Source organism: Saccoglossus kowalevskii, chromosome 8 (assembly GCF_978046115.1).
Source record: "Saccoglossus kowalevskii chromosome 8, keSacKowa6.1, whole genome shotgun sequence".
Lineage (NCBI taxonomy): Eukaryota > Metazoa > Hemichordata > Enteropneusta > Harrimaniidae > Saccoglossus > Saccoglossus kowalevskii.
Window position 1 is genome coordinate 24,220,342 of NC_140648.1, and position 72,089 is coordinate 24,292,430.

The 72,089-nt window shown below is 36.0% G+C and overlaps 3 protein-coding genes across 6 annotated transcripts; 2 read left to right on the forward strand and 1 right to left on the reverse strand.

Annotated features, from left to right (window-relative positions):
* Window positions 1-1,419: 1,419 nt before the first annotated feature.
* On the reverse strand, window positions 1,420-24,541 carry LOC100368743 (calcium-regulated heat stable protein 1-like). Of its 3 annotated transcripts, none has more exons than XM_002737450.4 (4): window positions 24,392-24,541; window positions 14,047-14,180; window positions 9,776-9,901; window positions 1,420-4,105 (listed from the first exon to the last, which is right to left on the reverse strand). In XM_002737450.4, exons 2-4 carry the CDS (start codon window positions 14,151-14,153, stop codon window positions 3,946-3,948), a joined length of 393 nt encoding a protein of 130 aa, XP_002737496.1. In that variant the 5' UTR covers window positions 14,154-14,180; window positions 24,392-24,541; the 3' UTR covers window positions 1,420-3,945. The 3 variants fall into 3 exon arrangements, with proteins under 3 accessions (XP_002737496.1, XP_085358519.1, XP_077867662.1); XM_085502393.1 differs by lacking the exon at window positions 24,392-24,541 and adding an exon at window positions 18,233-18,252; XM_078011536.2 differs by lacking the exon at window positions 24,392-24,541 and adding an exon at window positions 16,035-16,161.
* Window positions 22,429-29,077, forward strand: LOC100368589 (active regulator of SIRT1-like). The gene is made up of 5 exons (XM_002737449.4): window positions 22,429-22,977; window positions 24,747-24,924; window positions 25,507-25,677; window positions 27,615-27,715; window positions 28,219-29,077. The coding sequence occupies exons 2-5, from the start codon at window positions 24,867-24,869 to the stop codon at window positions 28,360-28,362; spliced, it is 474 nt and encodes a 157-aa protein (XP_002737495.1). The 5' UTR covers window positions 22,429-22,977; window positions 24,747-24,866; the 3' UTR covers window positions 28,363-29,077.
* A 5,265-nt stretch (window positions 29,078-34,342) lies between these two features.
* Window positions 34,343-49,028, forward strand: LOC144356990 (uncharacterized). 2 transcript variants are annotated; one of them, XM_085502395.1, is made up of 5 exons: window positions 34,343-34,777; window positions 38,518-39,194; window positions 41,077-41,218; window positions 44,549-44,687; window positions 44,779-49,028. In XM_085502395.1, the coding sequence occupies exons 1-5, from the start codon at window positions 34,448-34,450 to the stop codon at window positions 44,889-44,891; spliced, it is 1,401 nt and encodes a 466-aa protein (XP_085358521.1). In that variant the 5' UTR covers window positions 34,343-34,447; the 3' UTR covers window positions 44,892-49,028. The 2 variants fall into 2 exon arrangements, with proteins under 2 accessions (XP_085358521.1, XP_077867660.1); XM_078011534.2 differs by having other exon boundaries at window positions 44,805-49,028.
* The last annotated feature ends 23,061 nt before the right edge of the window (window positions 49,029-72,089 follow it).

Genomic DNA, 72,089 nt, shown 5'->3' on the forward strand with positions numbered 1-72,089 from the left:
ATTTTCGGCCTTAAAGCAGCCGCCATTTGGCTATCGTTAATGAGATCATGAAACAAATGCACATACATATTTGTGACATGATGTACCTTGTGTGTGGGAAGTTTGAACTCGATCAATCCAAGCATGTCTCAGATACGGATCCAGAACTGAATTCTTTAACACAAAATGGCCGCCAGTCGGCCATTTCGAACCCGATCCAAAAACAAAAATGACGTGCATCAAGGTCCTATTAGGTTTAATGTATGTACCAAATTTGAACAAAATCCGTCCATGCATAACTGAGATCCGGGTCCGGAATGGTGAAAATGTGCGATTTTGATGCATTTTCGGCCTTAAAATGGCCGCTATTCGGCTATCGTTAATCAGATCATGAAAAAAATGCATGTGCATATGTCCCATATAATGTGTGATGTATGAGTGAAGTTTGAACTTAATCGGTCCATGCATGTTCGAGATACAGGTGATCACGGACGCACGGACGGACGGACGGACGGACGGACGCACACAGGACAAAACATAAGTCCCCGTTTTCGGACTGCGTCCGAACGGGGACTAAAAAAGTATATTCGCTGGATTTTATTTTCATGGAATCATCCCTTCAGCGAAAATAAATTCCAAGCGAAAATAAAATATTCCAGTGATTTATAAATTTGACACGATTGGGCCAGTCCAGGACTACATGTACACAATAACATAACAATACATCTATGGCAACCCCCTTTGATTTATGTTTCGGAATATGGTATATCACTTTAATTCTAATAAAATATGGTGAAAAAGTAAAAAATCTTTGTTCCCATTTATGTCACAGGGAAGTGGAGATAAAACCTATAATGAACTGAATTTTAGGATGTAGCACAGCTAGCCAGATGTTTGGCTGTAATGATAAGGAAAATGTGAGTAAACACTCTGGATCGATCCAGAAATAAGCCATTTTCTAAACATGACAAATATATTCATCAAAATTAGAGAATTGAAGATATCACAAAATGAACAAATCTGAGAGAGGTCCACATGTAGTACCTAAATATGTAATATCAAAGCAATTGCGGTTTTTAACAAGCCAAAAATATCACTTTTTACCAAAAATTACAAAAATCTTCACCAAAATTAGAGAATTGAAGATATCATTACAAAATGAACAAATCTGAGATGTATCTATATGTATAATATCAAAGCAATTGGATTTGCGGTTTTTAACAAGAAGCCAAAAATATAACTTTTTACCAAAAATTAGAGAATTGAAGATAAGAGAGGTCTACCCAAGGTACATGTATACCAAGTATCAAAGCATTCATGCTTGTAGTTTTCAAGAAGTTGAAAAAGTAAAAAGTTGACACGAACGACAGACAATCACTCGTAGGATAAGCTCCACTCGACAAAGTCAACAGCGGAGCTAATAAAAAGAAAGGAGTCATATTTATCAAGATAATTACAAGCAGAAATTTATTAAGGAGAAACAATTACATGTGTTGACATGGCCAACGTTTCAAATATTGTATTTGGGAAACATGTTATCAAGAATAGGGATAATACACATTTCTCGGATTACAAAAATAATAACAGAAAGCAACATGAACCAAATGTTCTTTCTTGCTACATCTGGCAAACAATAGCAGGCACGGATCCAGGCATATGGCCACTTACACCTGTGCAACAGAATCGGCAGAAAGTACCAAAATGGTAAGAATTTTGCCAAAAATTACCCCAAAAAAGGTGAGAATTCTCCAGAAATAGAATGACATGACAAATATTTCAGTTTTGGCCAGTACTCAATGTCAATCTTGATTCACCCCTGGATAACAACAGAGTAAAGTATGGTATCGTAGAATATTTTAAATTTCAATTGAAATTTTCTGGAGGAATAGAATAAACCTGTGAAAAATTTAAAATCATGTACTGTAAAATGCTTAATTTTTGCTTGGAATTTATTTTTGCTGAAAAGTAGACTGTAGTACTTATTCAGTGAAAAGAAAATCCAGCGAATATACCTTTTTTCCTACATTTGTTACCCGACTCATAACAAAATCAGCAAAAATTAATTCAAACAAAAAAAAAGCATTTTACAGTGAACGTGAAGGTAATCCATGAAAATGAATTACAAGAAATATTATTCAAGAAACATACATCATAGTGTAAACCCCAAAAGCAATAGATTTTTGTTATAGATTTCTGAGCTACATAGTAGCGTTAGTAATGCCAAAGTGCATGTACACTTTTCAACTTTTGTTGAAAGTCGTATCCAAAATTTTTGGATTTGGTGTACGATTACAATGACTCATAATGTTCACTGCTCATATTTATTAATATTATTTCTGTAAGACCAATACAGATTAAGAATTCTTGACAGCGGTGATATTTATATTTGGACAACAATGCAATAAGCTTGTCTAAATTCCCTAAACGCATTTTTAATTTAACTAGTAAAATTAACACTACAGTTGAAAATACAAAAACTATTTCTATTACCACATGTGAGCGCAACTTCCCTCAATACAAGTATCATGTGCGAACTTGCTGAAATAACAACTCTGGATTAACCTTATTGGAGGGGGGCGGGGGGCATCACCAATACATTCTAAGCCACTAGGGGGCGCTGTACATCAGTACTGGATAGTGGTTATTCAAATAAGAGTCTAAAGAACATATTCATAAAATATAAATAATTACCCCACAACAAATGCATGGGTACAATAAGGAGTCATTTAAAAACAAAATAGGAACATTTAGTCCAAAGTTTTTGTTTATCTAGATAGAAAGCATACAAAACGTTCTGATACTTAAAGCGTGGGAGTCGACACCTGCGCATGCGTCAGATGGCTTGTCATTGTTTACAAACAAATGCTTACCCATAAGCTTTGCATTTTTAGCGTCTGTTTTTATCGTCACTTGGGATTCGATTCCCGCGTGTGTGCAGTTGACCCTCCGGCTTTAAGTGTTCGAAACTTCTTTCTCGTGAAGAGTCTCATATTATACATTGACGTGAAAAACAGACTATGATTAGATGTTAGTTTGAATGGGCATCTGCTCAAATTATATTTAACAACTAAACAGAAGACAGAGTCAACAACATTTTCTTTTGGCCTAAGACAAGATAAATGGTCTATACTTAGGATAAACAAAAAATTTCATTTTTGCTCAATAAGATAATTTATTGCTGTACATCAACATCAAAGAAACATTTTCAAACAGATTGGTATTCCAGCATATGATTATGAAGATAAAATTTGCCTCGCAATTGACGGGAAAACCATTAGTATAAATAGATGTACATGTACACATATCATTGAAATGCACAAATCCGAGACATAACATAACGGGCTCAAAGCTGTGCAGAGACTGTGGCACTTTCATTTCTGATAAATTATGATTGCTAATCTTAATATCTGCATCATTTCTGAAGATAACGTTGCCTAGCAACAATTAGTAAGAACACGAGTTAATTGCACTAATAATGCTGAATGCTGCGTTCACACAATTAAAATTACAATTAATATGGATGTCTTAAAAAAATAAACATCAATTGCGGGCATTTTACAGACTGGTCTTATTGTAACTACACAAATACTTGTCTTATTACTTTGACAGAGAATGTTGCAATGTTACATGAACATTCCCGCATACTACGAGGTTATCTGGCTAAGATGCATCGATGAATCGGCCCCTGGCGGTACGAGCATCAAACAGCCATATGAACAAGCATTATCGAGACACAAACTTGTTTAACTCCATAATACAGTGCTCGAGGGTACAATCCTCCTAAAACCATGTTACTCAGCTATCACAACACATGAAACCTGTACTACAACCGACTTTTAAAGTTGAAACAAAATAGTTTCAATTATTATTAAAAAATAAATCTTGAAAAGTAATCAATTTGATGAGTTGTACATGGAAATCTTATTTATTGAATAATCTTGTTTTGTTTTTGGCATGATTTAATGTCTAATCGTCATCAGGGTCCTCCCAGCGGTGGTGTTTTACATCTGGCGCGAGATGAGTGATAATAACCTCTACGGCTTGTGTCTTCGTCTTCTTGGGAGGTATGAGGCACTCCTTGTACGTCACCTGATCTCCTACCACTGGGATATATTCACCTTCAATGCTGTCAAAGATGGAAAAATTGAGTTATCAATCGTGTAAGGTCAGGTTTAAACTGAACGTGTGAGGAAATTTACCTGAAATCAGTGTGAAACCAACATTGTGAACAGGAAAACTGTGTGAACCCAATAATGTAACGTAAACCTGTGTGAACCCAACACTGGAAATAGAAAACCTATGTGAACCCAACACTGGAAATAGAAAACCTATGTGAACCCAACACTGGAAAAAGAAACCTGTGTGAAGTTAAAATCTAACACTATAAACAAGAAACCTGTGTGAACCCAACACTAAATAGAAAACCTGTGTGAATCCAACACTGGAAATAGAAAACCTGTGTGAACCCAACACTGGAAAAAGAAACCTGTGTGAAGTTAAAATCTAACACTATAAACAAGAAACCTGTGTGAACCCAACACTGGAAATAGAAACCTGTGTGAATCCAACACTGGAAATAGAAACCTGTGTGAACCCAACACTGGAAATAGAAAACCTGTGTGAATCCAACACTGGAAATAGAAACCTGTGTGAACCCAACACTGGAAATAGAGACCTGTGTGAAGTTAAAATCTAACACTATAAACAAGAAACCTGTGTGAACCCAACACTAAATAGAAACCTGTGTGAACCCAACACTGGAAATAGAAACCTGTGTGAATCCAACACTGGAAATAGAAACCTGTGTGAACCCAACACTGGAAATAGAAAACCTGTGTGAACCCAACACTGGAAATAGAAAACCTGTGTGAACCCAACACTGGAAATAGAAACCTGTGTGAACCCAACACTGGAAATAAGAAAACCTGTGTGAACCCAACACTGGAAATAGAAACCTGTGTGAACCCAACACTGGAAATAGAAAACCTGTGTGAATCCAACACTGGAAATAGAAAACCTGTGTGAACCCAACACTGGAAATAGAAAACCTGTGTGAACCCAACACTGGAAATAGAAACCTGTGTGAACCCAACACTGGAAATAGAAAACCTGTGTGAATCCAACACTGGAAATAGAAAACCTGTGTGAACCCAACACTGGAAATAGAAAACCTGTGTGAACCCAACACTGGAAATAGAAAACCTGTGTGAACCCAACACTGGAAATAGAAAACCTGTGTGAACCCAACACTGGAAATAGAAAACCTGTGTGAATCCAACACTGGAAATAGAAAACCTGTGTGAACCCAACACTGGAAATAGAAAACCTGTGTGAATCCAACACTGGAAATAGAAAACCTGTGTGAACCCAACACTGGAAATAGAAAACCTGTGTGAACCCAACACTGGAAATAGAAAACCTGTGTAAATCCAACACTGGAAATAGAAAACCTGTGTGAACCCAACACTGGAAATAGAAAACCTGTGTGAATCTAACACTGGAAATAGAAAACCTGTGTGAACCCAACACTGGAAATAGAAAACCTGTGTGAATCCAACACTGGAAATAGAAAACCTGTGTGAATCCAACACTGGAAATAGAAAACCTGTGTGAATCCAACACTGGAAATAGAAAACCTGTGTGAACCCAACACTGGAAATAGAAAACCTGTGTGAACCCAACACTGGAAATAGAAAACCTGTGTGAACCCAACACTGGAAATAGAAAACCTGTGTGAACCCAACACTGGAAATAGAAAACCTGTGTGAATCCAACACTGGAAATAGAAAACCTGTGTGAACCCAACACTGGAAATAGAAAACCTGTGTGAATCCAACACTGGAAATAGAAAACCTGTGTGAACCCAACACTGGAAACAGAAACCTGTGTGAACCCAACACTGGAAATAGAAACCTGTGTGAACCCAACACTGGAAATAGAAAACCTGTGTGAACCCAACACTGGAAATAGAAAACCTGTGTGAATCCAACACTGGAAATAGAAAACCTGTGTGAATCCAACACTGGAAATAGAAAACCTGTGTGAATCCAACACTGGAAATAGAAAACCTGTGTGAACCCAACACTGGAAATAGAAAACCTGTGTGAACCCAACACTGGAAATAGAAAACCTGTGTGAACCCAACACTGGAAATAGAAAACCTGTGTGAACCCAACACTGGAAATAGAAAACCTGTGTGAACCCAACACTGGAAATAGAAAACCTGTGTGAACCCAACACTGGAAATAGAAAACCTGTGTGAATCCAACACTGGAAATAGAAAACCTGTGTGAACCCAACACTGGAAATAGAAAACCTGTGTGAACCCAACACTGGAAATAGAAAACCTGTGTAAATCCAACACTGGAAATAGAAAACCTGTGTGAACCCAACACTGGAAATAGAAAACCTGTGTGAATCTAACACTGGAAATAGAAAACCTGTGTGAACCCAACACTGGAAATAGAAAACCTGTGTGAATCCAACACTGGAAATAGAAAACCTGAGTAAACTCAAAATTCATAAACAGAAAAAAAAAAAGATTGTACCAGATTCTGCCGTAAATTCGCCCATCCGAAAAATCGCCCTGGGCGGTTTCACGGCTGGTGGGCCCTTATTTGGGGTTCAAAAAATTATCATCAAATATTTTTAGGGGGGTTATATTTTCATTGAAAAATCCACCTACCCCGACTTTCAACACCGGCAGTTGGACCACCCAAAACAAAAGAAACTAAAATTGTATACATTTTTTTCTAGCTGGATTGATAAGTAGACAGCGCATCTTTCTCCAATAAAATCACATTAACGAACATCGTGCACCAAATACAATTATTTTGTTTCATTTTATTAGTAATGAAAGTATATTCTAAAAGAAGTTTCAAATAACAATGAACACAACTGCATTTCTTAGTAGCGAATGATCGTGGTAGCGCAATCCGGTCATGCTGCGTTTTACAATTGTTGATTATTACATATTATATTATAGCATTATCAATACCAGTGGATGACGTCATTGCAGCAGATTATTCGCGATAATGTATTACATAATTGAGCATCAAGGCCCTGTCCCATGGATATGAATACAATGTTGTTTTCGAAAACGAATAAACAAGAAATTATTAAAAAAGAAGAGAAATTGTTAGATAACAAGTATTTAATACCAAAATCGGCATCAAATAAAACGGTCCATAACCAATAACAGCAGATTTCAATATCAAAATCAGACAATATTTTGAGGGCATCGTCGTCTGCTCAGTACGCTAACGCGCGTTTGATCGAAGCGTTCCATCTAGTACGCGCACTTCTAGATTCCGTGACTGATGCCGCTGTCCCGGTGGCCTCCTGATTAGTTCGCCCTATCGTGTTAATGAAGTGTGGTTAACTGAGGATAATTGATCCAAGCAAATGCGATAAACGAAATGGGGTACAATGTATGTCTACGAGTACAGAGAGATGAATTTGTTCAGTATTTGTAGTGAGTAGTACAGTTTTGTGAAACGAGATCGACGATAACCGACGTGACTTGTATTTCCTCGGCGTTGACTCCCGGTAAATGTAACAGTCTGGGCACAGTTTGCATAAATAAATGAAAGTATCAGTGTTCACAGGTGTGTATCTGTTTATTTATACAGTGAGATTAAAATCACTGTTGGTTCTCCTTCTAGGATGGCTAACACCCACTAGCTTTTCGGTCATGTTCGTTTGCCCGCTACGCCTGTAAGTTTCGTTTGGCTTCTTAGTATTCGTCAAATCCCCGCCCTCCAATGGAATTTAAAATAACTATTACACAGACAGGACAGTTGCCAATAATATCTACCTTGATTGTTTGAAAACATTAGTGGGATGGGGTAACGATGCAACTACGTACATGTATCCCGGGTACGCACCCCTATGCACAGTCGATCCAGCTGGACCACGGCGGCGATCTAGCGTAGTGTAGTGCAAGGCCGTGGTGGACACCGATACGGCATACCAGTCAGGTGTGCCGTTCACTCGGGCGATCACTGTAACGCTACTCCACACCACACATCAGTCACTCATTCACCCGCAATGTAAATGAGTTCAATACAATAATATCTGATGGATTAAAACTAGTTTCTTTCTTAGTTTGCCATATGAGATTGTGGAAACAATTTCCAGAAAAACATTTTAAATTATTCAGATTCACGGGCCAGAAACTGTGAAACTATTCCGTCCACTGTAGATTTTTCTCCAATTTTTTTCGCTTTTTAGAGGCAGCAAATCCCCTGGTATTGACAACGCTACAAAATAATAATAATAATGAACTCCCCGACAACCCATAATTGACTCAAGCAAACTTTGTGCTCCATATATGTACTCGGCTCACGCCTCGTGGGTTGTCGGGTGGTTCATTATTGTTTAAGTAATGATTATAATAACGTGCAAAAAATAAATTCGTTGAATTGTTATGAAATGCAAATAAATTTCAACTTATTTCATCGTAAGCGAATGATTCCGATCGAATTTTCAATGCTCGATGCTGTAGAAATGAATATCCGCCATGTTTTGACCTGACCTGACAGGTTAAATCGATAATTAACCAATGAAAACGATGGATGATGCCAACGTGTTCAAATTACCATAAACATTTAAACATGTTAATGTTTTTGAACCCAGCTTGGAAGAGATTTGTCGATGTTGTTGTACGATCTTTTGGCTTGGATTTTGATGGGAAAGCGGCATAATTTGTTTTTAAATAAACAAGCAGCCTATCGGCTGAGATAGCTCTGCTGTTAGCAATGCACATTTCAATTAAAAAACTGAAGACATCATTAGAAAATGAACAATATGAATAGTATCAAAGCAATCGGAGTTTTTAACAAGAAGTCGAAAATATCACTTTTTACCAAAAATTACAAAAATATTCACCAAAATAAATTAATTAGAGAATTGAAGATATCATCACAAAATGAACAAATCTGAGAGAGGTCTACATGTAGTACCTATATATGTAATATCAAAGCATTCGGACTTACAGTTTTCAACAAGAAGTCGAAAATATCACTTTTTACCAAAAATGACAAAAATATTCACCAAAATTAGAGAACTGAAGATATCATCACAAAATGAACAAATCTGAGAAAGGTCTACATGTAGTATCTATATATGTAATATAAAAGCAATTGAACTATTGGTTTTTAACAAGAAGTCGAAAATATCACTTTTTACCAAAAATTACAAAAATATTCACCAAAATTAGAGAATTGAAGATATCATCACAAAATGAACAAATCTGAGAGAGGTCCACATGTAGTACCTATATATGTAATATCAAAGCAATCGAACTTGCGGTTTTTAACAAGAAGTCGAAAATATCACTTTTTACCAAAAATGAAAAAAATATTCATCAAAATTAGAGAATTGAAGATATCATCACGAAATGAACAAATCTGAGAGAGGTCCACATGTAGTACCTATATATGTAGTATCAAAGCAATTGGACTTGCGGTTTTTAACAAGAAGTCGAAAATATCACTTTTTACCAAAAATGACAAAAATATTCACCAAAATTAGAGAATTGAAGATATCATTACAAAATGAACAAATCTGAGAGAGGTCCACATCAGAAAAGATTAAAATAGCGCCTTAAAAAACTGCCGAAAAATCGCCCTGGGCGGTTTCTTTTTTTTTAAACCCAAACTGCCGTTTAACAACCCTGGGCGAATTTACGGCAGAATCCGGTAAATAAAATGCTATGAAAACTGGAATAACAACTTGTGAAATTTCATTTGAGCTGTCAATTTATTTACATCCGGAAGTAGCAAAAGAAACTTACTCAGATATATGAACAAATAATTCCTCAGCGTTTTCTTCAGCTTGTGTGATAAACCCATGACCTTTGTGGCGGCAAAAATATTTGACAGTTCCTTTCTTGACAGGGTTCTGTGATGCTGACTTAGAGCTACAAATATAGTAAATAAAATAAAATATTAGTGTTTGAGTCTTTCGATGCAAGTCTAGTAATTTCCTTCAAACATCTACAAACTTACAGTCACTTAACGACTTTTAAAGTGCCACTGATATACTGTAAAATGTGTATTTAAGGTAGCAGAATAGTTGTTTGGGCACTTTTCATATTTTTGTTTTTGAAAATCACATGAATAGCTCCCTAAGGCATGCTACATACATTGGTGTATTTATTTTATTGAAAAAAAAATATCTTGTACAAGTAAACTGATTTTTTTCTTGTGTGCAAACAAATGGCCAAGTTTTTGTTTATCCAGTGTACACCAAACTAGTGCATCTCATTAATATGCATGGTTTACAAACATAACTGAACTGAGGGTAAATAGTTTTAAGTTGAGCCACTTTCTTTATTTGCTATTTACAAACAACTGATAAGATATCTGTTTGTAGTTTACACACAGCTGATAAGATGTGTGCACTGCTGCCTTTCTAGACAGGAAGTACAGCAAAGATGAAACAATCGCTTTTGAACAACAACAAGCATGCCTCCCCGGGCCGACGTCTTGACATCGGATAGTGGACCAGTGTTTCACGCAAGGCAAGGGTTGACTTTTTCGTATGACTTCGGTAAAAAATAAAAGTATCATCTAAAATCTAGGTAGTTTTTATAGATGATAACAGTGAGTCCGGTTACAATTAAATTTTGAAGAGATTCATCTACAAGTATAAGACCCGAGGTTACTGCGACGGTAAAACTCTGTTTTGCGGGATTTTAATAGCACAGGAAATGCTACATGCTGGCATACACCACTGGGTCACATTTTACAATTATTCTATTCACACCAATTAAAAAACAGGGCAGCTTCCTTCATTAATGTGCAAAATATGCAAAGAAGGAGAGGGTTATCAGTAATTCTTTAGTTTAGTTGTCATTCACTAATTATGAACGAGATAGTAAGCACGCGAAAATTTCCAAGAAAAAGAAAACGAGGAAGAAAGAAGAAAAACGTCAAAAGAATGATCACTCCTGTCAAAAAAGATGTTGAAAGAGACGATGCTGGGTTCGTACAGAACGGATTTCCCCGTCGAAACCAGTGTCAGCCATGAAGTGGGCGAAGAAAGTTTTACCGTGACACTGAGAGTCTGATGAATCAGACTTCGATATAGTGGGTGATACTCCTGTTCAAAACGTTCGAGAGATGTCTGTATCTCACAGGAAAATATTGTTACCTTCCGACGTAGAAGAAAGTGAGAGTGAATGTCTCGGCCGATCGTTTGAAGACGGCGAGATTCGTCTCGTGGACATGTCACTGTTGAATGGCGCCCTAGAAAAAGAGATTTGTCAATTTTGCAAAGTAGGCAATATCTCAATAGTGGAGCACAGGCGTCACGGTCTAGGCAGTCAGTTTGAATTTCTTTGCACGCAAGCAGATTGTATTCGATCGAAACTGAGCCAGCCTAGCTTCCCGTCATCCCGAAAGAAGGGAGCAGTTTTCGAAATAAATAGAAAAGCTGCCATTGGAATGCAAGCGATTGGAAAGGGACGGCGCGCTCTGCTGAAACTGTCAAGCTATTTATTAGGGGTTACCTCAACCAGTAACGGGTCCACCCTTTCGCCAGTATGTACGAGCTGCCTCCAGGAGACTTCGAAACTCGTGGCATGCTTGAACTAATAAGTTTACAAACACAACCGTCCAAAAATAAATACACTGTATTTGCAAACACTTCAACTGCCAAGTGTAGTGTCTGTATTGTTTGTTACTCACAAACAGAACCGCCCACTTTGCATAATCCAAGCTTTAATGAATGACGTCACCGTTCGTTATCAGCACAGACCGTCACAAAACTCCATAGCATGAATGAAAACGGCCAAAAAACAAAGTTTTTCACAGATATAAATGTCGGTTCATGATTTTTCCCGAAAACAACTTTCAAAGCATTTCATTAACAATTAGCCCATGTAAATTTTGCTGCTAACGTTGATTGAAGTTTGAAATCATAAAAGTGCCGATTTCTCGGTGTTCGGTTTTTGGCAATTACCGTTGACCTAATTTTAAATGGCGTTTCAGTGAATAGCGCTACGATGTCGCCGTTTAACTTTTCTTACTCTTGGATATGTTGGCTTCATATCCGTATTTACATATTTGCAAAATTCTATCGCGTTTTTTCACAAACCTCGCGCAAACCACCGGTATACTCTAACTTTAACACCAAAAAACGTGCTTGAAATTTGTGATTTTCGGAAAAAAAAACAAAAACTTAATGCAAAAAATAGAAATACGGATTTAAACTTCATGACCTTTGCTTCAAAACAGTGTAAAGTTTTTGATCCCATGAATGACTGTAGAGATGACAATTAAAATGTTATTCATGTTAGTTAAATTATCAGCCCCGCTGATTTTCAGAATCACGTGACGCTAAAACAAACACAATGTTCACAAAATATTAATAGTAGGAAAATACAAGTCAAGAGCTTTCTAAACATATATAGATTGTATGGTTTCTTGTAAAATTTATTCCGATTATAGGTGTTTACATTTTTCATGCAAAAAAACTATCCTGCTACCTTAAAATGTAAGTGTAATTACTGTAAAATACTTTATTTTAGCTGGAATTAATTTTCGCTGAAAAGACTTTTTGAGTAATTTGTATGGAATTTATTTTCACTGATTTTTGATGAGTTGTATGTAAAATATAGGAAAAGAGTTATCGCGATTGATTTGATTTTCATTGAATCTACCATTCAGCTAATATAGCGAAAATTAATTCCAAGCGAAAATAAAGTATTTTACAGTAGTTGTTATTATGTTCATACTGACATTACAATGACTTTGGCGCATTAAGTTTTAATAATATACATGTCCACATCGTTAATTTTGATAGCAATTATTAACAACATAGTATTCATTTCAGAAGCTATCCTTATGACAAGGCACTTCAAGTAGCAACAGAGAAAACAAATATATTTTGTAGGTCAGAGAAATCTGTAGATGGTTTTAACACTTCGCAAGGTTTCCGGCTTCACATTCATTCTGGAGTGTTGTTTTTTCGTTTTTTGGTGAGCAGGATTTTGTAATGATGTACAAGAAATGTGTGCCTTGATTTATTTTTATCTATACTTTAGATTTCTAATTACATCCTGTCAAAACAGTCCAACAGATTGTCTGAAACATGTCTGAAGTTATTTGATCGATAAGGAAGAAACAAGAGGCAGTCTTTCAGTTTTCAGTGCTATGGGCAACTTGTACAATTCACAAGTCATTCTTGTGACTGAAAGCGTTAATAAATGGGTTTTCTCACTGCCACCTTAATGCAGTGCTTTATTGATGAGTAATACGAGTGGAAACAGACTTTCATAATTTAATCGGTAAGTACACCAAACCACCACAGCAATAAACAGTATCATTCAATAAGTCCATTACATATCTCAACATAAAGAGGCATGCAATAATGGGGGTCGTGCATTCATGAAGGCCATGCAGGTGATTGCCAAGATGCCGCACCTTAATGTCCTTCAAAATAGACAAATGTATTATTCACCATTTCAACAGTCTGAGGCATTTTTTACAAATTATTAATCGTCTTCAGAGTACTGAAGTTCAAGCCTTGGGATAATATGAGGTTATTACTACAATATTGTAACTGTATAAATATAGGTATATAATCGTTTTATTGCTTGTATATACTGTAAAATGACTAATTTTCACTGGGTTTAAATTTAACTGATTTACCATTTCAGGCATATTCAGTGGGTTTTAAATTCACGGTTTCGTCATTTAGATAATGTGTTCTTGCTAAATTTTACATATTCACTGGGTTTTAATTTAGCGCATTTTCCAGTCAGCGAAATAAGCTAAATTAAAACCCAGTGAATAATTACCCCCTTTACAGTAGTAATAATTTAGTGGGAGATAACTGATCAACAAGTCAGCAAAAATGTTTGCATTCAGTGACGAATGTCCATCACACCCAATGTAAACAAAAGAAGAGTTGTAATATTTGTTGCAAATGCTGCTTTTCACCAAACGCTAAATTTCAATGGCAGATGTAGAGTGTAAAATACGAAAAATCCGGCACCGAACAGGCATCCAGCCGTGTGAAACGAGGTGATACGTTTTGTCACAAGACAAACATACTTACGTTGAAAACGTTCTTGTTCTTCTGGTTACTATAGGGCTTGGCAAAAGAAACTCACGACCAGAAATGGGCGAGCGTGGACCAGGTGATTTGTCAGGAGTAGTTGCCATAGTAACGGTGCCTACTTCGTTTTCTATCTGTAAGAGTAAACCGGAGACATGACAACGGGAGGTTCTGATGTTACATTATAGAGTCATTACATACTCATCAGTAACCAAGCAACTTGAAATGAACACATAATGAGTTATGCTGTAAATGTAAGACTAAAATAATTCCTCAATATGCTCGTTGGCTGTGATCATGAAGTTATTCTTTGCTTGATCATAGCTTACATATGGATGGGAAAGTCTATTTTATAATCACCTTCTGTTTTTTTCCTGTAATTTTTTTATTCTAAAAAAAAAAAAATTTTTTCGTGTTAGGTGACAGTGTCAGACACTGGTAGAAAAAAAAATGTCTCTACTGACTTTCTTTATAATTATTAATATTGCTCAACCATGCATACAGAGCATAATAAAACATATTTCGTATTTGAGACCTCATTACAGTGATGTAATGACATCGTAAATAACACAATCTAGGCCAAGTCTAACATAAGTGTATGCGAGTCGTAACCAAGAATCCCACAAAAGTGCATCAGCAAAAGAGAATAATTCACAGCCAGCATCGTTGTGAGTTCAAACACACGGGTTGGATTTTAACTTTGAACCTATCGATCACAGGTCCAGCGTAACAACCATAGATAAAAGCTATTTAAGTGAATTCCACAAACAAACATTTAAGTTGCAATCAATCAAAAGTGTTCCATATATATCAGGGCTATCAGTTACCTAGAAACTAATGTGGGTGATACATTAATGACTACACAAGATGTACCGGTAGTAGTCATTACACATGGCTTACCCTGTATATTTTAAGAGTAACTGCATTCAGCTGACGTGTAAGGTACAACAGTGTCTGGTACTGTGAACAAGAAAAATTTACGATGACAGACATTTCCCCACTACTACATAACATGTGTGTATTTTTCAGCCTTTTTGAACATTACAGCCTGATACGACAGAATTACGATATCATACAATTGTGTAATAACTCACTCACTTCATATGTGAGTGGATAAATCATCTAATCAATATGTATCATATTAATATTATTTATCTACACTTTATATTAACGACTGTTTCAGAAACGACCATAAATCAATGACCACCGATATGTATTATGCAGGAGTGGAAATTCCGAGCGAATAAGAGTAAGTTTTATTACTCAACTGACTACTCATTCAAAGAACAGATGTGATAAACTTATTTCTGAATATTGCTACCTACTGTAGTTATCCAAATCAAGTTTGAGGATTCTAACTGAAGAGTTAGCTAAATCTATCTCAAGAATTAGCCACACCTAGAGTGGGGTTAGACGTTAGATGTTAATATCTGTACAGTTTAGAAATAACAGCACATAACACACAAGGGTATGTAATTAAGGTAACAGAATACGAGAGATCCCACTGATCACAAGAAATCGACAGACAAACGTACATTTTTGTTAATTAAAAGCGTGTGAGCGAGTCTGAAATAGCAAAAGTTGTTGTAGTTGAATATAATTGGATTCCCGATACTTGATAAAAGTGTTCATTGCACACTGCTATTGGTCATAACACAATTGATATTCATGGTATATAAGCGTTGAACACATTAATTGTGGTGTCATGGGCTGTGTTATTCACTAGCCGTCAAAAAACAAAAAAACACTAGTATCAAACAGCTTCACGAAAAAGGTGGTATCAGGAGATAACCTTACTCGGAGAGTGTCATACGATATAAATAAAGATTACTTATGTGAAATACACGTCTTACATATAATTGATTTTAGCGTCTGACTGGGTTTATCCTGCAGTACATCATACTTGTCCGAGCATGTTTGATTTTTCAGTTCTAGAATTCTAATAATTGTACCTTCATGTGCAGCACTAACAACGATTGTATTTTTACCTGTATACGAGGGCATTCGGACGTCATTTTTGAAGGAATAAACACTCACTAGATACACAGTAAAGGACACAGACGAGCAAGCAAGCGGCACAAGATGTCAGCCGAGACTAGATCCAGGTATCCCTTCTTCACTGCATTCAATATATGGATTGATATCTATCACAATTATGGACAAAAACACTTCACAGGAGGGGGGAGCTGTACAACATCAAATTAATACTACCCCCAAGGCACTTCAGAGCTTTTTGCCATCTTTATGCTGTTGTCATGGAAACCTGTCACATGGCTTCAAGTTTATTCTTACAAAATCGCCTTTTGCCATGTATGACACAGTCACACTTGGACGTCGATCGGTCAAAGGTTACGAGGAGAGTAGTCTGTCTCGGTGACATAACGGTATAGGTCTCGGGTGAATGAGCATAGAGTTGACAGTGGAACATCACAATAATTTATTTCATAATTACCCTATCCCAAATGTGACCAAATCAATTGTGACACAGGAAATGTTCTCTAAAAACTCTTGCCAGTAATTTTTCATCAAATACTGAAGTCATAAATTGTCATCAGTCATAATTATCAAAAAAGATGTCCACCACTTGTAATTGTCTTAGAATACATTCGTATTCATTATGTCCACATCGTTTAGTCGTGCATTGTATAATAATATACATTTAAATAAATTATTTTACGCTAATTTGAGCAAAGTAATGATACGAGAGAAACAGTATGTGTGCATTTATTATATCAACAGACAATCACTATGGAACTTCCATACTCCAAGTTTCATATTTGACTTTCAAACATGACCTTCACAATGAAAGTGTTCAAGCTTGCTAACGCTGCAAGCATCCAACCATTATTGGCCACAAGTATCCAACTATTATTGGCAACAAGCAGCCAACCATCAAATTATAGATTATTTAAAAGTCTTTTAAGGTCTATGATTATTTAAACTAATGCAAATCAGACTTATAATGCTAGTTGCTGAGGTAATTGACCAGAGAAGAAAACGCATCATGAAGCTACCAAATCTAATCCAATAAAAAATAAAATGTTCAAACAATTTAACATATTAGCATTAAAGATATTAAAATGACATTAGAATAATGTGATATTTATTGCTTTTCATGAAGTTAACCATTGGAGCACTAAATTTTTGCTCGCTTAAATTCAAAGTAAATTTGTTCACATTTTCACTGATTTAAACTTAATTTTGGATCAAACAGGTAAAATGTGAGATTGATTATTGTTTTGGATCAAAAAAATTGAAATTCTATCAACATCTACAAACAGACTATAGATGAAACTATTTTTGTCGATGGTTGTCTAAAGTTGATTTTGGCGCTTAAAAGGCAGTTGGAAGCATTTTGTAATTTACATAATTACATAACAATGAATGCATGTAAAATGTCACGGAATACATCCATCATGCAGCTACACAGGGAAAGTGGCAACTTTGTTGTTAGCCGTAAAAAGATACAGGGCTGGCATGCAAAATCTAGGCAAGGCAGGGGGTTCTGGGAAAAGCAAAATTTTTTTGTTATTCATTTGGAAGGAAAGAACATTGCTTTCGCGCAAAACATTCAAAATAAGCCATAATTATTCTGATGCTAATGGCAACTATCCAAGGACGATAAATTAAGAGATATGAAGCATTTATGAGACTATACCACTTACTAAGTAGGGGTGGGCAGGTATATCTTCAGAAGAGGATGACAAGGACCAAAGCTAAGAACTAAATGAAAACTGCAGGGGGGGGGGGGGGGTCTGCAATACTGTCCACAATTCAGTAAAATCTATAACATCACTGAGATTCCACACAGAGTGGAAAAAGCTCATGTTACATTGACATTTCCCATCGCATTATACTATAATTGTACTGTACCATTCATTTTCACAATTTTGATGTTTTGAGCAGATTCATAGGATTTTAAGTTCACATATTTGGCATGGAAACAATGTGTATTTAATTTAGCGAATTTTACATATCAACGAAAATAGCGAAATTAAAAACCAGTGAATAATTAACGTTTTTATCGTAATCAGCATCGTTTTCTAGAACCTCATTACAGATGTATAATAATGTACTATTTTATGGGTGACTTATTTTAAACGATGACCATTTTCTAAGAATAATAACATTGAATTTCCTCCACCCTGCCACTAGTGTCAAGAACAGACATAATTTGTTGACAAACCTATAAGTTAGTCGCAGTCAAGTATATAATTGGAAGTTTGTACATGAACAGTTTCCAACACCATCCTAATAGTTGAAAGGGTTATTGTACAAGGTCAAATCTTGTGATGACCTCCTCGCCAGGCGAGTCCACCTTTCACAGTAAATGTGTACATTTGCTGTGTACAAGAAGAGCAGTCAAAACAGGAAGTGGAAACAAACATCACACAATGAACTACCAATAGAAGTAGGGATCAAGAGTTAACTGTCATGTGACAATGATTGATTACAATGTATGCTCAAACCGTGAAAGCGATTCAGTTCAACACAAAAATAAAACAAAGTAAATAAAGTTACCAGGTTTACATAGCAGTATTTTATCTAAGTCAACTATAGCTCTACCCACCAATTAACAGAAAAGTATCTCTGTTGTACACATGTATTATTGTTTCAAAGTTTGATGGAGCAGAGCTGAAGGGGAGGGGGGGGGGTCTGGTTTAGACAGCCAGGGTCATGTCAGGGCTCTGTCCTATCAGAGTTCAACTCTGAGGCATTATTGGAGTCTTGGCGAAAGCTGACTGCATTTACATCATTATTTTTGCTGTTGAGATCCAATGAAATGCTGACATGTAAACAAGATATACGTTAAATACAATGATCACCCTAATAATATAACGTCACGCATAACCTTCAAACGGTAAACCTTACATTGCGTGTTGAAAGTCTCACTCCTCGAGGAGCAGCCTTATTACATGTACATGTAGAAGAGAATTCATGCTTGCTTTCGGATCGTATTCATTTTGGGTATAAACAATGGGTTATTGTGTTTTTTATAACGAGTTATTTTCTGATAACTGTTTAAGTGTTCACCTTGAATAATGACATCATAAGTGCTGTGTTATTCAGGTAGCCATTACCGTCAGAGCATGGTAAACAAGTCAGTACAATCTCCTCTAAAGGATATTGTAAAGGTATTAATTATTCATTGTTTTTTAAAATTTGATATGTTCACTGACGAGTAAAAATCACTAAATTAAGTCTGTGTGAATATGCAAAATAACAATAAAAGTGTTTTTCTGGAAAATTTGCGATTATAGTGAAATTAAACGCAAGTGAAAATATATGGTTTCACAGAAGACAACAAATGTCCAATAAATCAACACAGCAGAAGCAGACGAAAAACAAAATTTAATTTTCACAGAATACTTAATATTGAATGATTGAAAACATAATTATTTAAGTAATATAAAGTCTGGCTAGTTATTGTATTATTTATTAAATAAAATTTATCAATTACTTAACCACAGCTACTTAATTTGTTGCAAGGTAGCAACACACGAAATACCGGTAGTATTACATTTTAAAAAATAATCTCTGATTATGGAATCTTACATTGCATTCTTTATTTACCATAGGTCTAAATTTACAATGCATGATAAGATGCATTTAGTGAATAATTTCATTTTCTTTTCAAAAACAAAACAAAACAAAACAAAACAAAACAAAACAAAACAAAACAAAACAAAACAAAACAAAACAAAACAAAACACAGATGAACATTAACATTGCCACTGTACATTCACATAACCAGGCCGAGTGACAACTAAAAAAAAACAAAAACAAAAAAAAACACCGAGCCGGTTTACTTTGTAATGTGAAAGTCTCTGGCTAAGTCTACGTTGTAAAAAGAAATGGACTGCAAATGAAAGCAGACGTGATTGTCGCCAATCACATAGATACATTTTTTATAGAGTTCATCGTACAAAGTGACGTCACTGGCTGTGTCCATGGAAGTTGTCACAGACGCGCTGATATCACTAGTATGTGGTACAGGTATAAACATTTTGTTGATATAGTATCTACTGTTGATAAGGCTAAAGGACAGTTTAACAGATAATAATTTTGATTATATGCTGGTTATGCATACTTTGTAATCTGTTCGACAGGAAGACAGTGGTATGTTTAATGGTTATATTTTGATTAAACCAGCCATAACTTCCAGTGTTCTTAGATGTACACAGAGGTTTTTAATTGCTGGATGGCTATTGCATTGTTGTGTGTGTGATTATTTTCAGTTTTTCTTTTTTTTCTGCTCTGTCATGCTGTATATTTATACGCGCTACAATGTAGTACAAAACATTATTATTAATATTATTATTATTAATATACTGATTGGAGCCATTTCACATAAAAAGTGTTGAATTAAATAGTTGCGTGGTCTGCCATTTTATTCAAGTTAGTATTCACTGTCCATACCATTTGATAATAAATTTAATTTCTCTGCGATCAAATACGAAGAAACGCTTCTATAATTACTATCATTATCATTACTGAAAAAGTTGTCTTTCTCAACTCATTGATGCTTTTATAAGTCTCTGACTGAGGTACATATATTATCACAGGATCATGAACACATTTTAATAATCAAATTGAGTGACTATCGGATATCCCTCAAACTATGAGGTACCGACCGGTACATACAAAAATCTGTGACAAGGTTATAAAAACACAGAATGAACAACGGCGTTTGAACTTTCATAAGTCAATCTCTTAAGCAAATAATACCACGAAATGTACAGGTATTTTTTCTATACATGTATCTCAGCTTTTTGAAAAAATGTAGGATACTGCAACGATAACAAGCTATTAAATTACCAAGGGAATAGCCCTATAACAGCAGCTAGGACAATGACCACTTATTTTAATGAGGGCAGTGACCCCTAACCGTAATGTCAAAAAGCATGTTTTTGTACAAGTTTGGCATAAAACTAAAAACAAAATGCTTTTAGTTGTTAAAAAAAAATAATCCAGGAAGTGCCTTTTTTTGGTTTTTATTTCTGAATCAATATTTCACAATATTTTGACAGAAGCTGGAAAATCAAGCCATGCAAGGCACAGTCCTCTTTAGTTATAAAATTTAAGATATATAGTTTTGTTTATAGTAATATAATTGGGAACATAAACATGTCAGAAGTATGGATTCAGAAGATGATGCTTGATTTTTGATGATTTTTTTAGCACAAAAATGGCTGCCATTTGGCCATTTTGAATCAGATAGTCAAACCAATATATGTATGTCATGATGTATAATAAATATATTAAGTTGATCATAATCAGTCAAGGCATGGCAGAGATATGGCACTGCACTAGAACTGCATTCATTAAAACAAAATGGCCACTAGTCATTCATTTTAAATTGGATCTGAAAAATAAAATGATGTGCATCAAGGTCCAATAATGTCGAATGTATGTACCAAGTTTGAACAAACTCCATCCATAAATGCTTGATTTTGATGATTTTTTAGCATAAAAATAGCCACCATTCAGCCATCTTGAATCGGATTGTGAAACAAATTGATGTGCATATGTATAGTATTATGCATGAAGTATGTTTGATTGTGATTGGTCCAGGCATGTCTAAGATACAGGTCCGGACACACACACAGATGCATAGACGAACAAAGGTGAAAACTGCGTCCAAGCGAGGACTAAAAATGATGCGAGTGACCCTTTTGCATTCACTGACCAGAAACAAAACATTTTTGTTTGGGCTTAATTAATCATCCTTTTTATGAGGGTTGCTAGGTTCAAACATATACAGCTACATGTATTAAGGGACGAACCATAAATTCTCCAGGGAACAGTTTGGGAGATTTAGATACAATATCTATATTTATGGATGAAAGAATTTTAATTTTCTCAATCAATATTAAATTGCGGTGGCTGCCATGAAGTGCAAGTTCAAATTTTGCGTAATGTACACAATGTATGTTAAGTTACAGGTGTGGCCCTGTTCGGGTCACTTGTAGAAATTAATTGCACAGGTTAGTTAATTTTCACATGGTTCACAGAGGTGGTTCTCTGCGCTAAAATTAAAATGCGTGAAAATTTTGTTTAAGGGTTATTCATTTTTCATTTCGATGTACACAACAAACAACCCCCGCATTCATGCATTCAAGCAGTGAAAAACAAAGTATTCATTTAATGTTTTTATTTCATTGTTAAAAATTTTTTACAGTCAATAAATATTTTTTCTATACACAAATAGTAGTTAAAATCTTGAAAAATACTTGTCTGAAATCTGACACCTCAGCGTGACAGCACCGGAAATTTAAAAAAACAAGTTCAGACATGATGTTTTCCTTCTGAATGTTATACCAGTAACGCAAGACAAGTGAATGAAAATGTTATGTATTCATCTGAATTCTGGTTTTAAAAGGAGACACTTTAGAACAACAGCAATATTCGTCCAACTGTCAACGTATTCCACATGTTCGCGAAGTGGCTTCAGTCGATCTGTAATGCCAGGAAGTTGAAAGCCCTGTGTACACAATTCCTGGCTATTTTCAATAGACTGCAGGGCTTCAACTAATCATTTAGCATGAAGTGGTTTTAATTCCGAAAGAGGAAGATTATCTTTGACAACGGGAATATCAGCTCCCGTCTGCAGTTAGATTTCATCGAGTAATTGAAAGGTTTGTTTACGGCAAGATCAAGGAATTGCAGCTGATTGATACAACAGGCCAGAACAAAAACAGTGGCGATCTTCACATCGACGTGCTCTGAATACATCAAATATTGCCAGGGCTTTTTGTTCTTCGGCTGGCGTGTCGATGTCACATACGGAATGATAACAGTGTCTAAATAACGATGCATTCTTTGCAAAATGGATGTCGTGCTGAGTGTGAACTGCAGTAATTATAGCGATAATCCTCTGATGTGTATTGGCTAGTGGAAGTGTAACACTCGCTTTCAGTGTGTGAATTAGTAAGACATTGAATGCTCTTTGTTCTTATTTGCTAAGAATCTGTTTGCTAAGAATTTGTTTACACGTATAAAAGAAAGGTCAAAGTTGAAATAATTCGTCTGCAAAGAGAACGCGAATAATAAAATGTGTTAATTAGACAAAATTTGCTTTCACACGAAATTTTCATTGCGTGAAAATTCCTCGTCCTACAGTATTCAGAGGGGCGCATTGAATTACACTAGGGGGGAGGGCCTAGAGTGTTAGAGTTAGGATTCAGGTTAGGGGTGAGGGGGCCTCAAGGAACTCTTTCCGAATTACAGTAATTTGTTCATTAAAAAGAACGCAAGTACAAGTAGTACCTTCATAGTTTGGCACAGATCATTAAATTGTGAATGTGAGACAGTGTCAAAAGAGAGGTTAAAGGTCATTTGACCACAGTAGAATTCTATTCTCTAAGACAGACCGGAAACGGAAACGAGACAAAAACAAAAGATTTTTCAAGTTAGCGTGGGGGAAATAACGTTGCTAAGTATTATCGTCAGGGAAAGCTATTGTTTAAGCTAGTCTGTGATTGGTTGCTGGCAATGTTTGGGGGATTTTGACCAGTTTGTGACGTAGGCTTGTCTTAGAGAATATAGGCAGTATTCATAAGTCTTGCGATTGGTCAAGTTGTTTACCATGTCACCATGAAAAGGGCTCCTCAAGGTTCCCCCACCCCCAACCTGAATCCTAACCCCAACACTCAAGTCCTCAATATAATTGTTTACGCTACTCGAGGTAACTCGTTTTGAAGAGAGGCATATACAAATAAAATAGAGGGAGGGGCACTTGAGGGTTGGGATTATAGTCATAGTTGAGGGGGCCCTGGAGAGATTTAATTTTGGGGAGAATCGACACCTCACGACACTCCGGGATGACACTATGTAGATATGGCGTGAATTCAATTGTCAGAGCTGGCTAAGGCAATCAAAAGAGGCATTCAGAGAATTTGCCGTGAGTGAGATAGAAAAGTGACGGACTAAAATGGAGTGACACGTCGAGATATTAAATTAGGCAATCAAATAAACGCAAATTTGCTGTGATTTGATTTAATTACTGGACGCAATTCAATCTGAAAGGAAATGAACACTGAACACAATTTGATTTCATACGATGTTTGATATATCGCGATGTGCGGTAGTTCAAGTGTTCAGTCAGTATGGTGGAGTTTTGAATTTTCACCTTTAATTTCCAAGTACTTTTCTGGGTTAATAAAAAATAGCTTTTCAAACATGAGATACTCATCAAATTTATAGCTCGATTTTGAACGTATTTTCAATTTTATCGCAGCTGTACTCATAAAACCATCAACCATACTCGTGTTTCAGTTCACATACAACCGTTGTATCAGCTATGCCACGATTATATACGTAGAATTAGATCCACACCTCTTACCTGAGAATAGTTACGTATTACACAGGATAACACAGAACAACGATAAGTTGCAAGATCTCTATAGTCGAATCCGACTTCTTCGATGGCGGGGCAAGAACATGAACACCTATATGATGTCTACTTTGTAACACAGCGTTTAATTGGTCGAATGTATGTACGGGTTAGATTTCTGACCAATAGTGATGAAGGTGTGAAAACCCGTGGAAACGGTGGTATCCGTACCACCTAGTTTATCTTCGAGTATTGGAAGTTAATTTTAATTTTGCTGATTATAAACACAATCGTATAGAGCCCTACATACATGTTTTGTGGTATGTCAATTACTTTTAATTGGAAACAAATATTTTCCAAACAGAAATATACAGGACCAAAGAAAAACACCCTAGCGATTAATATCAGAGAGTTAGGCATTCCAGTTTGAACAGCTGACTGCGACAGATTCAACGTGTGAGGGAGTCATCGTTTATATTGCACAATGTCAGCTGCTTTAGTTCGAAAGGGTTTAGAGCTATTTAAAGATGACATCAAACCAGGTAACCATGTGGATTTATCCTAATACTAATTGTAGCATCTACTAATGACGTCTAATCATCTTCAATATTCATGTAATGTCGAACTCGGAAGAAATACTCAAGTCATAACATAAGGAACTTTCATTTGCGTTTATAAATATGTAGGTTTAGAAATAATTTATAACATACATTTTGTACATGCCTTTGTTCACTTCATTGAACAGTACTTTCAAAGAAGCTCTTTCCAATACTTGCGAGTAATAATCATAAAATACTTATAAATTTGAAAAATGCCATTGACCAATCAGAACAAACGCTGTAACACCACCACTGATGAATACACGCCCTGAATAAGTTGTTGAAGTGCGTTGTAAAGTGGTTGTCAGATTTTTACGAACATTTGCCATCAATCGTCTTCATTACCAGAAATTATTGTAGTGAGGTCCACTGTGAATTTGAATATTCACTGCAGCAACACAAGTGGTTTTCTTTTATTTGACAACCAAATTAAAACCTAGTGAATAATTGAAAATACTAATTCACCTGAAAATATGAAATAATATGTATTCATCTGCAAAAATATACATATTTTACATCTTTCAGAATGTAGCAATGAATCTGAAAGGAGGAAGAAAAAAAGAAGTGGATCAAAGAAAATGGAATTGCCAAGTACTAACAAAAAAGGAGTAAAGAAACAACGAATGAAATTGCTTGGAACTGAAAGCAAAAAACCCATGTCAACAGTTAAAGACAAGAAGATTAAGTCGGCCATTGGTAGGTGATCAACTATCTTGACTGACTTTGTGCCTGCTATTTTCTGGTAGTGCATTTCTGTGCGGATATAAATGCCATGTTCAAATTTTCATATCCATTATGTTTTTACAATGTCAAGTGTGGAGTACAATATTATCAAGGGCAAAGTGCATGTCAAAAATTGTAAAGAGTGAATTACAGCAATTCCAGGCACTGATTTGACGCTGAAGTAGTGCTAGATGTTGATAACTTACTACAATAGGTTACACACTTTGTTTTCACATTTACATAAGTTGTTACAAATAATGCAGACAGCATGTCTCCAATTTGAAGTACACCGGAAGAAAGTTTTTGTCGAATTTCCCGTTCGTAAATGCGCGGTCTCAATGTTTTATAATATTCGACATAGTCTATAACGTTGTCAGTTTCCTGGCAGGATACTCTCGGTGGTAAAACCGTTTGACGATATTATAAGCTGTCTGATTTGAAACACCATTTCGATCTCTAATCTCAGCAAATGACAGTTCACAAAAATACAAATCGACAATTTTTGTTCTCACTTCAACTGGTTTTTTGACTCCTTGCTTCTCCATCGTGGTGCTTAAACAACTTGGACAAATGCCGATTTGTAGACACAAACTACACGATGACCGACCAAAAGTGAATGAAAGACAGGCACACCTCAAAGTCTAGGTGTACCTGACTTTGTAGCAAAAATAGAAAACATTGTAGGCAATATCTGTCAATCATTCCTCTGATTTGCAGTCGATGTTTATATTTCTAGTTACAACTTCTGTAAATTTGAAAACAAAGTGTGTAACTTACTGTAGTAAGTTATCAACATCTAGCACTACTTCAGCGTCAAATCAGTGCCTGGAATTGCTGTAACAAAATTTCCAAAACTGATCAGTCAATTAAAGAAATATTGTACTAAGTTTTTATGTATTATAAGGTGAAGGCATCGCTCATTCAAATGTTTGCAAACACTGTAGCAATGAGTAAGACATAAAACAGTTTTTAGTTGAAACATTTACAAAAATTGCATTATCAATTGTATGATGGATCATTTTGACTGATTATTTCTTCTTTTTCTCTCAAATCACCAATTGTTTTTATGTCAGCATGTAATTGCACTTGATTAGATGATATAAGCTAAGTTACCGGTCACTGGCAGCATAGTGGTTGTCGCATCAGACTCGTGACCGGTAGACCCAAGTTCAAATCCTTCCTTAGGCTGAACATCAAAAGGGTCGACCCCTACCCTGGGTGAGTGTGCCACAGACTCAATGGGAAGGCCAATTCCACTGGCCGAGATTCATTCACTAACGAATGCGACTTTGGGGGAACCTTGGTTAAGGTCTGCAGGTGCTTGTGTTCGACCAAGCCTGGTTGACACGAAGATAACGCATTAAAATTGCCATTTGACAGAGAGATGGCCACAATCAACAAGCACATGCCCATTGATCAGCACGACAGTAATCATGATTTGCTGTAACCACTAAGATTGCTCAATACAGTTTAATGAAAATTTATGGATTTTTTTTTTCAATATTTTGCAAATAGCTTTCTTATTACTATACAATATCATAATTTTTTAAATAAACTTTTGAAATTGTGGAGTTAGTGTATGGGACTTTATGGGGGGGAAAAATAAAACATAATTCGTTCAATTTAGACAGTTTTTTGAAACTCCGAATAATGAAGCATCAAAAAAGAGGGGTACTGACCTGTTTGTAAAAATACGTAAGTTTCCATGTTCATGAAACTATATTGGATCAAACTTAATCAGGACATGTATGTGTAATAATAGAAGTAGTGAGCAACATCGTTATTTTATTTTCGAACATGCACACAAAGCGTAAACAAGTGCAATTTGCTGAAAATTTTAAAGAAAATGATTCTTTCAAATAATTATCAAATGACTGCGAGAGACTGTAATATCTCACTTTATCTTTCAGAGTCATATCTCAGTAGGGGTACAGAAGATAATTCAGAGACAAATTTACAGTACATGTTGGAAAACAGAACAAAGTTACGCAAGGAGGAAACATACATGACAGTAAGAAATATACAAATGTGTTGGTGGCTTGCAGAAGTTGGAGCACAGGGGTTTCAGCTGGTTCAAAATTGTTAGGGCGGTGGACAACGCGTCATGCATGTGCAACATTTATGTTGATAAACATTGATTTTCCCACAATGCAATGCACTCTTCTGGTGGAAAACACGAGTAAGGGTTTTGACCTTGGCGCAACATGCACTTAATTAGCTAGAAATTAAGAAATTACATAGTTAAAGCTTGATAATGTCTCAGTTTGTATTTGTTGGTCTGCACAGCAGTCAAAATTGTCATCATTTTTATATGAGACCCACATCTCACGCATACGTGGCATGACAACTACTGCCCTTTAATGTTTTAGTATTTGCGGGATGTGGCTTGTAAGATGAGGAATGGATGCATGTAGTATTGAATGTTGGGTAATGCTCTTTAGAGAGGAGGAGGGCGGCTAACTATGGGAAATACTGTTTCTGATCTCGCACTCTGTTTTTTTTTTTTTTCTTCAGATTTTAACTCACCATAGGGGCAGACTTTCAAAAGACCGAGTTGTTGCCGAGACGGAGGAGGAAGACACAACCATATTTGATGAATCTGATTTTGAGAAATTTGAAAAAGAATACAAAACACTGAAGCATGCTTGGCGTAGGTGATATACTCACCTGTATATTAAGAATATACAAATTGATATATTAAAATAATGACTGTGCTAATGGCGGGCGGTTCCAGAAATTCGATCAGGGAGGGTGGCTCCTATTTACTTGGCCGAAGTAGACCTTCGGTGGGCTGGGTTTGTTGATTTTCTTTTCCATTATTGATGCAGTACATTCATATGTAATGTTGTCGGATGTCAATGTTTGTCAATGAGAAAAATATTCCTTGATATTTGATGTAATCATCTAAATAGCGGGTAAATTAAGACCACTGAATGGAGGTTTACCATGGTATTGTGTGACAGATTATTCTCAATTTTCTTGTTGTGTACATTTAACAATACAAGGTAAAGCAAAATCTGTGTCATGTTGATGGAAATGTAATAGAATTCTACCCTACATACTTAGTACCAGGTAATTGGGACATCTATGTACAGTTCCGTATTGTATAAATAAAACATTTTTTTTTAAACATTTAATTTATTATAGAGATATGTGGAGTGTGCATGTGTACACTAATACAAAACATAGTGCAACTATTATAAGCTTGTCTGATTTGAGAGAAGTTCATTTAAATCATCAAATAACAATTTATGGCACTTTGAAATGTCATGACTGAAATGTTTGCTGCTGAAAGATTGTATGGTTCCTTTGACTCGCAAAGATTTGTCTCGTGAAATTAAAGCAGTTTACTTTATCTTCTTCCCCCGAGCAACCATGTCTGTCCGTCCGTCTATCTGAATTGATGTGTACGTCAAATCTTGTTCCACCAATATCTCGAGAACCACTGACTTGATTGGAATGCAATATGGTACAAAAACTTGATAATGAATGCTACTTTTTGGTGCAAAACCACATTTATCATCCTACAAGTACATTGAAACCTGCAACATAGTTTGAATGTCTTGTGAGAGTTGCTAATATTATGTGCATATCAATCAGCTAATTTGCATACCAATTACCTATTTTTAGATTGCTTATTTTTTTTATTAAAGGAATTCACATGAAAGTTGTAAGAAATACAATTAAAAATAGTCTGAGAAATCTTGCCATAGATGTCTCTTATAACTTGGTACATAGGTGTTTTGGATATTTTAGGGTAGAAATCAATGTATGGTCATGTGATCTAATTATTATGCATTACTAGTCTCTGGCAAGTTTGTGGTAAAAATAAGACAATAATATAGTAAATACAAGATTTCTTTATTTGTTCTTCATGCCCCCAATACCCTTAAAATGTAAAGTAGAAATCACAAGACTACTCAAATAATTTCCACATTTATAGTCATAAAAGAGAACAAAACAATGAATAATAAATAATTAAGTCTAAAATAAGTATGGTTGAAGCGGGAGGGTCATCATCTGCGTACGCGCGGGAATTGAGTCCCTAGCGACGATAACAACACGCGTTAGAAATGCAAAGGCTCATGGGTAGATGCTAGACGCTTGTTTGTAAACAATGACATGCTATGCATTAGGTTTAAGGTTGGTGAAAGTGCATCATTTGGATCTTCTCAGCCTCACTATGTTCCATTTTTGTTGCACCAGAGATCATGCCCTTCACCAGATGGCTTAGCATCAGGGATTTTGTATGCGCTGCCTGTTGTGACGCACATGACTATCGTCAAGTTGTTGCAACAGACTAGAACTTTCTTGTTTCAAACCTCCTCCAGTAAGCCAGCACCCTATCTGTCCACGAGGTGCCCCCAACTTTCTTCTTCCATCTGCTAAAAGCATCTCCTTATGCTGATCCCTTATCAACCAGTCACCCACTCTATCAACCTGATGTGCAGCCATGGTGATGGTACATTGACTATAAACGGCACTCATTGAACTGGACGCCACTATGAAAAGCCCTCGTCATTTACACCTGTGTTTTGTCAACAAGGCTTTTCTGGCAAACTTCCTGAAAGTCCTGATGCCATCATCAATAAGATGCTTAAGTTCTCCTCAAACCCTTCATTAATAATCTGCTTGAAGAAATCAAATTCTATTAAATGGTGCGTTTTCAACTGAATGGAGTACCAGTTACCTTGTTCCATAAAAGTGAAAACATGACAGATGTCAAACTTTATATCAAAAGTCCTGAACATTATAATTAACAACAGACAATCAAAATGAGAAATACACAATTTGTTTTTTATAAAAAAAAAACATTTTAAAATCATTGATAAATAAATATGTCAACAAAGCAGGTAAATTTCATCTATATGCTTGCTTTGTTGGTCTGCGCAAAGCTTTTCGTAGTGCTTGGCGAGAGGGCATGCTATACAAATTACTGAAAGCTGGAGTTATAGGAAAAGTGATAAGATCTATGTATTCTGTAACAAATGTGCAATCAAAACTACATGGATGCCACAATTCAATCTCATCGTCTTGTGGAGTGAAACAAGGGTGCAATTTAAAGCGGGGGAGTCGTCACCTGCGCATGCGTCAGATGGCCATTGCGTGTCACTGTTTACAAACAAGCGTCTAACCAAAAGTCTTTGCGTTTTTAGCGTGTGTTGTTATCGTAGCTTGGGACTCAATTCCCGCGCGTGCGCATGTGATGACCCTCCTACATTAAGCCCCCTTCTATTCAACATATTTATCAATGATCTTTCTAATAGTATTTTTTCTAATCCGGTTAGCTTAGAGAATAATTTTAACTGTTTATTATTTGCTGATGATACTGTGATAGTGTCAAATTCTAGTAATGGGCTTCAAACTAATCTTGATCATCGTAATAAATACTGTAACTAGTGGAAGTTACAAGGAAATGCAAAATAGAACAAGATCATTATATTTAAAGCGGGAGGGTCGTCACCTGCGCACGCGCGGGAATTTAGTCCCAAACGACAATAACAACACACGCTAAAAACGCAAAGGCTCATGGGTAGACGCTTGTTTCATAAACAACGACACGCTATGGCCATCTGATGCATGCGCAGGTGACGACTCCTCCGCTTTAATAAGCAGGGAAAATTTACTTATGGTAATTTTTATTTAGGGAACAATCAAATTCAGATTGTTGATTCATATATACTAGCAATTGAAAATTCAATGATGAAGGCACAACGGGCAATAGGGATTCTTCAACAGACACTAATTTACATAACCATTATTTATCAGTGAGTAATGCAATCCACATGTTTAAGAGATCTGTTGTGATCTTAATGTATGGATCTGAAATCTGTAATGTGATGTGCTTTCTTAGAACCCAGAGATGGAAACTGCTAGGTGCCAATTTATGAGATCAATCTCAATGCACAATGAAGAATTTCAAAGTTTGCCGAAGCAGATCATGTTTAAGGAAGTGTTGAGTTCATTGCCAACAGTCTGGGAGTCTTTATTTATAATATCTTATTTCATACTTATGCTAACTGTTGAACATGTTTTTGGTTTTATTTATTATTGTTGTTTGTGACAGTTTATGTTACTTTGTTCGTTTTTGACCATACATTATGTAATTTCGTCAACAAAAACGAAAACGGATTTTAAAAAAGGAAACCAGAGTTTGAAACGAAAATGGATTTTAAAAACGAAAATGGATTTTAAAAATCAGAACGGATTTTGAAAACGAAAATGGATTTTGGAAACGAAAAAATAGATTTTGAAAGCAAAAATTGATTTTAAAATTGAAATCAGATTTCAAAAATGAAATTTGATCTAAAAAATTGTTTTGTTTTTTTAAATAAAGACAGAACCCAGAAACAAAAATGGGCTTTAAAAATTTCAGAACGAAAATGGTTATTAAAAAAGGATTATAAATAAAAATGAATTTTAAATAATGGAAAATGGTTTTATAAAATGCCATGTTGTGAGCCACCTCGGTTGCCGTACTACAGCTTGAAGTAGGTGTCTCAAATTCTGACTACGTTCCCTACTGGCTCGTGTAACCTCAAGCACTCTTCAACTCAGTTTCAGTGCTAGAACTATGTTTTCTATCTTTATCCTTAGATTTCCATTTGTGATTTTTGAGTTTTTGAGAGATTAGACATTTAAGTAGACGTTGTTATGGGAGGAGGATTCCAAATTGGACAACCCATACATTGTTTGAGTACAGGAAATGTCAATAAAAATTAGGGACAAAATGTTCAGAATGCTTGGTTCTAACACAGTATTTTTAGACGGCCTACTTTTTGCAAAAAACAAATTTGACTCGGGGAAGGGGAATATAACTTGAGATAAAAACGCCGGATTCTCCGGATTACCGATTAATTGCACTCGAGGGTTTTATTCTAAGTGGGGTCCAATTCGATTAGCCCATTGAGTTTAATCCACAGCTCTCATATAGAGACTAGTAAATTAATGATGGATAGTCGTAATATAATGATGAATGGACATAAAACGGCCATTGTACATCATAGTATGACAAAGAAGGATATTTACAATTCTTTTATTACTCAATATGGCGCCGATACGCATGATCACGTGTGAGTGTGGTCTCTCGCTGCGTTCGTAAATTAAGTTTGGATGTATGGAATGATTCGCGCCTTTTCTCCGTGTAGCATAATTTCTGAACTCTCGTGTTGCATTTGTCGTTTGATATTTGTCATTGTGCCCACGGGTTTCCATTGTTTGAATGCATGTAGTATTCACAACGAACCAATTTATAATATAAAAAAAAAGATTTCACTGGCGCAGACAGAATTAAAATTAAATATCAGTATAGGGTTATTGTGTTTCTAAGTGACTGAAAAATACCAATCTGAATTACTGTTTCTGATTTTTTTCTAAATGAAACTAACGGGCTCACAATATCTCACCATACTCGTGGCTATGACTGACACAGAATTCAGATTTCCTGTGTTTATGTTGTTTTTTATATATATTGGGGGGGGGGGGTGTATCTAAGCACTTTTCATAAGACAACATTATTTAAATATAGTGAAATAAGATACCGACAATTTTAAGTTTAAAGGGCGGTGATCCTGTTCGATATGGGATTTGTGGCAACGTATACAACGCGTATAAAATAAATTGTTTACATGAATCTCGAACACACGATGCGCGACGACCATTTTAATTTCGTAGGTGCCTCCAAGAAACTGAACTCGTGCATACACTATACCTTGTGTGCTAGGTGAACTATTAATTTAAAATTACTGTATTTGTTTTATTTCAAAATTGAGAACAACTTTATTGAAAGTGTGCACCATGACACAAACCGATATATTTATCCAACCGATGTGACAGTTTATCATGTCTAATGAGTTTTTTTTTTACCAAAGTGCACACATTTAGTATGTCACCAATGTGTTGTCTTGTGATAGGAGGGCACTCTTAGTGTGCCGCCGTGGTGTGATTCTACTAATATTAGTGACATTCCATGGGTTACTCACTTTGTATGGGGTATGCGCCGCTGTTTTGCCCCCCATTTTTGAGATTTTATTTTCTTTTTTCGGCGGAAACGCTATTTTTTTTAGCCAAATGCGCCCTCAACGTCGAACATTTTGGGCACAGTTTTCAACTGGCCGTAAAGCATTCCCACCCAAAATCCAGGCAAGTACATCCCACCCGGAGTGACGACTCAATTACGGGAATATCGATATCGTCGCTTTTAAATTATCACATCTAGAGGTAATTCCCATTGTACTGGCTGGGGTGTTACTTTGTGTGCGTCTCTGGAGGCGTGTTCTTTGCGCCGATACCTGAGAGATTCTGTAGAGTTCTACATATATTCTTCCCTTGTTGTGCCTTGTTGTACTAGATTAACAAATTAGATACCAATCAGGCAAACAAAATGTTTTTTCTACTACACAACTATTGATTTTGATATACAATAAATAAATAAATAAATAAATAAATAAATAAATAAATAAATAAATAAATAAATAAATAAATAAATTAATAAATAAATAAATAAATAAATAAATAAATAAATAAATAAATAAATAAATAAATAAATTATAATGACCGTTTACCTTCGAACGAGTGTCACACGCGTGGTGACAACGAAATAATTACATATTGTAACATCTGTTTGCGCATTAGATGTGTTTTGTGAGAGTGCCGTGATGACGGGCAGCGACTCCGCACCTATCTAATGCGCCATCACGAATAACAGCCGACTCGTTCGTAAAACTGGTAAACACTGTTTCAAATGGCAGTTCTTCGTTTTTGTCGCCTTTCCCGTTTTCTGTATGCCGTTCTAGTGTTTGGGGCGTTTGTAGCTTACTTCGAGGTGGATGTACTGACCGAAAAATTGAACGAAGTATTCGAACTAAAACCAATCGCACAGCATGGTGATCATCGAGACGTGAAAGATCTTGAGGTCACCACGAACGTCGAGCGTGGGTTGGAACACGTCGATATTACCAAGGAACTCGAGGAGGCGATCTCTAACACTACAGTCGCGGCAAAGCAAATAAATGACAAAACGGACACCGTGTCAGATGGTGCGTCAGCAATTAATGATTCCATAGCTGTTAAGGTAAAACAATTAATTGTTCATGTACGTACGAATACTGATCGGAGATAAAACAAACAAAAATCGTGCGCAGGAGTACGATTTATAGTTAACAACGGTGCACTAAAAAAAAAAAATCGGGCAATTTGTGGATTACGGACCCGTAATAATTGCTGTGAATATTTTATAAACATATCGTCAAAAGTGCATTTTTAAGTTCTGATTTGAACTAACTCCATTAATAAAACACTTAATAATGTAATAGATGTTCATTTATAAAAGGAGTTATGCTTATACCGCGATGCTCGAATAGTACCATTATTCTTCACTATTATAGCTATGTATTTACCGTGCTTTGGAGATAATCCGCACATCAGGTGCGGCATCAAATTATCATGAGTTATGCAGTGTATTTATCCAGAGGATGTGAATAATTTTACAAACCAATTTGAGCACTTTTAATATATAAATAATGAATAAATAATAAAAACATTGAGGGTGTTGATTTAGCTGCCAATTGAGAACGTTTCGTTTGTTTGATACATTTTTGTAGTGGTACTTAAAATAAACTCATTACTAATACAAATACACCAAATAAATATCCGAAATTGACAACACCACTGACAAGTATATCCAAGCTCCGCCAACGGTCAGCTTTTGCAATTAAACTGCACACAATCCTGTCGTGTCAGGTTTCATCGAATAACGAAATACATTAACTAATAAATACGCATTATTATAGTAGAATGTTCACGTCGCTAGGTATAATATTTGTATGTTTTTTTCTTGGTACAACTATGTTTCGCTGACTGAAAAATGCGCTAAATTAAAACCCAGTGAATATGTAAAAGTTTAGCATAGAACACATTATTCAAATGATAAAACCGTGAATTTAAAACCTACTGAATATGCCTGAAATGGTAAATCAGCGAAATTTAAACCCAGTGAAAATAAGCCATTTTACAGTAGTATGTAGTAACCTTAGTGGCACATTTGGTTAGGACATTTATTTACAAAATGGCGACCTGAACACGTCGCCATACACACATAATAAATCAAAAGAGTAAAATACCACAGAATAATGTATATTTCCACATGCATTATTCATTGTTTTTTTTACTTCTCCAAAAAAAACTCAAACTCAGGGACATTTATACTTGGCATTTTGTAGAGCCAATCCGTAAAATGGTCAACATATAATCGTGATTGAACTATCATTTTAACGATTACGACGACTTATAAACATCTGTCGTTGTTCGGCGGTGACGGCAGTCGTCAGGCAGTTGGCGGATAACGACACGTTTTAATTCGACAAGCATAATCCCCACCACTTGTGAAACAAGATGTATGACAACAGTACTTTTTATTTCCCCTTTTTTGCCATTTCAAATTTAATCATGAAAATCTTTCGTTTCCCGAACGCGACTACCCTGAACCCCATTGCAAAGTTAATTATTTATTTAAAATAATTCATTACGTAAACCACGTAAGCACCTACATATCCGTTATTATACTGCGTACTCCAGGGGCATTAATGACATATATATTTCCCCTGAAATCGAAGTTCTGCATCTGACCCCACGAAAACAGCCAATGGTACTGTGACCAATTATTAACATAGACTCAAGACATGATCTTTGTTTCAAATATGTCCAATTATATTTTGAAAGAAATTGACTACGACTGTAGTGCTAAAACGAGTATCATATTCAATATCGGTTTCTTATTCATGTTCATGAACATGATATTATTTTAAGGTGGAAGCGTACTCATAAATTCAAATACCCAGAATGTACCTATTTTCCAATAAATTGCACTTGCGGGCAATATAAGAATATTGACCTAATTTTTTTAATTTATTTAACACTTTATTTAAAGAGGGTAGGCCAATATACAATAAAGTAATTTTCATTGGGCCCTCTGTAGGGACAAAAAATACAATATAACACTATAGGCTTGAGCCATTTACAACAAATTTTTCACTAAGATAAATTTTGTAAGTTTTCTTAAAAATGACTAAAGAGGCTGAATTTCTGATATGGAATGGCAAGTTATTCCATAGGGTTACCCCTCTATACTAAAACGTCCTCTGACCCATGGATGTTTTCCATTTAGTAATGCGTAAATTATTTTTAAGAGAGGAACGTGTACTATACTTGTGGGTTTGGGAGATAGGACTGAACATTTCACTTATATATAAAGGCGCCAAGCCATTGGTTGCCATATACATTACGATACCTAGAAAATATGAAATTCTGTAATCGATAGGCAAGATACTATGTTTTTTGAACAGTTCAAACGACGATTGGCTAAAGTTGTCAGAGGAAATCACACGAACTGCCTTTTCTGAAGCTTATACACCCGACATAAATTTGATTGACTTGTATTGCCCCATACTATACAGCAATAGTCCAATAAGAACTGAATAAATGAAAAATACAATGTTCTTCTGACGGAATTAGGTAAGAAGCTACGAACTCTCATAAGAACACCAATTCTTTGGCTAAGCTTTTTACAAAGCATATCAACATGATGATCCCATGATAGAGTTTTATCTAAAACCACCCCGAGCGACTTTTCGAAACTGACTGTTTTAATTATTTCACTATTGAAGTTAACCAAAAAATCTTCACCAATATTATTATAAAAATAAAAGTTGGGGGTTACCAGCTTAATTTTCATGAAAATGCTGGTTGTATTTTAGTGTATAGTTGCCATTTTGGCAGTATTATAGAGCTTTTACCATAGGTTCCTATGGAAAATATTATGTCAAATTGTATACCGATGGGATAGGCTGGAAAAATAATATATTGTTAATGATGGGCTACTTTTTTTTCCTGAATTATTTAAAAAAACTGGGGTTTAAAAAAATGCCCCAAAAAATTAGTCAATTATATGGAGTTGTTCTAAAAATAACGACAATTGCTTCATGATTTTATTTACCAGTATTTAACCAATGAATATTGTCATGCGATTTATGACCAACTTTGTTATTAATTATGAGTAGGCTTCTACCTTAAATAACCTTTTATTTTAGGTTAATCACAGACCCTCTTCTCAGACGCTGTATCACACTCGAGGCAAACCTAAAAAAAAGTTATTAAAAAATACACAAAACCTACAGTATGTGGTCTACATATAAGGACGACGTCTAGAGAAAAACTGCTTATCAGACACGCGCTATTGTATGAGTTTGGCAGGAGTCCCATGTAATCTTAAAGTAATTTTGGCAATTCCTTCGTGTGTGTTTCGTGCTTTTTAGAGTAACTGAAAGGTATGATGTTTACGAAAAAAAAACACATATTTCATGTACATATAAATTTTACATTCAGGCCAATAATTTGGTATAAATAAACCGGATGTTACAATATTTAACGGGTATTGACCCACATTTAAATAACAGACCATTTACTTTCACTTCACTACGAGATCGAGCGTTATGCGTTAAATCGAACGTAAAAACGAGACAAACAAACTAAGTGACACAGTAGCGTCAACACGTCGCTTGGTATTCGACAAACGCGAAAGTATTGTTGGCGCATCTCCTCGCTTAATAATGTGCTCTCATACTGATGGTCAATTTGGACGAAGTAAAGATATCGCAACGTCATATCCCCATCTGAAACATCGGTATTTTGACGTTGTATAGAAAACTTAAAATCAAATTCGATTTTCGATTTGTGGGACACACGCTCGGTCTGCGGCTTTCACACAATATGTGAGATCTCGCAGTTATCGGAAATTACCTATTTTTTTTATTTTAGATTGATGAAGAAAATGGAAAACAGTCTCAGATTGAACCTCACAATCGTACTACTAGTGAAAAAAGGTACCTATTTCCATTGGACTGTGACAATAACGGACCGAGTGTTCATCACCTAGCATTTCGTGAAGCAATGTTCTTTGCAATACAACTAAACAGAAGTCTTGTTGAATTAAATTTCGGTACACATTGGACAACTGATGTAGAATTCAGAGGTCCACGATATATGAACCAGACTTTTGACGTGGATTTAATGAAAGAAATAATAGACTTGGTTACACTTGATGACTTCAAGAAGAACTGCAACAGCACTATCGACAAGGTACTGTTCAATCCAAAGCACATCGAAGATGGGGCTTTAGTGAAACCATACGCCTGGGGCCATGGTCGACTGCAAGACTATTATGGTATTCGAATACCGAATGACTCATATATTCCAAAAACAAATGCAGAAGCACAGGCAATGTTTGATTCTTCTCCGAGTACGCGCTGCCTAGGGTTGTACATCAAACCAGGTTTGGCTTGGGAAGTACCAAGAACGGAAGAACGTGCCAAACTTGTCAACCTTCATTTTCAGAAACCAGTCCGAATCAGAAAAATGGCAGAAGACGTGACGAGAAAACTGTGTGATGGGAAGCCATACATGGCTGTACACTGGAGAAACAAATCAGCAGAAGAGTAAGTGATTGTATATGTTCCTGTGGATTAGACTCTGCATAATAATTGATTGTATTGATGTGGATGGATTGAGTTTCAGTTGAGTATGATTGGCTGGCTACACTGTGCAGAGTAATCGAGTGCTTGTGAGTTTTAAAGAGTTATTGATTTTATATGTGTCAGTAGGTTAGGGTTTACAGAGTAATCGAGCTGTGGGTGTGAATGAGTAAGACCAGAGTTTCACTAAGTTTCACCAGATTAACAATTGCAATTGTGCTGATGGCAAGGGCTTGCAGGGTATTTGATTGCTGTTGGTTAAGTTTCACAGGATTGAGCAATTGTATACAAATGCTAGAGTAAGAATTTACAGAGTAATTGATTGTATCGCCATGGTGGGTTAGGTTTTGTTGAGTAATCCATTGAATATGTGCTGGTGGGTTGAGGTTTCCAGAGTGATTGTATAGGAACCAATGGGTTAGAATTTGCAAAGTTATTGATTGCAGAGGAGTAAGATTTGAAGGTAATATTTTGCGTAGGTACCATAGGATTTGCAGAATAATTGCATATGAGGGTTAGAATCTAAAGATTATTGATTGCATATATTCTAGTGGGTTAGAGTTTGCAGAGTATTTGTTTGCATAGTTGGTGGTTAAGTTTCACAGGATTAGCAATTGTTAATACATGCTAGAGTAAGAATTTACAGAGTAATTGATTGTATCGCCATGGTGGGTTAGGTTTTGTTGAGTAATCCATTGAATATGTGCTGGTGGGTTGAGGTTTCCAGAGTGATTGTACAGGAACCAATGGGTTAGAATTTGCAAAGTTATTGATTGCAGAGGAGTAAGATTTGAAGGTAATATTTTGCGTAGGTACCATAGGATTTGCAGAATAATTGCATATGAGGGTTAGAATCTAAAGATTATTGATTGCATATATTCTAGTGGGTTAGAGTTTGCAGAGTATTTGTTTGCATAGTTGGTGGTTAAGTTTCACAGGATTAGCAATTGTTAATACATGCTAGAGTAAGAATTTACAGAGTAATTGATTGTATCGCCATGGTGGGTTAGGTTTTGTTGAGTAATCCATTGAATATGTGCTGGTGGGTTGAGGTTTCCAGAGTGATTGTACAGGAACCAATGGGTTAGAATTTGCAAAGTTATTGATTGCAGAGGAGTAAGATTTGAAGGTAATATTTTGCATAGGTACCATGGGATTCGCAGAATAATTGCATATGAGGGTTAGAATCTACAGATTATTGATTGCATATATTCTAGTGGATTAGAGTTTGCAGAGTATTTGTTTGCATAGTTGGTGGGTAAATATTTGCAAAGTAATTGCTAATATAGGTTATGATGAATCAATGTTTGCAGAGTAAATATTTTTTCTGGGTTAAAAGTTTCAGAATACCTGTGTGTGAGAATAAAAAAACGTTATGACAATCAATTGATTGTACAGTTGCTGTGGTTCGTGCAGCAAATGATTGTTGAGATGTTGGTGAAATTGATTGGTGGTACCAATCTTTAGCTCATTATCTTGATGCAAAAAACGTTTAGTCTCACCGCTTCCATGAAGTGTATTGTTTTCAAGCATGCGTAATATACAATGTAGGCGCCTCACATATTGTTGAAAGTATTGAGCACTGGGTCAACTGTTAAAAACAGTGTTATGCATAACCAATACTTTATTATCGCCCACTGATAAATTGTGCAATCTAAAAAACACAAAATTTTGTAGTGTAAGAATTATATGGTATACCCTCTGTCGCCTGTGAGATTTGTGTTTGGCAATAAATGCTGTAATATAAATAGGACCAGTTTATCTTTATTGATGCTCACCTGTAAGCGCCAAGCACAATCAGTGCTGGGATGAAGTTAACAATAGCCCTTTCTATTTGTATACACAGTTGCAATCGTGCTAAGACTAAATCATGTCCCATCGCTAAAGACGTAGCTCTCACGGCGAAATCTGCAGCAATTGACATAAGAAATTTTATGCAGAATAACAGTTTGTTTTGCATCTACGTGGCTCTACCTCCTTACTCAAAGGTAAGAAATTAATATTCACAGTGGATGAACGCAAATAAAAACGCTCATCATGTATGCTCGTTGCTGAAATCTACAACATATATACAGTAGTTTTAGAAACGCTCTTCAAGTAATAGATATGGGCACAACATTATCACGCGTGTATACACGCATTGGATAGACCGGGATTCTGATTCACGCGATGTTCTGTCCGATAACATCAGCTATTCATGTCCGCAGTTGACTCACGAAGCCGCCGACTTGTGTTTATTATAAGCCGCAATGAATACAACTTGTTTTAAAGATTTTGTGGTGTGATAACTGTGTGACAACTGATCGACTAACTACGAACGCGACAAGAAATTTTATGATGAATCCACTGTTATGATAAACCCAGACAAAAATAACAATACTGTACAACTGAAATATTATTTTAATTAATGTACACATTCATCGTGCAGATAATACTAGGTTGATGTTTCCAAGTCGCCGTAATCGTTAAAATTATAGTTGAATCACGATTATATGTTGACCATTTTACCGATTGGCTCTACAAAATATGTATTTCAGTAGAATTTATACACGAACAAATAAACAGATCTCGTCACTCAAACGTGCCAAGCGTCACACACGCCTTTTAAGGGGAGGGGGTATTATTACTGCATATAATACTAGGTTGATTGTATGTCAGTATAATTTATACACGAATTAGCGTCACACGCGTTTTTAAATAGGAAGGGCGTATTTCCTCTTTAAACTTTTCCAGTAATCGGATTATATACAACTGTAAACCCTGTTTATCTGTAATTTGCATCTCAATTAGGAAGTTATAAGCATATATTTTATTCAAGGATATTACTCAGATGAATTCAAATTTAAAAGTGCACACAATACAAACAACGCAGAATAGCCTTGGTTAGTTAAATTAGTTAAATAAATAGTATATGAATATTTGTTCAATAAATATTATATGTATGTGACTTTGAAAGTAATATGTTAATTTCATAATATTGGCCACTGGCCAAAACGTACAATATTAATATCATGAAATAGACAATAGGTAAGGGATCACGCTATATACAACACTAAATAGTTAGAAACGTGTCTTGGTTTTTAAAATGCGAGGTGAACAAATGCATTCATTCAAACAATTTCAATTCAACTTATTAGCTTGACATGTCAAATTTCACTTGATAACAATCAGTACGGTAATATAACGAGATACACTGACCAAGTAGTACATGGAAGGGGGACAAATAAGACAAAAATGGTATTTGTCTTTAGTAGGATTTTTCACACAGTTGAGAGTATTTTCCCGTTTTCTTCGCATTAAATATGTTGGCCTGCTGAAAAAGTAGTTTTAATCTTTAACATTGGTCTAGTTTTAAGTACTTGTTGATTTTTCCTTCCCAACATTAAAAATCTATGCCGCTCGATCTTTGTTTGAATAATTCAAGGATTGTCGATTCGCAACCAACTCTTCGATTAGGCCTCACATAAGCAAATAACGTTAATTTTAAATTGCGAGCCCAACATAATTGTTTGCTCGGTGTAGTTGAAATTTGTAGCACTCAATAACGTAGCGATCGTTTAAAATCTAGCGCCCCCTACAGCAAAGTTTATAGCATTATATGGAATTATAAGGGCGTAATCACGAAACGTTTTTTTATTTAATGTCAACATTCTTTATTCCGTCAAATCCCCATATTTTGGATCCATACATTACAATCGGACAATTGCAAAGTTTTCATACAAAAATAGTTATAATGGTTTCAACTAATACCTCATTAAATTTGAAGTTTGCCGAAAATAAAGCCTTAAAAGTTTGTGGTCTGTGCTCTGTACCATTCGCCTCTCTATAAAACCACTTTTCTGTTGTATGAATCTTACTGCCTTTTCTTGGAAACCATAACTTTCGTCTTATTTTTGTTGACTGAAAATGTCAATCTATTGCAATATTTTTTTTTTAATTTGAAGGGCTGGAAACCTATAACACTGCTACTAAACATAGCCATACAATATGAAAAAGAACTATAATATAATATACTGTAAAAGGATTAATTATTCACTGGGTTTTAATTTTGCTTATTTCGCAGACTGGAAAATGCGCTAAATTAAAACCCAGTGAATATGTAAAATTTAGCATAGAACACATTGTCTAAATGATAAAACCGTGAATTTAAAACCCACTGAATATGCCTGAAATGGTAAATCAGTGAAATTTAAACCAAGTGAAAATTAGTCATTTTAGAGTATTATAATATGAAAACCCGGAAACTTGTCTGTTGCCCGAATCGGTAAAAATAAAATAGCATAGGTGCCTGAGCCCCACAAAAATATTGAAAACAATCTGTCACCCCCTTGCATTCTAGTTCCATGATTTGATAACAATACAAACTTTATCCCCCCCCCCCCCGATGCCAGTTTTGTATATCTTATATAAAACAATAGAGGGCGGTAAACGCGATCAAAATCTTTTTCATATTTCACATAATTGATACGCAATACATTCTCCCAGAAATTGATAAATAACTTTCAATGATTATTCGAATTAATGTGACCAGCGAAATAGCCTAGACGAAAACAAACCTGCTCGTTGACCATTAGAGAATTCAATTCAGTCCACTTTTTTATTGTATTACATAAAATAGGAATGGACATTTTTGTCAATTAAGATATATACCATGGTTTCATTCCCTTCCATTTGCAATCTTTTTTATTCAATGAACAAATCACTGATGTATCCAATTAATGTGTAACACAACCATCTTTATCATCTTTAGCGTTAACAACAAATCATTAAATTCAACCGATATGTGACCGAGAATATTAGGGCAACCCCCCCCAAAAAAAACAGCTATATAATTTAATAATCCAGATAATAAAAATATTAATGAACAAGAAGATATTTCAAATGGTCAAATGGTTCAGCACCCCCATAATTAATATAATTGAACTGTCAATTAACACATTGTATCAGAGCTTCCTTAGTTCTTATGACACAGTTTAACTAACACTGGGTGCCAAACAAATCCATGATATTTCCTGAAAAGGGTCAACCATCGTGCAGTATTTTTGACGCCATTAATTTTTCCAGCCAACAATTTAGCGCAACATTTTCATGTGTTTCTGCATGATCATCTAGTCACGCAGATCTGCTAAATGGTCAGCCATTTCAAATGCGATGCAGTGTAAATAACTAAACATTCAATTATAATAATGTACAGATAAGACATCGCGAACAAATAGCACTTTTCACACTCTTCCAGTCACCTTCATCATTTCAAATGGCTGACTTGTAATATGCGTTTATCACATATACTTACAATATTCATTTGTCCTTTTCAATAGGACATGTTAACTATACTACGAGATGCTAAAGTTCCAGGAGTGAAAGGTTTTGATGACATTTCGACAAATCAATATCCAGAAATTGCCAAATTGAAAGACCCATACGAAATATCACTGTTGGAACAGGAAATCTGTACACGTAAGTGATTATTTTATAATTAATTAATTAATTAATTAATTAATTTATTTATTTATTTATTTATTAGACTAATCCTAACTTTAATGTACAGTTGTATTTTTCCGTTCACGTTCACAGAATCCAAAGCCTTTCTTGGTACGAAGTTTTCGGCGTGGACAAGAATGGCGCGTCTTTATAGAGATGGGTTGGGAAAACCCACTTTAACTTTAAATGATTTTGTAACTTGGAAGGCAAGTACTGTTTCATTGAAATGAAAAATAAAAAATGAACTTCGTGCGACTCACAATGCTGCAGTTGGTGTATTTCATGCATGCTACGTTCGTATGTAATACCGCCCTGTAATAGCGACAATTGTTAAGTATTTGCATACTTTATGTACAAAATGAAAATGCAAGAATTAAATAATCGAATTGACTTTGATAAATTGTTTTATAATGAAAACCAACAAGATTCTATCATTAAGATTGCTCTGGATTTTGATTATCTACTTTGTTTCAAAACATTGTTGTTTACCGACAGATTTTGTCTACGGGCTAGACATATTTACGCATAGGAATAATGTAAATACGTCTAGACTGTAGACACAAGTCTGTGAGTGGTTTTCACAGTAAATTTATTGACTAGTTGATTTTTATCATGTAGAATTATTAGTAGCCAATCCTATTTTTCATAAAGAACTAACTGCTCATTTTATAAAATACTACAGATGATTTATATTACGTGTAATTATTTTTTTTGAAATATGGAATTACCCACGTAAAAATACGAATTATATATAATACATTTAATATTGCTTGTGGGTTTTTTTGGTTTGACCTCTCCTAAGTGTTATTCTTTGCTGGGTGCCCACTTCCGGTCGTCTTTTTACAAAACGAAACACGCTATGGTGCTATATTTAACACGTTGACATTATTCGGTGTGTCTTCCTTTCACCAATTTTCAAATATTACACACATAACCTAGTAATACCATGTATGTATGAGAACGAATTTATCCTGGTAACACAGTATGTGCGGGAACACATCCTTCTTAACAACACTGTGCATGGGAGCACATATTTCACATATTCATATTGGGGTCAAAACTATCCTGGTAGTGTTATGTGTATATGGGGTCGCGCTTATCCTAGTATCACCACACATATGCATATTCTTCCAAGCACGAATACCTCAAACTGTTGGATATAAACTGAGACACGCAACAGGGCATTCTTGACATCATTTCTTGTATTTACACCCCATCAGAACGGGACACAATTGGACTATTTTTAAAGTAAGGACTTTCCACCAAAACAACGCAGTAGATGGAACCCTCACATCATGTTGAAATGAATGTGTTCTACAATTAGTACACGGCGGGTGTGGGTATGTATATGAGGAGACTAAACCTAGCACCAGCTGTCATAAATCATCGAACTGGACATTGTCATATACAACACATTGTCACGTATCAATTCGTTTTTGTCTAATATGTATGTATACAAATTGTACAAATCATATATTGCATATTGTAAGAAATTATTGTCAATAGTATACGTTAGTTACGATGTGACGTGGATTAAATGAATTAGACATTTATGATTATGTACGAAAGAAAGTACGGAAAAAGCAAAACGAAATATTGAAATCAGAGAAAAATATACATGTTTTAATCATCGGGTTTAAAGTGGATTTATTTATTGGGTGCAGACTGGTTTTCATTGGGCACTGATGGGATTTGTTGTCACCTTGTTATTTGTGTCGACACGTTGTTACATTGATAATAACCTTGACCACTGTGATAAGCGTTTGATTGAGTTAAATTAATTGCAAATCTACAACACTCAGAAGTGGGATGAACTGTATAAATATACTCATAAGCGATGCGAAAGTTGAGGGAATATTTTTGTCTATCTTTTTGTTATGCATTGGACAATAATACTCGGTTAACCCTCGATGTTGCATCTATTAGCAACAGGTACATGGACTCTTTGCTTCAATAAATTATAATTGTATTATAAATTTAAAAAACGACATGTTGTACATGGGTAATAACCAATTGCTTATAACGTACCAATCTCTGCTCAATTTCATACATTTTCATTGTGATAATATGTTTGTACTGACAACTAGTGAAATTGTAATAAAGCTATGTATAGGGAGATTAGACACTGCATCTATAAAACTGTAATCACATAAGACAGCGAATATAACGAAAACATAGTAACTGGAAAGATTTTTTGTATCTATATGATATAATATATGTATCTATAATATTAACGCTTTAACTTTGTTAATGTATTTGTAACAAATGCAAAACGTTCAATTATACAAATTGTACATTTGTATTTAAAATTGTAATTAACGGTGAACGGGATTTACAGTTCTCATACAGGTATATACGTAGTGTTACATCAGAATCAATGATGATTTCTAAAAACACATATGAGGGTATCCAGATTTCCACCAAGAAGTCACACAAACTGTCAATTCACTCATGTAATAAATGTTCCCCATCCGTGTAATACAATTCGTAAACGTAATGACTAATAATGTAATAAGTTTTCACCATCCATGTAATACAATTCGTAAACGTAATGACCACACATGCAATAAGTGTTCAGCATCAATGTAATACAATTCGTGAACGTAATGACTACACATGTAATAAGTGTTCACCATCAATGTAATACAATTCGTAAACGTAATGATTACACATGTAATAAGTGTTCACCATCCATATAATACAATTCGTAAACGTAATGACTACAAATGCAATAAGTGTTTACCATCCATGTAATACAATTCGTAAACGTAATGACTACAAATGTGATAAGTTTTCACCATCAATGTAATACAATTCGTAAACGTAATGACTACAAATGTAATAAGTGTTCACCATCCATGCAATACAATTCGTAAACGTAATGACCACACATGTAATAAGTGTTCAGCATCAATGTAATACAATTCGTGAACGTAATGACTACACATGTAATAAGTGTTCACCATCCATGTAATACAATTCGTAAACGTAATGACTACACATGTAATAAGTGTTCAGCATCAATGTAATACAATTTGTGAACGTAATGACTACAAATGTAATAAGTTTTCACCATCCATGTAATACAATTCGTAAACGTAATGACTACAAATGTAATAAGTGTTTACCATCCATGTAATACAATTCGTAAACGCAATGACTACAAATGTAATAAGTGTTTACCATCCATGGAATACAATTCGTAAACGTAATGACTACAAATGTAATAAGTGTTCACCATCCATGCAATACAATTCGTAAACGTAATGACCACACATGTAATAAGTGTTCAGCATCAATGTAATACAATTCGTGAATGTAATGACCTCACATGTAATAAGTGTTTACCATCAATGTAATACAATATGCAAACATAATAATTATCTCTGGAAGCTTCCTGCAATCAACATTTCTAATGTATTTACATGTATGGTTCAGATTTAGACTGTTTACCTGTGTTGCCGCCTTTTTTATAACCTTTGACCCCATAACTAGGACTAATTACTCGTTGCTATGACAATGTAATCTTTCACTTTGAGTTGAACAAATCACAGTTCTGTATTGTACTTTGAGAACATTATGGACATACTTCAAGTATGTTTGAGGGAGTAGTTCTTGTTTTGACTTCTGGCGTATTAAATAAATGAAACCTCATGGACCTCATATTCTGCTACTCTACACAACACAACACAACACAACGTAACCCAAATCTCTCCCACCACAATAACTACATGTACAAATGTATTAAATATTCCCATTCATGTAATACAATTCGTAAACGTAATAACCACACAACCATACAATAACTTCAATCAGACACAGATGTAAAAGACTGTTATATGAAATGTACATTTTAACTTTTAATTCTTGTGTATAATGTTTAAGAATTGACTGTTTACAATTGAAAATAAAAATACGAAAAAATCTATTGTTAAAATATAGTTTGGATTATGTTCAGATACATGCTGTAATTTCTGCCATTATCGTAGGGTTTGGTCGCGGGTGGTGATTGGGGATGTACTCAGACCCCAAAAGCAATTAAGGTTCTACATCCTACTTTTCGAACATTGGGGATAATAAATCTACTTTATGTCAAAAATGTGTGTGTGTGTGGGGGGGGGGTCTTTAGTTTTACATTTTAATTAGCGTTGCTGGTATTCTACTTGTTGAATGCAACAGGGCATCAAAGTTCAAAGTTGTTTCTGATTTTGATTTTATCAAATCACAGCCCCTATAGTGATTGATCATATGGCCTCGTTCCTTTTATACGCTCTGATACAATCTGTTGAAATAAAATATTTTATTTTCTTCTTTCTATTTTAATTGTGTATTTCATTCTTTATTTTTATACATTTTGTTTTATTTTAATTTAATATTAATACGCTGATTGAGTTGATGAACGCAAAAGCCCACAAGGTAGTAAAAAATACAAAATAATACATAATATGTACGTAATACAAAAGAAGGACAGATGTTTACATTACCGTGAAACAATATAGCAAAACATTGAATAAAATATGTATGAAATAAAAATAAGTACACTTGCAAATAAGTATATATTATTATTATTATTATTTTATTTCCATTTCTCTAAAGAAATATACCCCACTAACCTGGGGGAACAGGTTACAATGCGAAAGTTACAGGCGTGACTTTAATTGCCTCAATAAATTAAAGTATTATATATATATATATACACACATACACACACATATACAACTCATCTATTGGAGGACTCACACTAAAAAATCATATCTAATCTGAAAAGCTGTGTATACAAATCTTGCAATAAATTGGATGATTTCATGGTTATTCTGAGAAAAAAATATATGTAAGTTTACGGATAGGCGAAAGGAACTCGAATTGTGGTTCAATGCGGTTAATTCGATCAAAAAGCGGTTTTTGAATATGGTTATATGCTGGACAAACTACCAGAAAGTGAGTTTCATCTTCAACAGCATCTATACATATTTGGCAGGTTCTATTTTCCACTGGAGTTCCATAATATCTACCGGTCTCAATGTGTAACTTATGATTAGATCACCGAAGTTTAGTTAAAGCTTGTTTGTACACGGGAACACGAACGATATCCAAACAATTATCATAAAAAATATTTGTTGTAAATTGGCGAAACGTTCGTAACTTATTTCTACTGTTTGGGGATCTGCGAACATCGTCAAATAAAGCATCTTTCCAAATTTTGAAATAACAATCTCTCTCTTTCTTTCCAATTAACAACGTTGTTTCATCGGTAATTTGGGAGATAAACCTATTCTCCCAAACAGTATGCAGATTGTTTTTAATTAATAATTTCTTAATAGCTAAAGCAAAACATGGCTTTCCTATCTGTGCCATTTTTTTCAGACTCTCTATAGGCTTTGTAAACGAGTCGATTAGTCGATTACATTTTCAGAATACGTTTCCAAAATTTAATACGGATTAGATTTCTGCAAATACTAAGCGGATATCGTCCGAGTTCACCCATAACTGCACTGTTGGTTGTATTTTGCCCCACACCTAATATATATTTACACCACTTTAACTGAACATCTTCAATTGGTTTACAATACCGATTTCCTATAACTGCCGCTCCATAGTTTAAAATTCGTTTAATTTTCGAGTCAAATATTTTTTGAAGTAATTTTGGTGAAATTTCGTTACCAATTCCTTTCCTGACCGCGTACGCTGCCTTTGAAGCTTTTCCGGCCAAAATTGCACATGCCAACTTAAATGAACCATTTTCGGCAAAGACAACGCCTAGATATGTATAATTTACAACAATATCAATTTGATTTCCAAATAATTTAAAATCCAAGTTATCGTCATCACAGTCAACAATATCCTTATTGAAAATAATAATTTCAGTTTTAGTGGTGTTTACAAACATTTTCCACGTATAACAATAAAATTGAAATTTGGCAAGTAACGACTGTAAACCCGAAGCACTATCAGATACAATAACGGCGTCGTCGGCATACATAAGACATGTTAGTGGATAATCATCCAATTCAACACCATTAAATGGTGCTTTATTCAAAGGCATTTCTAAATCGTTTAGAAAAAATGCAAATAAAATTGGGCTTAATATGCCCCCTTGTTGTACCCCAATCTCAGATGTAAATGTTTTTGTGTAACCATGCGGTAATTTTACACAATATTTAACCACACTGTACATACTCTGCAAAAGATTGACCATTTTACAACTAAAGCCTACTCTAACAAGTTTTAAAAATAAACTAGCTCGGTCAACATAGTAAAATGCTTTTTTATAGTCTACAAAACAAACGTATAATCTCTTTCTAGCGGCTCTATATTTCTCATATATGCCTAGTAACGGTCGTTAGGGTACAGGTAGATAAATGTTCTTATACTGGGTAGATCACGCCCCAAACACATTCTAGACGGAGATTGCGATCAGTTAGATATATTATAATATATCATTCATTATATTGTTTAAAAATTAAAGTATATATTTTATCCTAAATTGTCCTTACATTCAAGTTGTTTCAAACGTACAATAGTATATCGTACTCGGATTTAATTTTTTATTTAATTTTATACATTAAATGGCGGCATAAATTCGATCTGATAATATAGAGACGGTTGGGATTTCGTGTTCACCCCTCGTTTACGCAATTTATATTTATTTTCAAGAATTTTTCATCGGAATCGCAACAGACTGCCAGCAAGTCTAGTAGTTGCTGTAATTGTTGAAATAGACGGTACATCGCAAACGAGTTTTTAAAAAAACAAATATGCATGCAATAAAAAGGGTCACGTGGTCAGAAATTGTCGTTCAACGGAACCACGACAAAGTTTAAACGCATAAGACTCACTACAAAATATGAGATCACGGGGCTTTAATTTACAATTTAACTTACCAGATTATAAATATTTTATCAACAAGTAATTTTCGCGATAATTATATAACATTCAAATTATGTAATATTAACATATCAGTAATTTAAATAAATGACTGTCTTTAAATCAATATGACATTTACCTCCCCCCCCTCCCCCCGACACAACAAAGCTGAAACTGCATTCGTTTCGAAAGTGAAATCGCCGGACAAAACATGAAAATGAAGCGTAATGATGATCAAAGGTCACAGGAAAGCAATTTCAAAGTAGGAGATATAGTTTACATACATCCCCCTAAACTTAAAAAGGTCTGGGTCATTTAAATTATATTCGAAAAAATCGTTAGTATTCTTTGGCATCAAAAGTTTAATACAAGGAAAACACACAAATGAATGTTTGTTCTATTAGCAATTGATTAAATGTTTAGTGGGGTATCCAATACAAATAAATCAAAATTTGACACTCAACAACATATATATGTTTCAAATATGTTTTTAACATTTCTCTGCCAGTTCCAACCGACTTAATCAAAAACAAAAAAAATCCACTTTTACAAGAACACAACGACTAACAGATAGCGTAAACAAATACAGCCAAATGTCAAGACTCTGCAACAATATAAAATTTGTGACCATATGCATAGTATGCAAAATGTGGTTGACCTAGGAAAATCCCCCAACTAAACTACTGAGGGCTACACCGTATTCTATTCAATAATAGACTAATTAAGTAATGATTAATCTGATGATTCACTATATTCAAATATATTTAGCATGCCAATTACTAATATAGCACTGCAATATATATCTACTTCACAGAATAAAACAAAGCAAAAAGACAAGCTTTCAGCTGTTGACATGGTAGGACATGAACGTAAAGATAACGTCGGTTTGTAACTAAAACCGGGAAAAAACATTCAGTCTTCAGAATTCATTTTACTTTATTACTAGCACGTATTCTGCTGTTAATTGTATTTTTTCCGACCGTTTTGCGATTGTAGTTACTAGATTAAACGCAGCATTTACAGTTCATTCAAAGTTCAAAGTTGCGTTGGGATTACCTTGATACAGTGTAACAATATCGGCGGGGGTGATCTCTTACCAGTGCGCAACGTAGCCAAAATAAAAAGCATGATCATTTGAACACTACTATCACAAGACTGGTAGGAGGTGGCGAAAGTATTCAAAAATCATTTTTTTTGCTGCTGAGACAATTAGAGACAGTATGACTTGCCTGCCAATTTAAACAAAATTGGCCAAGACAAAAGAAATCCATTAAAAAGTTAAAAAGCCATTACTAGTGAAAAGTTACTCAAACTTTGAGGTCAATCTTTTTGGGTAATGAAAAAAAAACATCAAAAAAAAAAAAAAAAAAAAAATACACCCACACTCAGTCTGAGTAGAATGATCTATGTCCGGTGTGTTTAATCCTAAATACATAGGAGGAGATACATTTGCCGAGAAGCTATTCAGTTTTATGTCAACGGTGGGCCAGAATTTTTTTTTTTACAGATTTTAGCTACTGAAAAAAACTCACAGAATAATTAATACGTGAAGACACCGGAATCCTAGGGACCGGATCGCCAAAAGTGATTTTTAGGACAATTCTAGCGGAGCGGATCGCCAATATCATTACTCACATGACTGTCGTCATCGTCATCGGTTAATTAGTTGAAAATCTTTTGCGGATATGCGGATAGTTCAACCCCCTTTTCGAACCACTCGCGAGGTTGGTCATTATAATATGACCCCTCGTCACTGAGTCGCAGATTTTTCTTTGCCTCGTCTGTCATCGGCGTCTCCGCTTTCTTTCTGTTCCTTGTCATTGCATTAGTAAAATTGTGTTAGTAAACAGAATATTGGCTTTAAAAGATTTAAAAGGAAGTGGCGCAAAGTTATGATCCTATTTTTCCGACGAAGTCTGACAACAATGCTGACAATGGACGTTAGATAAACATGCATACAGATAAGGTGTTATCATTTAAACCGCTCCAAAGTTAAACATTGTGTAAATATTCACGAAACGGCAGTTTGGGTTATGTGTGTTAGCTTTTAAAACACTATTTCGATCTTTTGAAAAGTTGGAGTGATGTATCAAGGTCTAAAGTAACCGTTTTATTATTTTTTGGAAAATCTAAGAAAAAAATAATCCTTTTTTGTTACCTTAAATAGTGTTTACGACATGAATCTCGCGTGACTTCGTGTGACGCAGTATTTTTAGTTTGTAGCCATCTTTAACAGTTCAGTTTCTTAGTACAGTGTTTTGATTTGCTTGATTGGATTCAAATTAACTTGAATTTACTCCTCACAACTATACTTCGGCCACCGTAGAGAGTAGCATTGTACTCCGCCGGGATCGAACACGCTCCTTAACGAAGCAAATCCAACTCCGTCCACATCGGCTGATGCAAGTACGAGACACATTTCTTCAAGGTTTCAATCCTTCTAATTAGCCTACCGCTGATGCATGCTTGGACATTCTGTTACCTTCCAACACGTTCAGAAAAGCACTTTTACGGACATTTGAGTTGATAAAGACCGTGTTGTTGAACCGATTCAACGCTATGCTGCTCACAATAGCGATGACATCATATATCACCGAATTGTTACCCCCATAAGATAAACATTGTAATCACCCACTACTGGTTCACATCTCATTGTTTATATCATTGTAGTTACAGTGCTCGCTGTTTCTACGTAACTCATATCTAACTGCATTTTTGTAGAGGGAGGTGGTGTAAGGGTAGCTGAATGTACAGGTTACATGGGTAAAAAATGGCATTTCACGTTAAAATAAAATGAATATTCCATTTACAGTAAAAAATAGGATTTTTACACTTTACAGATAACACAAATTCCTAAGTACATTTAACATTTTTATAATATTTTTAATAATTTGAGTTTAAAAATCAAAATTGGAAATTACGTACGAATTACGACATTGGATTTGGAATAAAAATAATATCTTTGTACAAAATACGGACGAATAAAATAGCTGATTATTTTACACCTTGCTCATGTATACGAATTTACGTGTTTTATTTATTTAAATAACATTATTACGAAAATAAAAACAATTGATCGCAACTTACGAAAATACCACTTGCCGACCCGCTTTGTAGTTGCAGTCGCGCTGCTTCTACGTGCAAAGCCACTTCTACCAACTAATTCTTGTTCATGTAGAGCTAGAATTACGAAGTTTTTCTAACTTGTAGTTGCAGTCACGCTGCTTATACCTCCATTTACCAATTCTAACAATATCATTTGGGGGCTAGTATATATTTTTTTGAACAATGTCGTTTTTTATGTTGTAATTTCAGTTGGATATAATTTCACTTTGGTAGGTCACCGTGTCATCACACAGTGTGTGTATCGCCTATTGTTATGTTCTCTGTTTTTCTTGTGTAGTGCTGCTTAGGTGGGACACGGTGAGGCTCCCTTATGCCAATAAAGTATTTTGAACTGTAACTTGAAGTGTTTGCGTCGTAAATAATATGAAACTGCCTGAATTACCGATTGTGAAACACAACAACGATACGATAGAATTGGACATGTGTACTAAATGTTCGTGAGCTTCCACAATTATAGCTTAAATTGCCTAGACTAAGTGCAGAATTAATATCTGCCTTGACGAATACTAGTAATTAGAAAGAGTACCGCTTGTTGACGGAACAAGCTCAATGCACTATCTAACACTATGCACCTCTAACTCCAGGTTGTGAAGACATGCGAGGGAGGCCATGTGCTAGCAACCTTTGATCTCAACTTGCAGATTTTATAATGCTTGTAGTGGCAAATGCCGTTTACTACAAGTACCCACTCGGTGATAAACAATGCGCAGAGGCCAGTTGTGTATAAACAAGACACCAAAAGTATCACTAATCAGGGCAACAAAGAAAGCCGCGCGCCGGCGAGTCAAAACAAAGACACATCAACTCACTGGATACAATGTGAAACACGTATATTTCGCCATACTTATTTTTTTTTTAAATATTTTGGAACATTGAACTTTTGAAAGTACATGAAATATTTGTACAGCACAAAATGTTAAACGAGAACTTAAATATTATTGTCTACTCCACGGAAACACAACGTTGGACTATTAGTCTGTATTTGGTTGGATATTTTTTGCTATTAACATTTCAACGGATGTACTTTTTCCACGTTTAGTCAACTGCATCGGCTACCAGTGGCGGATCCAGAGGGGCGCAGGGGGGCCATGCCCCCCAAACACATGACGATTCATATCATCTGGATTATGCATAGCTTCTCTGCGATTTTCGCTCCGTATATCTTAAGCGAAGCTTGCCCCCCCCCCCAATACATTTTGCTGGTTCCGCCACTGTCGGCTACTTCAGTTAAACGGCGTGTTTCATTGTCAATTATGGTCTTGAACGACTTGTACGCACTTTCTAAATTAGCTGGTAGTTTCCCCTTCATAGTATTTATTCAGAATTCCGATGTCAGTCTGCAATTGTAAATTATAAAGTCGTCTGCCGGTTGCATCGACCATGAACTTCGTGGGATTACAACGAATGAAATGTGGCTCTATCTTCTTGCTGAAACTGTTGTTCACTTTTTCGTATGATTTCATTTTTACATCAAATTCAACCTACAGTCGCTTTAAATCTTTATAAATTTCTGTATTTCTTCATGTACCGAATTTAGCTCACTTTGTTCATCTTTGTGATTCTCGACTTCACCGCACTGTGCTGCTGATTCGCATTCGAAATTTGGACAGTTCGATTTCTTATGACCAGTCCCGCGAAGATGACAATTCGAGCAGCTTTTTAACGTATGTCAATATAAACCGAAGTTGTAGACTACCATATATTTCCTTGTACTCATCATATTCACACCTTTTCACATCTAACTCTTTTTTTTCATGTCTATTTCTATTTCTATTGGCTATTGGTAGACGCAACCCCCATTACTCGTGGAAACGACAATTCGGTAACATCAGTCCACAGTCCATTTGCATTGCGATAACAGAGTCGAATATATTCCATGCGACCAATGTACCTTATTACCTGTCGTAGCCGTGCTTTGAGGCCACAGCAACCCATCCGTATCAAGTCCACGGAATTCACGTCGATTGGTGTAATCTCTCCTCTCTACAGTAAAAATAATGAATGATGAGTTCAAGTTCGTCATCACAAGCTCGTTTTGACAGCGCCATATTTCTAAACTACGAAAGTTACTGCAACAACACGTGTCAGGCAATAAGAAAGTTTTTCTTAACAAAGTTCTTTTCCGGTTCTTATTTGCATATGTCCATTATATCACAGGGATATTCCCATTATTCTGTTTCCCACATAAACTTTCGATATGTCATTCACAATTCTTCTTTTGATTGATACGTGTGTGATCTTTTCCAAGTTTACATCCATAAGCAGATTGGGTTTTTATAAATGCAATGATGTTTATGGTGTATATATCAAACTTACACCACTTTTGCATAATGGTTTGGTCCCAATGCTCGTGTCTGGGCGAAATATAAAAAAATACGTCACACCGATTATTCTGATTTGCAATACTGGACAATGAACCGTGAATCGGTCAGAGGAAAGTCGTATGTTTTGGGAACTTCTATCAGTGCAGACCACAGAAAATCTACGACTGGAGAAATACCTCGCGGAAAAGTTACTGAAGTTGCCGACAAGACCAAACAAGACCGAAGTTTCAGGAAATTGTGGGTGCAGTTTTGGAATGATGGTTAATTATAGAACCAAAGTTCAACGCAGGTGGTATGCCTCGAAAGCTTACTGAGCAAGATATTAGGTTCATGGAAATGATGAAAATGGAAACTTTCTCTATCACATTGCGAGAAATACAACGTCGCCGTGTAGAAAATGCCAACGTCCACATTTCAATATCACAGATATCGTATTATGTGAAACCCAGACTGGGAGATAAGGACTGGGCGCGTAAAAATTTGACAAAATTGACAATAGAGCGGTTTACGGACAGAAACATGATGTACACCCAGGCGTATTTAGATTTGTTGTCAGAATGCGATTCCTATACTGTAAAATTCATGGACGAATCTAGAATCCAAATGTCAGCAGTAGGACACAAAACGCATGGTCACTCGGGGAAAGGTGAAAGTTGTCTGGAAATCCAACGTTATGCAAAGTCACCGAACATAATTTTATATTTATTAGTTGGTATAAATGGCGTATGTTAACACAATCTATGGTGCGTCAAATACTACTACATATTTACAGTTTTTCGACGAAGCCGTGCATGCAACTGATGCAAACGGATTACCAGCTACTCAACCTGGTGATATTATTATTTTAGACAATTTTCCCATTCATCATCATGAAGGAGAACGCGCATTGCAGAGGCGGCGCCACGAAATTTTGCATGGAGGGGCGAGATCTTACCAGGGGGTCCAGGGGCATGCCCCCTTAAAATTTGCTGCAAATTTTGCTGACACAAAGGGTATCAGTTTGATTTAGAGGGGTCGACGATGCGAGAGATTTGGACATGAAATTTGCCTGGCCTGAAGTCGTGTACTAAATGTTTGGAAGCTTCCACAATTATGGCTTAAATTGCCTAGACTAAGTGCAAAATTAATATCTGCCTTGACGATTAATTAGGAAGAGTACCGCTTGTTGACATAACAAGCTCAATGCACTATCTAACACCATGCACCTCTGACTCCAGGTTGTGAAGACATGCGAGAGAAGCCATGTACTAGCAACCTCTGATCTCAACTTGTAGATTTTATAATGCTTGTAGTAGCAAATGCTTTGACCTTTCAGACACATCCTTGATAATCACGTGGTCATACCAATTGCTGCAACCAATTGACCAATCGCTTGTCTACTCTGCCAAATCTTAAGAGTGTTATTAGTTTCCTGGCCTGAAGTCGTGTACCAAGGAGACAATCCATATAACATTTGGAAGACCATAAATTTCAACGTATATTCTTTTGTAATGGGGATATCCCTGATTAGAGAGAGTGACATCTCTGATTAGCTTTGTATGTTACCATAGTGACATCAGATACGCATTTTTGGTTCATATATGACGTTACAGTATTATTTAGGATCAACAATTTCTATGTTGATGATATGCATTACAGAAATGTTATAATCCAATTTTATTATAATTGTGTTCAGTAGTTGAACTTTCGCAATGCTTCAACCTTTGATACACATCCCTTGAAATCACAATCGGTGGTTTACTCTAACACATCTCAGAGTTTTATTGGAGAATATGTAAGAAGTAAAGAGCGATGGGTTTACCTCAGCTGGCAGTTTTGAGGAATAACGCTGGAGTATCTGTAATGAACTACTGTGTATTTATTTAGGTCGAACGTGCTATCTCTACTGCCAAGTGAGTTGAAGTTCTCTGCAAACTATGCTCTGCCTCAGTTCGTAGCTCCCGAAGAGTGAGGTCATTATACATGCATTCGCAACATACTCGACCGTCGTATATTTTGATTGGAGCTCCCTACAACCTAATAGTTCGTTTACGTCATGAAACGATAATGTCCGCAATTGTGAGCAGGGGCAGTTAGGTGACGATGGCTTATTCAATGTTTAATATCTACTTCAGGGCATTTAAATTACCGGATTTACATATTATACTACTTATATCTGATGACACCCTCTAAGAATGTCTCGATATTCCCATCTTCTGTCGACACACGTCCAGACACCGACACAGTTTAATGTAATATCTCACATCCGGGAGAGTCATTGACATGACAACAGTGTAATTCATTCAACAAGACGTTGACAATAATTTGTTCAAATACATGTTGTTAAAAAATTAAACAGTAAGTATCACCTTCAAAACACTGAGATGAAAATTATTCCCCGCTTTATAGACCCCTTGTAAATTGTAGCTTAATGGTGTTAAGCTGAAACAACATATACAGCTGGGTAACCGATCATTACGGTAACGGTTTCCGGCGTATTCTTGCGTTCTTCCACGTCATGTACGCAGAGTACGCCCATTGTAAATTACATTTATTTTGACGTTTTCCGGGAACTGCTTTATAATATTTATCCTTACATGGTGTGTATAACCGTTTACAATTTAAATGTGCATTAGCTAATAAAATAGAATTATTCCATATTCGTATATAGCGCCCTCGTACAATTACTCCCGCGTCATGATCCCGCCATCAACGACAAACACAGTCGTGGCTTAAAGATTGATGTACCCCCAGACGTGCTTAGCTCCAATACATCACGCTTCTTGCACGTCTTTATTAGTTCAATTTTATTACATTTCAAAAATATAAAGAAAAGTCTAGTTGGGCTATGATAAAACGAAGTTCTGTCATATTTTAAGTTTTGGAAAAAAAAACGTGTAAGGGGCTGCACTTGAACTCAGCCAAGACAGCTCACACTTGTTTGTTAATACAATAGTTGCGTTCACGCACAGCTCCTTAGCACGGGCTAAGAGGTCAAATTCCTTAGCCCGTGCTCAGAAAACGTGCGTGAACGCTTAGCACGGGCTAAGGAAGGCTAAGTACTGGTTAAATCTGATCCGAATTTAAGACGCGGTCTAGACCCTTAGCACGGGCTAACGAAGTATGCGCGAACGCTTAGCCCAGGGCTAAGCGCCCTCTGCGGCGACCTTTGGGTGTGAAAATTGTCCCATGTTCGTATAACGACTCTATTCCACCAGTCATTACTCGGCGCTCGCTTCCACACTGATCGGGTCGCTGTGGTAGAGCGTACAGCAGCTCCAATTGTAGACAAAATAAATTTGGTTCGCTGTCTGCGACATGCATTAATAAAACTCTGTATTCTGTTACGCCCGTTGTATACTGTTTCTGTGCATCCATATAAGTTGGGTCCGTCTTCTCTCGCGTTCCTGTGCACGTCACTTCAAAATTAGAACGAAACATGCCAGCAGCAGAAATAGAACCTCGCGTGTGTCATCCATTTTTCGTTCGTAAATAGCGGCTTAACAAAGGTCACCGACTAATGGCATCCCTTAGCCCGTGCTAACGACTGTTACACGAAGTACTGGCAGAATAGTTTTTTTGGCACTTTTCATATTTTTTTTGGAAAATCACACAAATAGCTCCCTAAGGCACGCTACGAGCATTGATGTATTTATTTTATTGAAAAAAAAATATTTTGTACAAGTAAACTGTTTTTTTTTCTTGTTTGCAAACAAATTGCCAAGTTTTTGTTTATCCATTGTACACCCAACTAGTGCATCTCATTAATATGCATGGTTTACAAACATAACTGAACTGAGGGTAAATAGCTTTAAATTGGGCCACTTTCTTTATTTGCTATTTACAAACAACTGATAAGATATTTGTTTGTAGTTTACATACAGCTGATAAGATGTGTGCACTGCTGCTTTTCTAGATGAGGAAGTATAGCAAAGACAAAACAATCGCTTTTGAAACACAACAAATTTTGAATAAACAAAAAAGTACATGAATGTACCACTTCAATGTAATTATGTGTTAACAGAATAAAAACTTACAATAAATTTCTGTAATATTTTTTCTTGGCTTTGTCATTGAAAGGTGTCTGACCACGGGGTTACTTTCTTACAGTCCAGAAGTAATGCAGTTACATTGGGGGGGGGGGCTCCCTTTCCATTGCATGACAATTCTGATAACAGGCCACAAACTACATGTAAAGGTTGATCAATGATAAGAATATGCTTGGACCAGGTTTATATGATCCCCATGTCAGAGGAGTTTTCACCAAGTAGGCATACTTGCATGCTTTGGTTTTTCTAAATTCCTAAATTATGTTACATGTAATAAATCTGTCTGATAAATACTTGGTTGTTTTATCCAAAGATCTTTTCTATTGTCTTTGTTTTATCTAATGTACTCATGCGAACAAAATGCACAGCAACGAAATAGTAGCGTCCCCCCCCCCAAGGCCGACGTCTTGACATCGGATATGGACCAGTGTTTCACGCAAGGCAAGGGTTGACTTTTTCGTACGACTTTGGTAAAAAATATAAGTATCATCTAAAATCTAGGTAGTTTTTATAGATGATAACAGTGAGTCCGGTTACAATTAAATTTTGAAGAGATTCATCTACAAGTATAAGACCCGAGGTTACTATCAGGGGTAAATTCTCTCTCTCTGGGTTCTCCACACTTGTCAGGGGAGAAACTCGTCTCGTCTCTATATCTCGTCCCCTTGAGGTGCGGGATCGGGAAAGTCAAATAAGACACACACACCGAATTACGTTTCAGCTCTCGTCTTAGTCGGTCAATCGAGCACTCTATAAGACACAGCGCCCTGGGGAAAAAATCCCCAAGACTCATCACAAGGCTGAACCAAGACTCTCTTAGACTGCGTCAACACTCGCCCCAAGTCTCTCCAGGACTCGACTACGACTGTGTCTCTCGTGGAGTATTCGCCAAGACCAACTCAAACTCTCTTTATTCATTTTGAAAACTCTAACCAATTACAAAGCAGTAAAAAGACTCGAGGGCGTAACCTTCAATCATAAAGCCAATCACACTAAGTACTGAATACGTCATATCTTTGATTAATCGTTCACTACATTAATAACTATGAATATAAACTGTCAGAATGAGTAGTCTGAATAGCGGCGGTTATCTTGTAATTAGTTCCAAATCACTGAGCCAAGTTCCGTCCAAAACGTCAAATAGGCCTAAACGATGACAAACATAACACAGCAATTCGCTAATAATCAGTTAATTAAGTCGACCAACAGATACGCAAAAACAAATTCATGACATTACTGCGACGGTAAAACTCTGTTTTGCGGGATTTAATTGTTAATAGCACAGGAAATGCTACATGCCGGCATACATCACTGGGTCACATTTTACAATTATTTCATTCACACCAATTAAAAAGCAGGGCAGCTTCCTTCATTAATGTGCAAAATATGCAAAGAAGGAGAGGGTCATCAGTATTGTTTAGTTTAGTTTAGTTGTCATTCACTAATTATGGACGAGATAGTAAGCACGCGAAAATTTCCCCCCCCCCCCAAAAAAGAAAGCGAGGAAGAAAGAAGAAAAACGTCAAAAGAATGATCACTCCTGTCAAAAAGATGTTGAAAGAGACGATGCTGGGTTCATGAAGCCATGAAGTGGGCGAAGAAAGTTTTACCATGAATCAGACTTCGATATAGTGGGTGATACTCCTGTTCAAAACGTTCGAAAGATGTCTGTATCTCGCAGGAAAATATTGTTACCTTCCGACGTAGAAGAAGAAAACGAGAGTGAATGTCACGACCGATCGTTTGAAGACGGAGAGATTCGACTCGTTGACATGGCACTGTTGAATGGCGCCCCAGAAAAAGCGATTTATCAATTTTGCAAAGTAGGCAATATCTCAATAGTGAAGCGCAGGCGTCACGGTCTGGGCAGTCAGCTTGAAATCCTTTGCACGCAAGGCGATTGTATTCGATCGAAACTGAGCCCGCCTAGCTTCCCGTCATCCCGAAAGAAGGGAGCAGTTTTCGAAATAAAGAGAAAGGCTGCCATTGGAATGCGAGCGATTACCCCACAGCCGCCATTTCATTTGCTATCGTATGCCGCGCAAGTTGGTGTCGGAAGGTGTTCTTCAGCCTCCAGGAGACTTCGAAACTCGTGGCATGCTTGAACTAATAAGTTTACAAACACAACGGCCCAAAAATAAATACACTGTATTTACAAACACTTCAACTGCCAAGTGTAGTGTCTGTATTGTTTGTTACTCGCAAACAGAACCGCCCACTTTGCATAATCCAAGCTTTAATGAATGACGTCAGAGTTCGTTATCAGAACAGACCGTCACAAAACTCCATAGCGTGAAAGAAAACGGCCTAAAAACAAAGTTTTTCACAAATATAAATGTCGGTTCATGATTTTTCTCGAAAACAACTTTCAAAGTATTTCATTTTCAATTAGCCCATGTAAATTTTGCTGCTAAAACGGGAGTTAACGTTGATTGAAGTTTGAAATCATAAAAGTGCCGATTTCTCGGTGTTCGGTTTCTGACAATTACCGTTGACCTAATTTTAAATAGCGTTTCAGTGAGTAGCGCTACGATGTCGCCGTTTGGTTTTTCTTACTCTTGGATATGTTGGCTTCATATCCGTATTTACATTTTTGTGAAATTCTATTGCGTTTTTTCACAAACCTCGCGCAAACCATCGATATACACAAACTTTAACACCAAAAAACGTGCTTGAAATTTGTGATTTTCGGAAAGGAAAAAAATACTTAATGCAAAAAATAGAAATACGGATTTAAACTTCATGACCTTTGTTTCAAAACAGTGTAAAATTTTTGATCGCATGAATGACTGTAGCAATGACAATTACAATTTTATTCACGTTAGTTAAATTATCAGCCCCGCTGATTTTCAGAATCACGTGACGCTAAAACAAACACAATGTTCACAAAATATTAATAATAGGAAAATACAAGTCAAGAGCTTTCTAAACATATATAGATTGTATGGTTTCTTGTAAAATTTATTCCGATTATAGGTGTTTACATTTTTCATGCAAAAAAACTATCCTGCTACCTTAAGGTAGCGAGAAGGGTTTTGTGACGTTTTTGAATAAATCATTCTCTGTCTGTTGTCTTGTTCAGAAGAGCAATTTAGTTTATATATTTCAAAAGACTAAGTATAGAGGTACAAGTTCGCACAAACTGGACGGTCATTGTTTACATAAACATCACGTGACATCAAAAATGGCGAATCTTGTAAAAATGACTAAGTCCTCGATTGCGAGAGCACAATGCGGAATTTCCTGGTAAAATTTACGTCATGCATTGTCTGTAATCAAGTCCATTGAAATGCGTCTCCGATAATCAAAAGACCTATTATTCCGATTTCTATGCAGGTTTGTTTTTTTGTCCTCAAATTATTTCATACATGGCACCTTTAACAGACTATTATTCTGTGACAAAGCACAGTCCGAACGCACTTGATTTGGCGGCGGTCCCAATGAGTCGTACTCAATCGAAACTTCAATTCGAGAAAAACGCGAAAAACAGTCTTTGTTAATAAAACACTGTAGATTTTCTGCATTATTATAAATATACACTAAAAATAGCCAAACATATTAACCACTGATATCATAGAGCTCATAAAGAGTGTCAGATAATGAATAATTTCAAGCTCGAGCGTGAAAAATGAAGAAAACTGCTGGCATTTGAGTCCCCACTCCAGGAACGTTCGCGTTTTCATTGTTATGCAAACGAACAACGAGGGATAATCCTCTGACAAACATTACTGTCCCATTGTACACGCTGACAGTTTACAAACAAGCTAATCCTTCAAGTGTCTCTAATAAGTGATCTAATAAAACGGTTTTCATGGTGAAACAAAATGGCCGATGTTTGAAAAAAAAAATTGCTGTGTCAGAGTGTGGCAGATTTTTCTTTGCCTCATCTGTCAACGCTTTCTTTCTTTTCTTCGCCATTGCGTTAGAAAACATGGTATTAGTAAAATAGAATATTGACTTGGAAAATAAAACGATTTAAAAGAAAGTTGCGCAAATTTACAGTACTCATTTCGCGCTACCTCCCGCCCGCTCCCGCTTTCCAATCACCTTTTTTCTCGCTTTTTTGACCGCTTGTTGAATTTGACCGGACAATTTCCGCTTTATTTTCGTCCGCGCAAACCCCGAAATATCACCGCTCGCTCGCACGCATTTAAAGTTCGGACTAACAGAAAAAATTCCGAGGTTCACATTGTCTTATAATTGTCTTTATGGTTTTTATAGATGTTGAACAGCTGACAAAAGTTCAAATACTTTTCGTTTTAACTATCTATAATTATATGCACGCAACCTGACCCTTTGGCCTCGATTTGGCTTGGACTGAATATTTTATTTTAAACAATATTCTGACGTGAAATACAAAATGTATTTCAACACAAGTACGACATGGTTGTCTGGGTTTTCTTTCCTGATTATTGAGTCTTCGCGATGTGTTCCGAGGCGAAGACAAGCTGAAGGACCATGAAGCTAAATGGCAGTTCCATGCATGGGCTGACGAAAAGAAAATATTTCTAAGCCTAAAATAAAACCTCGTCTTTCGTTGATAATTGCGATTGTTTGGAATGTCTGTACACCGTGTCCCAATAATTTGTTTGGAATGTCGATCCCCGTTGGTTTCTCCCACAGTCAGCTGGCATTGGTGTCGCTGGGTGTATATGATAGAGCACAGTCCCTCCACTGTGGATAGAGGGAAGTTGTGCAACCAAATTTGCCGAGTTCGCAGTTTTTCGCCGATAAAAAATAACTAAGGCAAAAACTCACGGCATTTTTGTAATAAATACATTATTGTCTATCAATAATCCGCCCAAAATAGGAACATTTCTACTAATTCTTGTGTTTTTTCGACGTTTTTCGAAAAACCTGCGATGAACGCGGGGTTCTTTAGCAACGACCGCAAACGTTTTCGTATCCAGCCATTGGTTGGCCACACAGAGGTCAAAATACGCGTTCTATTTTTATGCGTTAAGTTTGGCTCTTCCGTTTCACCCCTTCCGGAATGTTCTACTTTCGCAGCCGTGTGAATCTTGAGTTTCGAAATTGTTCATCGACAGGCCACCAAATATTTATGGCTATAACTAAATTTTGAAGCCCAATAAATTATTCATACATGTTATTCAGGGCATGTGGCCGTTTTTAGTCGAAAATATTCTTGTGGGAACAATTTTACGTAAACGTATACGGTTTAGATCGAAATCATTCAATGATCGTGACTTAATTTTAAAAATTGAATGTCAAATTTTACCAGACATGGACCGACGTGGATTCGGTATCGTTATTTTTGGATTTAATCATTAACATTTCCTTGTTTCTCTGCTCTGTCAAAATGAGTTACCTATGGTTTTTTCACGTAACTGTCTCATTAAAATAACATATTACATTTAGAACAAGCACCCAAAACACGTAACAAGAGGTCCCAGTTCAGTTGCTTTCAGGATACAAGTGTCATACAACTATTAGATTTGAAGTGCCGTTCAGAATTTAATAATAGTTAATACTAGTTAGTTGTATGTTCACACTTTACTATCAAAACCACCATTTCGACCACTTCTGCGCCAGTGATCAGTGGACGAGCGGTCAGTGTTTTCAATGAGCGAGCGAGCCCGCCCCCCCCCCCCCCAAAAAAAAAACGCGATTAAAATGCGGTCGGTTTCCGGTCGGACAAGACCGCATGGTCGGAAATTAAGCGTTAAGCAGTCGATGTAAAAGCGGAAGGATGGGCGAAATGGGTACTGTATGACCATGTTTCTTCGACGAAGTCTCGACTGACAATAATGCTGACAATGGACGTTAGATAAACACGCATTGTTTGCGACGGGAAGCTTATCACCCGTTATATCAGAATCGTCAGCAACAGAATATACAGATAAGATGTTATCATTTAAACCCTTTCAAAGATAAACAATGTGCAAATATCCACGAAACGGCAGTTGTAGTCTTTTCTGCTAGCGTTTTAAAACACTGATTTGAGCGACGTTATTTCGCAATTTCGATCTTTTGTAAACCTGGGATGATGTATCAAGGTCTAAAGTGAACGTTTAATCAATTTTTGAAAAATCAAGAAAAAAGTGAAAATTTCCCTTCTCGCTACCTTAAGCTGATTTAGGCTTATCTAGCATATTTGCATTTCGGCTAGACCCAATTGCGTCCACGCACAGGGAGGGCCAGTCGTTAGCACGGGCTAAGGGGTGCCATCAGTCGGTGACCTTTGGAGTGAAACCGGTGACGTCATAGCATCTTTGGATCTTCCTAGATTTACACTGTCTTCCGCTCTGCGCTTTTGAATCTTTGTCATTTTATACAGCTTATTTCGAAATTATTCCGAGTTGCGTGTTTAATTTGTGTTCGTAAAGCTTCCTGATAAGGCACGTGTAATTTAAAAGATATGTTCATTTAATTGACATAACAAAAATCAAGAATCAGACCATCACAGCCAGCACTATTCATTGCAGGGTGACTTGTTATGGTAACGCTGTACAAAAAGTTTTCACCCTATGAAAATGCGTCCCTACATCTAAAACGATCACAGTCGTCATATTTTTGTTTAATATTTTAATTGTTCCCCAATATAGATTATTTTGTGTAGAAGCAGTATTAAAGGGCTCATTTCAGTCGATTATTTTACCGTTAGTTTTGCCCCCGTAGATACTTTTATCCGCACACGAACCAAGGTGGTCGTCGAGTATCGTTCCAAAAAAAACGACTGTTCGAAGTGTTTTTTTTTATATTGAAGCCTAAAATTTTGAAGAACCGTTGATTTATATCTTAGAAATATCCGAATCATGTTGGTGTAGTCAGATTTTGATATTCTTCTCAGAAAATCACTGAATTAAACAGCTCCTTGATTTAGAGCGTACAAAATGTGTTCATGTTATATCATTTATCTCTATGGTTATATCATGGAGCTAAAAAAGATATGGTTATATCAAGATGGCGATTCGAATGACCAAATTCGATGTTATAGTGACAGTATCTGATTTTAACAAACCTCACAAACACACTTTTCCGACTTGAACTATTATTTTATTAATATTGAGGTGGAAGTTCAAAAACGTGCCCAATGCTGTTTTAATGGCTGTTCTGTTTGTTTCGATCAAACAGATCGTGTTTTAACACATAAACTACGTTCGATACGTTTTTTGCGGCCCTGACAGAATGGATGGCTGCGTCGATGTCTCTGTTTCCGTAGCCTTCTTTCATGCACTCAGCAGCAACATTCTCTGGGCCCTCTTGCAATATATTATTCCAATCGATATCGAAATCGACAAAATTCTCGTAGTTTTCCCACATTTCGGTAAATAATGAATCGTATCTCGCGTTGTGCCAAAAATCAAAACAAAGTGTATACGCATGCGTAGATGTGATTTAAGAAGGCTTCTGTTGTCATGTGTCATACCATATGCTAGATTTATGGTAATAGAAAAGTATGCGTGCGTTCACTTGGGTTAACCATGGAGGTAAAAAGAGACCTGCATGGGTTAACGAATAAACAATTTGACGAACGTGAAACACGCATTGAGACAAAAGAAGTATTATCGTTTCCCAACCGGGGGTTGAGAGACTGCGTTTCTACCCACCCCTTATCACGGAGATCTTACCATGGATCTTACATAACCCATGGAGCTAAAAAGCTGCAGCATAACCAAAGCTCTTTATTAACAGTTAATTTGTTCACGACTTCGGGCAAATTTATATTCTTGATTATCACAATAAAAATAACATTCCAAAGATTTGCTAAATTAAGAGTTGTAGTCCTATCAGATTAAATACCATATCACAGTTGAGAGAATAAGACAAAACTATATACAGTATACTGTAACAATGTACTTTAGAAAAAAACAGTTAGGCGAAACTCTGTAACTTTGCAAACGAAACCCAAAAATGTTTAGCTAACGACTACCAAACACGCATATGAAAATTTAGGCTTACAACTAATTTGTAATTCGTGCCGAAAACATGCACAGCACGTTGTGGACACTGATTACCGGTCACCCCAAGTGCCAAACCAGGATAAACAGCCTTTGTCAATAGAGTAGCCAAGGTGTTAAAATGGATTATGTACTGGCAAACCAAATTCTGCATAGGCATATGTCTCTAACGCGTTCTTTTTTTAATCATTTAGTCTTTTTTTAGACTCAACAGCCCTCAAAACCTAATATAAGAACGAAACAAATCTGTCGCGATTTCACGCTTTCACGGTAAAGGGGTGGTGGCTGCTCCCTCTCTGTAATCCCTTGCGTTTACTATCAACTCTTTCTACCGTGTCCTTACTTGGTGACGTTTCACTATTTATAAACTTGCCACGCTACTAATGTCGCCCAATCACCAGCTTTTATCGGTTTTAAGCAACCAATTATCACATAATATCCGACCACGGGATCTTTTCCGACCGAAAAAAACTACCACATTTATATCACTTTCTTTTCTCGCTCGCTTATTTAAAACACCAATCGCTGGCTCAGAGAAACACTGATCACTGGTACACGAGTGGTTGAATTTGTTGTTTCAATGGTAAAGCTTAAGGATACAACGAATAATAGAGTATTAATTATTATTAAAATCCGAACGATACGACACGGACGAACGACAATCTATGATACGTTGTATGTAGGGGTAAGGGGGGGGGTACAGTTTTACGGGAAATAAAAGGGGCTTTTTACAATTTAAATGTAAATTCTTGTACGTACCGAGAAAAATGACCCATTTTTACAGAGTACGATAAAAATATTTGATTGATTACGTCGTACGTCTAGCCTGTGATTACACAATTACAGAATTTATTTTTTCACTTTACGTTGTACGAACAAAAAAATATTGCAATTACGTTGAACGAAAATAACCCCTTGTATCATTCGCGCAGGCAACTTGAACTACGACCTTTTGTTTAACAAAACCGTGACTGTGTTCCGTTTGAATCCAGGATTGCTCTCTCCTTTCATCAATGATTATCGAGACAGTTACTTGATAAAGACAACGCTAACTCCCTAGGGCAAATAAACGAAGAAAATATTGATGTGTTTTCCCAAAACCACGAATTAAAATGCGCGCAGCGGGCGATATTTTCAAAATAAAGCGGAAATTAGTGACAGGTTGGGTGAAATTAATACTGTACACTCGGTTGGTATAAACAGATCCTTAAATACGTAGAAATACGACCGGATAATATCTATCATTCTGAAATATGCCAAAGACGTTTTTTTATGAGCCAAAATAAACAAAACAATAATTCCACGAACGAGACAGACCCTGTTTGCAATGTTTATTTACACCGCGGCATCTCTTAAACGCCTTCTCAAAATTTGCGATGTTAGTTTTACAAACGTTTAAAACATTGTTATTCTGATATTTTTTGGTCAGCATATAAAATAAAAAATATTTTGTTCAAAGGGCGGTGGTCATCGCGTCCTGTTGGATAGGGGACTCATAGCGACGTATACAACACGTGTAAACATTGCTTCATTACACGAAGTACGAAAACGCGCTGCACAACGACCAGCGCCTTTCAAATTTGTACCTGTATCATACTATTTTAAAGGACGTTGGCGTTTTTTAGTTTGGAAAATAACTTTTCAAAAAAGTGGTTATACACTAAATATTTATGTAAACAACTAAACATGTACGCCGAAATAACGAAATAGACTACTAGTATGTTTTAATATTTTTGTAAACTGAATGACGACATCATTTCTGTGAACAACTGATCACCGATATCACGTAATTGATTACGTATTAAATATTTCTGTGAACAACTGATCACTTATATGACGTAATAGACTATGTATTAAATATTTCTGTAAACAACTGTAACAACCAGTCTTCTCGGTCATTAGTATGTTCAGTATTATGTAAATTAGATAATGAAAAGTTCTTATTTGTATTGTTGTTTTATTTGCGAAGAATAATTAGAATGTACTGTATACACGTAATTTCTATTGCATGTTCAAGGGTATCGAATATCCCGCCGTTTAGCGTCCCACCCCACAGATTTACCCTAATGTGATACCATGGAGGTAAAAATCTTTTTTTACCTCCATGGTGATACCAAGTGAAACGTATATTTTTACTATCGCATTTTACAAAAGTCGAAACTGGGTGTATCATGGTGCAACACACCCTGCGACAACTGAGTGATCAGCGACATCTTTGTTGGGCGATGTACAATGGTGAATTAGTTTATTTGAAATTGAGTGAATATGAATATGAACACTATTACAACGTGTTTCAATTATGTGCGGCAATGGGCAATGACCTCCAGAGTTCACGCATTAATGTCTAAATAAATTCGCTTAACTCTGTTTTTTAATAAACATGTCGCACGTGAAAAGCATGACATATTTTAGATTAGTTTTATGTGTACCGATCTTCAACTTTTTAGAATAAATGATAGCTACCGTTGTCGAATCAACCAAGAAGCTCGAATTCGGAAGGCTTGGCTATTTTAAACTTCGTAAATAGCATTCTTTTCAAGCGGCGACTTCATTCAAGTGTAATGAACGTAAGTGAAATGTATGGAAGAGTCACGATACTTGTACGAATTTCAAATATTGAAGATCGTTTATTTTACAGAAGAGAACCAAGGACCGAGACGTCCGTCCTGGTCGAAACCCTTGGTCGAAACGTCCGTCCACCGGAACCCCCAAACCCAATCTTCAGTCATTTTAAATATGGTTACTCAGTAAAGTAACAAGGAAGGTGTACATGTTCGATGTATAGTTATAAATCGATGCCAAAGCAAATTCAAAAAATGCAGATTACAGTATAACAGGAAGTGGACACGGTGTCTCGACGTCAGTTATTTTTTTCGCTTTCACACATTATTATTTAGGCCGCAGTTTGGTTACGTCAGAAGTGTCCAACACGCCGGACCTCAGCGTGTTGTTTCTCGGTGTTTTCCTTTATGTGCGTAGCAAATTTTGACGAAAAGGTAGTCTGCATCATCGGGATAGATTGAAGTCTCTGCTTTATGTTTCTACAATGCTGTCTTTGGAATAACCACTGAGAAATTAGTTGGTTTTGTTTCCTCAGCAGGCTAATTGACACCT

What these genes read in the sequence shown, in the direction of transcription:
- LOC144356990 (XM_078011534.2), top strand. Translation starts at nt 34,448, where the DNA reads ATGGCAGTTCTTCGTTTTTGTCGCCTTTCCCGTTTTCTGTATGCCGTT. An exon ending in ATGATTCCATAGCTGTTAAG is followed by an intron (nt 34,778 to 38,517) that starts GTAAAACAATTA and finishes TTTTTATTTTAG; the next exon opens with ATTGATGAAGAAAATGGAAA. An exon ending in CTCTACCTCCTTACTCAAAG is followed by an intron (nt 41,219 to 44,548) that starts GTAAGAAATTAA and finishes CCTTTTCAATAG; the next exon opens with GACATGTTAACTATACTACG.
- LOC100368589 (XM_002737449.4), top strand. Translation starts at nt 24,867, where the DNA reads ATGTCAGCTGCTTTAGTTCGAAAGGGTTTAGAGCTATTTAAAGATGAC. An exon ending in GAAGATTAAGTCGGCCATTG is followed by an intron (nt 25,678 to 27,614) that starts GTAGGTGATCAA and finishes TTTATCTTTCAG; the next exon opens with AGTCATATCTCAGTAGGGGT. An exon ending in AGGAGGAAACATACATGACA is followed by an intron (nt 27,716 to 28,218) that starts GTAAGAAATATA and finishes TTTTTTCTTCAG; the next exon opens with ATTTTAACTCACCATAGGGG.
- LOC100368743 (XM_078011536.2), bottom strand. Translation starts at nt 16,061, where the DNA reads ATGACGTCCGAATGCCCTCGTATACAG. An exon ending in CCGAATGCCCTCGTATACAG is followed by an intron (nt 14,181 to 16,034) that starts GTAAAAATACAA and finishes TTACTCTTACAG; the next exon opens with ATAGAAAACGAAGTAGGCAC. An exon ending in TTATTTGTTCATATATCTGA is followed by an intron (nt 4,106 to 9,775) that starts GTAAGTTTCTTT and finishes CATCTTTGACAG; the next exon opens with CATTGAAGGTGAATATATCC.